Source organism: Mauremys mutica, chromosome 3, assembly GCF_020497125.1.
Source record: "Mauremys mutica isolate MM-2020 ecotype Southern chromosome 3, ASM2049712v1, whole genome shotgun sequence".
Taxonomy (NCBI): domain Eukaryota; kingdom Metazoa; phylum Chordata; order Testudines; family Geoemydidae; genus Mauremys; species Mauremys mutica.
In genome coordinates, this window is record NC_059074.1 from 183601288 (window position 1) to 183673376 (window position 72089).

Genomic DNA, 72089 nt, shown 5'->3' on the forward strand with positions numbered 1-72089 from the left:
GTATATGAACATGAAAAAGTATGCATTTGGAGTCCTGTCCATCTTTGGCTCAACATACTTATGCGAGCAAGTTTTCTCGAGCATGAACTTCATAAAGTCCAAATATCGCTCCCGCCTCACAAATGAGAGCCTACAGGCCTGTGTGAAGATCAAAGTCACATCTTACAGCCCCGACATAGGGAAGATCAGCATCGAGCTTCAGAAACAGAAGTCACATTAAACAGGTGAGAACACTAGCATTTAATAGGCTATTATTATTCAGAAAAAAACATTTATTTCAGACCCGGAGCTGATGTAGTTTTTTATTGTATGTTCAGGTGCTTCAGTTGATTGCTGGCCAAGAAAGAAACCCGAAGAGGATGAGAGCACACTGAAATGGACTTGTCAAAAAACGTTCCTAATTTTATGTTTACTTTTTTAAAACTGCTAAGCTGCAACTATATGTTTTTTATATTAAAGTGGGCTACGTTTTATTTTAATTTTACACAAATACGGGAAGGACTCAAAAAGGCCTGCATAGTTCAGTGTTTAATTTATTTCAAAGTAGGCCTACACATGCACACTGCACTTCTGTTTGTTGTATTCTGTTGTTGTAACAGGTAAAATTAAAAAAAGATTAAAACTTTTAAAAGTTTATAAGCAGTGTTATGTTTTGCGGCTCCAGACTATTTTTCTTTAGTGGAAGAGGGGGCAAAATGGCTCTTTTGATAGTAAAGGTTGCCGACCCCTGCACTAGAGTAAAAGTTATTTACTTATTCCCATAATACAAGAACTAGGGGTCACCAAATGAAATTAATAGGCACCAGGTTTAAAACAAATAAAAGGAAGTTCTTCTTCACGCAGCGCACAATCAGCTTGTGGAACTCCTTACCTGAGGAGGTTGTGAAGGCTAGGACTATAACAGGGTTTAAAAGGGAACTGGATAAATTCATGGTGGTTAAGTCCATAAATGGCTATTAGCCAGGATGGATAAGGAATGGTGTCCCTAGCCTCTGTTTGTCAGAGGATGGAGATGGATGGCAGGAGAGAGATCACTTGATCATTGTCTGTTAGGTTCACTCCCTCTGGGGCACCTGGCATTGGCCACTGTCGGTAGACAGATACTAGGCTAGATGGACCTTTGGTCTGACCTGGTATGGCCGTTCTTATGTTCTTCTGTAGATGCTGGTTGTGTGATTTCTCATTTTGTAGGGACCCCAATTTGAGACAAGTTTGCTTTGCAAAAGTGCTGAGCACTCAGAGCTACAACAGAAGTCAATGGGAACTGTGCTTTGAATATATAAAGGACCCTATAATGCTAAACTTCTCTGAAAAAATCAGGCAATCGACATCTCACATTGGGCACTCAAAATTAGCATACAGTTTTGACACTAATGTCACTCCCAAGCCAGAATATTTTAAACTGAGATTCCCCCTGTAAGGATTTTCCTTTATTAAGTCTCTTACAGAATATTAGTTAGTTTTTAGCCACACAAGTCCAACCCTTGTTTCCCCTTGATTTAGGGATCCCACAGCCCTCTGTCTAGGCCTGTGTATTATACTTCCCATGGGTTCCCCTGCACCGACACTTTAGGTGAAGAGTCCCACAGCCCTCCTCTTGCTCCTTCTGGGGCCATCGTACAAACTGTCCATACTGTAACATTTGTGAATGAAACAAGATTGACTAGTCACAGTGCAGTTTTGCCAGTATTACTGTGTCTACACTATGGGCATCTGCCAGCACAACTGCATTGGTCAGAGATCACATCTCTTCATACCCATGGTCAATATAGGTATGCCAGCACAAGTCTATACTATAGACATGGCCTTCATATATTCTGAGTCTCACACCCCATCTACTGTTTGAACACTGAAAAGAGAGACTGAGCTTTTGTACTAAAAACAAGCTGCCAGCAACCAGTGCAAGCAGCAGTTCTGAACAAAAGGCAGATGGACAAATTCCCTGCTGGCGTAAATGCTGTATGTAATGCCATTGAAGTCAATGGAGTGAATGGTTCATGTTTATGCCAGCAGTAAATTTGTCTCCAAAGTTCCTTAATTAATTTCTTGAACACATTTACTTGTTAGTTTGTATATTGTGGTACTGCATACTGTATAAATAGTTAGAACAAGCTTTCTGATAAAAGAACACATTTTTCTATATGAAAAGCAGAAATGTTTCCAATACTAGACACATAGGACCAAATTCAGACCTAGTGTCAATAAAATGGTTCCCATAGCATTGTGTATCACCATCATCCCAGAGCCTTCCTAAAATAAACTAACTTGGCTTCAGTATCATTTTAAATAGAAAAATAAAATAAAGACGAAGGAGTTTACAGAGAAAAATCCAAGTTAGACATCTCCATACATCAGTGCAAATTGCATCCAATAATTCCAGAGGCTAAATTTGCACTCTACAGAACAGAGAGTTGGGGCCAAATCCTGTTAACACTGAACTCAATGTGAGTTTTGCCATTGAGATCAGGGAGAACATAATTTGGCCATTGGTGAAAGTCAGACTCATTTCGTACACCCACAGAATGCCAAGTGGATACAAGTCACGTCTTTGCCAGTTGCACCAATTTTCTGATCAATGTATAACTCATAGTCCTATTTATGTCACCTCTGAATTTCATCTTGACTTCCCTCATGTTTTGTACAGCATTAACCCTGCTGTCAGTGCTTAACAATTAACTATTACAAGAGAGGCAGGTGCGTAAAAGGAAAGTGCTAGAACCTCCATAATGAACAATTGTCAAATAGCCTGCATAAAGGGGAACTTTCCTCCTAATCCCTGACAGTTTTGTAATTGCCTTATGTCCTGAAGCATGAGGGTTCTCTCTCTTATATATATATATAGTATTTTCACAGGCTAGTCACTCCTACAGGTGGCACCTCTGCCTGACTGCTCTGGGGAATACCTCTCTTCCAGATCCACCCCCATCCCCCATTGCGGTCTCTCAATCTGTTGTCCTCTCTCTCGCTAGCCCCTCTCTCACTCCAGGAGCTTCAGCTTCCTCTTCATGACTCAGCCCCCTCAGCCAAAACATTTGCCCACCCCTGCTTTAACGTATGCACTTCCCTCAGGGCCAGGCTCCTACTCTTTTTCTGGGATCCCTTCTTCCCACTCTAATGCACAGAGGATGACTGCAGACTTCCTCACTTCAACCCTTTCTGTTGCTAGCTTCCTGGCTTTATAGGAGCCCAGCCCATGCCTGCTCAGGTGAGCTTCATCTTTCAATCAGGAGTTGTGTTGCCAGCCTAATCCCCTTATGTGGGGGTCTATCACATTAATTGGCCTTTTTTGAGCTTCTTTAACTCTTTTAGGGTTGGTATGGAGTGGACACCCCCTCACATGTATCTCTCCAATGTAACTGCGGATGTTTTTATTATCTATATAAATAAATGTCTAATGCTGAGATTTTTAAAGGTATTTTTAATGTAATGCTCCATTCAGCATTGCAACACCTGATTTAAGAGCCTAAATCTAATTGACTTTCAATCAATGTTGACTCCCAAGTACCTAAATCCATTTTGAATATGAGATTTAGGCTCCTAAATCAATTAGGTATTGCTATACTGAGAGTAGCAATGCCTAAATACCTTTAAAAATCCGGCCCTAATCCTTTTATGAATTCTGCTTAGCTCTTGATCAGATGATAGTTGGTGGGAATGAGTTCTGCAAATTGTGTTTTGTGTAAAAAAAAGTATTTCCTTTATTAGCGTTAAATTTGTAGCCCTTAACTTTCATTGGATGGGAAAGAAAAAATAGGAGCAGCTAAATAATAGTGTCCATTTACATTCTCCCATTATTGTGTCCCCTCTTAGGGTATGTCTACACTACAAGACTATTTCGAATCAACTTAAGTCGAATTTGTGGAATCGACCTTATGAAGTCGAATTTGTGTATCCACACTAAATATACTAATTTGACTGTGTGAGTCCACAGTAACGGGGCCAGCATCGAATTTGGAAGCGGTGCACTGTGGGAAGCTATCCCACAGTTCCTGCACTCCCCGCTGCCCATTGGAATTCTGGGATTTCCCCCCAATGCATGCTGGGGGAAAAAATGTGTCGAGGGTGGTTTTGGGTAACTGTCATCATTGAACCGTCAATCACGCCCTCCCTCCCTCCCCGAAAGCGCCTGCGGGCAATCTGTTCGTGCACTTTTCTGCTCAGTGACAGCGCGGGCGCCACAGCACTGTGAGCACGGAGCCCACTGCAGTTATGGCCGTTGTCAACTCCTCGCACCTTATCGTCCACCTCTTCCACAGTCAGCTGCTGAGAAATCGGGCTACTTTTCAATGGTGCTGCGAGCACTGGTGGACCATGGGGGACGTTTTACCAACATCAACGTCGGGTGGCCGGACAAGGTTCATGACGTGCGTGTTTTCAGGAACTCTGGTCTGTTTAGATGCCTGCAGGAAGGTAGTTTCTTCCCGGACCACAAAATAACTCTTGGGGATGTGCAGATGCCTATAGTGATCCTCGGGGACCCAGCCTACCCGCTAATGCCCTGGCTCGTGAAGCTCTGTGCAGGCGCCTTGCACAGCAACAAGGAACTCTTCAAGTACCAGCGAGCAGCGTGACCTGTGACTGTTCAGTTTCTTTACAGAGAAGCTGAACCTGCCCCTGTTTCTTTACCAAGTTACTGTTGACCAGCATCTGCAGTTACATACCCCGTCCACCCCGCTTCCCCCACTTCCAACACACGTTTAAAAATAAAACACATGTTCCACTGTGACTTTACAAAGGTTTCTTTATTGATTACTTTGCGTTAAAGGGTTGAAACTGGGACGCAGACTGTGCTGGGTAGGGTGTGCGGTGATGTAAAGACCGCCTCTAAACTCGAGGAATGACAGGCTCCTGATCCCAGAGCGGTCCGCAGTGCCGGACTGGTTGTTTCAACGGAGCCTGCCATCCCTCCTTTTTGGGACTCTGTGTGCGGGGGCTATGTGGCCTTGCGGCGGGGGAGGACGGATACAGATTCCTCTGCTGCGTGGCTCTGTGGTCCAGGACAGGGACCGTGGAATGAGATCTGTAACCCCCCTCCCCCGCTACAAAGTCACGTACCCCCCCACCCACACAGAATCTGCAAACCACCTCCCATACTGACCAGGGTGCCTACTGACTGCACTGTGTGTGTGACCTGCTACTGGTCCTGCCCCCGTCTCTGTACCCGGCTAAAGGTGACTGTCCTATGCAATACCCTACCCCCTTCCCCACCCACCCACCCACCCCTTCAAACACAGCGTTGTGTAAAAAAGCATGACGGAAACAGTAATTAACAGCAAAGTATTTTTAATAATTAACCAGACAGTCAGGGGATGAAACTGGGATTGGGGCCTGGGTGAGTCAGGAAGGGAAGGAATTGTCAAAAATTAGGGTATGAGAGCTTTTGGGTACTTGAGCACTCTGCTGGGGTGCAGTGACAGTTTTCACGGCCCCTGGCGCCACTCCTTCTGGTTACTTTGGGTGACGGGAGGAATGGGACTTTGTGGCGGGGGAGGGCGGTTGCAGATACGCTGCGGGGGGGCTCTGTCCTCCTGGCTGCGGTCCTGCAGAACATCCACAAGGCGCCGGAGCGTGTCCGTTTGCTCCCTCATTAGTCCAAGCAGCGTTTGAGTCGCCTGCTTGTCTTCCTCACACCACCTCTCCTCCCGTTCGTTGTGTGAGCGCTGGTACAGAGAGAGGGTCTCCCTCCACTGGCTCTGCTGGTCCGCGTCGGCTCGGGAACACCCCATAACTTCAGCGATCATCTCGTCCCGTGTCTTTTTCTTTCGCCGCCTAATCTTTGCCAGCCTCTGTGAGGGGGATGCTGTGGCAGGTCTGGAGACAGTCGAAGCTGTGTGATGGGAGAAAGGGAGTGAATTCCTTGCAAAGATACATTTTTGCAAACAATGAACACAGTCTAGTCTGTGTCTGTGAACAACACCATGCACAGCACCTATCTCGTCCACACTCCTGCAGCAGGCAATCCTGAAAGCATAAACTCTGCCCCTGTTCTACCCCATCGCAGTGTCCCCCGACCCTTGCACTTCTGTGTTGAGATCCCAGTGCCTGATGGTGCAAATTTCATTGTCGCGGGTGGTTCTGAGTAAATGTAGTCAGTCATTCCTTCCTCCGGGAAAGCAACGCCAGACAATCATTTCGAGCCCATTTTCCCTGGATTGCCCTGGCATATGCCATAGCGTGGCAGCCATGGAGCATGTTTTGCCTTTTGTCACTGTCACCGTATGTGTACTAGATGCCACGGACAGAGGCGATTCAGCAGCGCTACACAGCAGGATTCATTTGCTTTTGCATGACAGCAGAGATGGTTATCAGCGATACTGTACCATGCCATTGTAAATTGGCAAGGTGATGATGGTTACCAGTTGTATTGCATTATACCTTCTGCTGCTGTCATAGGTAGCCCTGGCTAAGATCAGCCGGGGGCACAAAAGACAAAACTGGGAATGACTCCCTGAGTCAATCCCACCTTTATGGTATCTAAATATAGAATAATTCCTGCATAGAATATGGGGCTAGTGTAGTAGAGATCCAGTGTTTCAGAGAACCAGAGAGCACAGCCGCTCCGTGTCAGATTATTCAGGAATGATGAGCTGCATGGCATTCACAGGGGGTGCTCCTGCAACAACCCCACCTGTTGCTTCCCTCCTCCCCCAGCCTTCCCAGGCTACCGTTGCAGTGTCCCCTGATTTGTGTGCTGAAGTAATACAGAATGCAGGAATAAGAAACAGTGACTTGTTACTGAAATGAAATAAGGGGAAGGCAGCCTCCAGCTGCTATGATTGTCTAGACAGGACATTAAGCAGTGTGTGGGAGAGGAAAACAGCATCCTGCTGCTATGACAGTCCAGGCAGTACAGAATCTTTTCTTTACACATGAAGGGCAGGGGCTGATGGAACTCAGCCCCCTGTTGCTATGATGAAGACGGTTAGCAGGCCGTCTACTTATGGGCTGATGACGAGGACGGGTACCAGTCGTATTGCACTACACCATCTACAGCAAGGCTGATGATGATGACGACGGATACCAGTCATATTGCACCGTCAGCCACCCATAAGGGGGGGGGGGAGGTTGCTACAGTACAGTGCCGCAGCATCACGTCTACCAGCAGCATTCAGTACACATAGGGTGACATTTAAAAGAGTCAAGAGACGATTTTTTTCCCTTTTCCTTCTGGGGGTGTGGGAGGGGGGTACATTTACGAGCTATGCCCTGAACCGCCGCGGACAATGTGTTTGACTGTACAGGTATTGGGAGATCAGCCAAGAATGCAAATGCTTTTCGGAGACTGCAGGAACTGTGGGATACCTTGCGTCCTCAGTCCCCCCTCCCTCCATGAGCGTCCATTTGATTCTTTGGCTTTCCGTTACGCTTGTCACGCAGCAGCGTGCTGAGTCTCTGCTATGCCATCTGTCCGGAGATTTTTTAAAAATACTTTGGACCAGGCGTAACATTACAGTAATTCCCCTAATTAGATGCAGGAGTCGCCGAGCGAGATCACCCTGAGGAGGGTCACTGAAGGAGATAGAGAGCGCATGCTGCGTGAAAGCCAGCACAAACCAGGGCCCTATGCAGCCGTGCTCGGGGAGGCAATGCTCCCTGAGTACCTCATGAAAGCCTGGCGTGGAAAAGTGTGCTACCACGGAGCACCCAATAAGGCAGCTCTCCCCAGGAACCTCCTGCGGAGGCTTTTCGATTACCTCCAGGAGAGCTTCGTGAAGATCTCCCAGGAGGATTTCTGTTCTATCCCCATATATGTAGACCTCCTTTTCACATACTTCAGCTTCCTGTTATATTAAGAATAAAAGTTTACATGTTTAAAGCACTTACCGACTGCTCCTTCCCCTGATTCAGGGTCCAGGTTAACGGCCGGGGAGGGTTGGTAGGGGATCTCCGTGACGGTGATGAAGAGATCCTGGCTGTCGGGGAAACCAGCGTTGTAAGCGCTGTCGCCTGCCTCGTCCTCCACAAACCCTTCCTCATCTTCCCCGTCCGTGAACATCGCCGAGGAACTGTCCGTCGACACTGTCCCATCGTCAGAGTCCATGGTCACTGGTGGGGCAGTGGTGGCAGGCTCCGTAGCGTCCGTTTGCCGCTTTGATTTTTTGGTAGCCTTGTCTGGGGTCCTTGATTTTCACACGGCGCTGCGTTGCATCCCGCCTGTATCCTCTGTCTCTCATGGCTTTGGAGACCTTCTCGTAGGTCTTTGCATTCTGTTTTTTGGAGCGCAGCTCCGAAAGCACAGACTCCTCACCCCACACACCGATCAGATCCAAGACTTCCCGGTCAGTCTATGCTGGGTCCCTCTTTCTATTCAGAGATTACATGAACTCCTCTGCTGGAGAGCTCTGCATTGCTGCCGGTGCTGCTGAGCTCACCCCGATGTCCAACCACGAAATGAGATTCAAACTGTCCAGACAGGAAAAGGAATTCAAATTTTCCCGGGGCTTTTCCTGTGTGGCTGGTCAGAACATCGAAGCTCGGACTGCTGTCCAGAGCGTCAACAGAGTGGTGCACTGTGGGATAGCTCCCGGAGCTACTAAGTTCGATCTGCATCCACACCTAGCCTAATTCGACATAGCCATGTCGAATTTAGCGCTACTCCCCTCGTCGGGGAGGAGTACAGAATTCGAACTAAAGAGCCCTCTATGTCGAATTAAATGGCTTCCTGGTGTGGACGGGTGCATGGTTAATTCGAATTAACCCTGCTAAATTCGAATTAAAGTCCTAGTGTAGACCAGGCCTTATTTATCTCCTTTCTAAACTTAAGTCCCAGGCTGTTTCTGTCTCTCTTCAAACAGAAACCTTTCAATGTGGCTAATAATTTTTGTTATCTATCTGCTGATCTCTTTTATTTCTGTTGTCTCTTTTGAGCTGGGTTGAGAACTGATCACAGTACTCAGTACCAGTGATTTATAATATGGCAATAATCTTCATTGTTTTCTATCCCATTTTATTTATTGTTTGCTTTTTGACAACTGCTATATTCTAAGAATATAACGATAAATAATTTCCAAATTATAACTTTCTTGGACAACATAAATATATCTGACTGAATAACAGTCTTCAGTTAGACAGTTTTTCCATTGATTGTCCAGTTATTCATCAGTACTTTCCCCTATTCAACCAGCTCTATTTAGAAGATCAAAAACTATTAATTGAATTATTCATAATTTTTCTGGCAGTCAGTGAGTAGTTTAGTCACAATTTTTTAAAATTATTTAGCCAGCCCTAAATGTAAGTGTTGGATTTCTTAGCAAAAGTAACTACAAGTTAATGTTCGGGAAAAAAAACTGTTATATATATATATATATATATATATGTTTAGAATTTTAGCAGGAGTCTGTCATAAGTGAGCAAAGGAAAGGATCCATATTGCTACAGGCTGTGAATCAAAAACAAAAACCAGGAAAAAGAAAAACGGAAACAAAATGACAGAAGTTTCCCAAGATAAGGCTTGTCTATATCTATCTATCTATATACACACATGCACATACCTTTAACATAGATAGATAGATATACCTATATAACCTATAGATATAGATATAAAGTTGATAACACTTTCCTAGATGCCTTAGCTGTAGCTAATTTGCAGACAGATATGACTAGCATACTGTGACTATATATATATATATATATATGCTACACAGCATCTGATATCACAGTAGTTATATAATTATGCGGTGTCATGTCAGCAGTGGGCACCCATCCAGTAACATTTAGTAGCTCAAAGGAGTAATTTGAGCTGCATCTTACACCTGTGCTGTGAAATGTTGTTCTTTGTCTGTTATGTATTTGAAAATGGAGCCCATTTCTATTGCTGATGTTGTGACTGTGTTGAGCAGTACTGTTAGAAGCAAATCAGAATATTACGAACACAGTACAAGATACAAATTATAATTTTTGCCTGTGAAATCGAAGTATGCTAGTCATATCTGTCTGAAAGTAAGCTACAGCTAAGACATCTAGGAAAGTGTTATCTACGCAATAGCGATATTTAGCATTTTGTTTCACTTTATTTTTAGCTTGGTTCCTCCTCTTTCTCCCCACATCTAAGACCATCAGTTCAAGGCAAGGATCCAACAATAGAATTGCAAGCCAAGAATTAAGCTCACAATCTTAAAACCAGAGCCTAGATATGATAGGCTCCTCTATTTACTATTGCAGAGTACAAAAACAAAACACAACCACCACCAAAACAAACAAACAAAAACTTTAACATTTAGCTTCACATAGAGGGGAAAACAAGTTGCTCCTTCCCTGGGCTCAAATATGCTGTGATCATGAAAATCCTGAGAAGTCAGATGAAATTTACATAAAACACTAAAACTCTTTTGTGTATGTTCTTTCTATACATTTAAATCTCACATGGGAATGTGGTTTGAATGTAAACACTTAAAGCTGTGGCCTTAACAGTAGGAACTTTTGTATATTCATGCATCTGCTACTCTCCTTAGTCTCCCTTGGTCTTGAATGATCAGTTCTCTTTAGACAATTAGCATCTTGTGTCCAAAAGAGTAATTTGGCCCTATCCATCCCATTGTCTTTTATGCTCAGCAAATAAATAAATGAATAAATAATTACAGCTTTCAATTAAAAGCATAAAACTGATAAGGGATTTAAAAAGTCTTTATTGTGATGTGATGAAATTTATAGGAGTTGGAATGCATTATATCTGAGTAATGAAAATTATCATTAAAAGGTATTAAGTACATAGATTACTGACTACCTTACTACAAACAACAGCAGCTTTCACTAGTGCATGTTGCCTGTGTTTGCACAATAACAAACCCTGGGAAGACCAAGTCACTTTAAGAACAGGAATTTCTTGAGCTAATTGGGTGAAATAACAATGGAGTGTAATAGCCGCAATTAGCAACACTAATGTTCAAGACATAAACAGGCAGTTCACAGATGCATACAATAGGACTTAATCATTAAATTGGGATCTTCAGCAAAGGAAAGGGTTAATTTGTGGACCATGTTTTGCCAGATCCCCACAGATAACAGCTTTGTCATGCTGTAACCACCACCAAGACCACTTTACTATTATTTGACATGTTTAGTGGCCAGATATTCCTCTGCTCTTACATGATCTGAGGTGAGCAAACATGCACAGGATGGAGCAGAGCGTCCATGTGGGGAGCAGTGACCCTGCTGTGGGTACTCAACATGCTGTAGGTAAATGTGGAGAGTTTGAACACATGCCAAGGCAGGAAAGAGCCAGAGCCAGAGAAACTGCTCTCTAAGTAGTTTTCAAACTGCAGGTCGTGAACCAGTACTGCGTCATGGAATGTAAGGCGCAGGGTCATGATGGCTCTGGTCAGCACTGCCAACCGGGTCATTAAAAGTCCCGTTGACAGTGCTGCCTGGCTAAGGCAGGCTAGTCCCTACCTGTTCTGAGCAGGTCTGGCTCCTAGGCGGGGGGGGGGGGGGCACAGGGCTCTGTGTGCTGCCCCCACCCCGAGCACTGGCTCTGCACTCCCATTGGCCGGTTCCCTGCACTCCCATTGGCCTGCACTCCCGGCCAATGGGAGCTGAAGGGGGCAGTGCCTGCAGGCAAGAGCCACACAGAGCTGCTTGAGCGCTTCCGCCTAGGAGCTGGACCTGCTTCTGGGGCTCAGTGTGGTCTGTGGTGCCAGGACAGGCAGGAAACCCACCTTAGAACCCCCACTGCACCGCCAACCAGGAGCCGCCTGAGGTAAGCCCATGCCTCAACCCCATGCCCCAATCCCCTGCCCCAGCCCTGAGCCCCCCCAAACCCAGAGCCCCTTCCTGCACCCCAAACCCCTCATCCCTGGCCCCACCCCAGAGCCCTGACCTCCTCCCACACTCCAACCCCCTGCCCCAGCCCTGAGCCCCCCTAAAACCCAGCATCCCCTTCTGCACCCCAAACCCCTCATCCCCAGGCCCACGCCAAAGCCTGCACTCCCAGCCCAGAGCCCTGACCCCCTCCCACACCCCAACCCCCTGCCCCAGCCCAGAGCACCCTCCCACACCCTAAATCCCTCATTCCCGGTCCCACCCCACAGCCCTCACCCCGCACCTCAACCCTCTGTCCCAGCCCTGAGCTCCTTTCACATCTGAAATCCCTCATCCCCGGCTCAGTTGGGTCATGGGCATCAACAATTTTCTTCAGCTCGGTCACCAGAAAAAAGTTTGAAAACCACTGCTGTATAATATGCTCTTCTAGACATCCAGAAAATTTCCAATTAGAAATCCATGTGATAGCTAATCCTGGTAGAAGCACTAGCTGTGCATTTCTAATATGTCCTCACTGTAGTAACTAGGTACCAAGATTTTTAAGAAAATCATATTTTACATAAATTACACCTAGAATTCACCTTTATGTGCTTTGTAACAGGCGGGTCCGGGGCTCAACCCTCTGAGGGGAGGAGGGGAGCCACACCGGCCCGCTGGTCTCACGGGGGTGCTCTGTCCTGTCCCTTTAAGGCTAAGTAATGAAGACAGAGTCAGTTGGGGCTCAGGCCTTTTGCTGTCAGGCTGAGCGGTAAGCAGTATAAACAGTCTAGAAAAGGCCCAGGCCCTCTGGTGCAGGGGCTGGGCAGCAAACAGTTTAGATAGGGTCCAGGCCCTCTGGTGCAGGGGCTGGGCAGCAAACAGTCTAGGAGCTCAGGCCTCTTGTGGCAGGCTGAGCCAGGAGCAGTACAGGGGCTCAGGCCTCTTGTGGCAGGCTGAGCCAGGAACAGTACAGGGGCTCAGGCCTCTTGTGGCAGGCTGAGCCAGGAACAGTACAGGGGCTCAGGCCTCTTGTGGCAGGCTGAGCCAGGAGCAGTACAGGGGCTCAGGCCTCTTGTGGCAGGCTGAGCCAGGAGCAGTACAGGGGCTCAGGCCTCTTGTGGCAGGCTGAGCCAGGAGCAGTACAGGGGCTCAGGCCTCTTGTGGCAGGCTGAGCCATAGGGTGAGGGGGATAACTGCCACCCGTGAGTGGGGTGGCAGGGGGGACACAGGCCCACCCACTCCACTGTGTCCCGGCCCGGGGCCCTAGGCAGCGGTCGTCACCGCTGACGGTCAGTGGGGATCCTGACCGCAACACACTGACATGGGCTCGGTCAGGTCAGCAGCCTGACTGAGGTCGGCTGCCCCTGGGCCACTTCCACTATCCCCCTCTGGTCCTACCTGGTCCACGGCGTCTGGTCCCGGGAAGTCCCACTGCATGGGCTCCTCACAACCCGGGCTGGGGGGTAGATCGGGTAGTTCCTCGGGGAAGTCCAGCCAACTGTGCTCCGGGGGTTCCTCGGGGTAACAGCACGCTAGCGGGGAGGCTCCTACTGGCTCCTCGTCATAGGTGGCGCGGGGAAGCTCCGGCAGGTCTTCCCAGTAGCGGGATAGGGTGCTCTTCGGCCAATCCAGGCAGCTGCCCGGGGCTCCAGCGGTTCCTCCGTCAGGAGCTCCGTCAGACAGGTCTGCTCTCCCCGGTGGCTGGGCACTGACTGAGCTGGAAGGCCCGGCTTTTATCCTTCCGGGTCGCCGTCTGACCCTCTGAGGGGCGGGCTCACCACTCTGTAGCCCCGCCCCTTCCTGTGTCCGGGGCTCAACCCTCTCCGGGGAGGAGGGGAGCCACACCGGCCCGCTACAGCTTCAACTGATATTATTTAAGATTTTTTGGGGGGATTATTATTAATTCCATGAGAAATGGCAATGGGCATTCATCATGGAAGACAGGCTTGTGCATATAGCTGGGTCCTGTATTGTGCCCTGAAGGTAGACAGACGGACTCTCCTGATCTTTGGAAGTGGGGGAGGAGTTTCACAGCCAAGGCCCTCAACCAAGAATACCTCATCCATGGTTCCCTAGAGTATCATCTCAGGTTACAGGTTACATCAACAGCAATGTCTCCATAAAGCATACCGATCCTGGAGACTCAGAGAGTTCAGTGGTTTTCAAAAAAGTCAAGCCCTCCTAGCAGCCCCATCCCTATAAATTATGGTGCCCAATGCAGCTTCCCCCTCCCGCGGGGGGGGGGGGGGCACTCACACTCAAGGGCTGCAGAACTGCAGAGGCAGGAGCTGTGGGGGGGATGCTTTGGGGGGGCCTCACATTGGGTCCAGGGGATTAGTGAGGGGCCTGGCACCAGCAGCAGGAAGTGGAGTGACCCAGCCCCAGCCTGCTCATCTCCCCCCGCCCCAGCCGTGTTGCTTGTGGGGGGAGGCATTGGAGAAAGGACCTCTCCCTGCATTCACTGGTAGCGGGAAGTGGAGCAATCCGGCCCCAGCCTGCTCTGCTTTCCCCACCCCGGCCTCAACCATGTCGCTTAGGGGAGGGGGAAGGACCGCCCCCAGCACTCACTGGCAGCGGGAAGCAGAGTGATGCGGCTGGGAGCTGGCGGAGTAGAGCGGGCTGGGGCCAGGTTGCTCCACTTCCCACTGTTGACAGCGAGTGTGGGGTTGCGCCCGACCCCTGCTGCCAGCACGGGCCCCCTGATAATCCTCTGGGCTGGGTCCATTGCTGGGGGAAGAGGCTTGAGGGGAAGAGGTAGAATGGGGGCAGGCCGGGAGCGGAGCAGGGGGGAAGACTAAGAGACGGGCGGAGGGAGTTGTCCTGGGCCCCACAGCCCCTAGGGACAGCCCATCCCCTTGCAGTGGGCGCAGCCCAGCTGCTTAGGGCACCATGAAATCTGGGGCAATTTGGTGCCTCAAATTTCATGGTACCCTACGCAGCTGCGTATTCTGTGTATGCCTAGGGATGGCCCTACCTCCTAGCCTGTAAAGAGTTTTCAGAATGAGTACAAAGTGGTTCTGGAATCCTATAGTGAGCCTATGGGCACTTGTGTGATGTGTTCTCTTCAGTCTCGCTTATACGAGATATCAGCTGCAGCATGTTGTACCAGATGGAGCTTCTGTGTGGCTTTCATATTCAGCCCCATGTAGAATGTGCATTTCTTCAAACCTAGAGGAAGGTGTTAAATATTATCAGAGAATCATAGAAATGTAGAACTGGAAGGGACCTTGAGAGGTCATGTAGACCAGTGGTCACCAACCCATCGATTGCGATCGACTGGTCAATCCTGGGGACTCTCCCAGTCGATTGTGATCTCTGGCGGTGTAGCAGAGCAGCTGCTAAGGCATTCCCCCTGCCCTTACGGCCCCATGCTGCTCCCAGAAGTGGCCAGCATGGCCCCATGGCCTTGGGCGGGGGCGGGGGGGAGGACAGGAGTCTCTGTGCGCTGCTCCTGCCTGCAAGCACTGCCCCCATAGCTCCCATTGGCCGGGAACTGTGGCCAATGGGAACTTTGAGGGTAGTGCTTGCAGAGAGGTGCAGCACGCAGAGCCACGTGCCCCCTGTCCCCCTCCGAGGGGCTGCAGAGGCACGTTGGCCCCTTCCGGGAGCGGTGCGGGGCCAGGGCAGGCAGGGAGCCTGCCTTAGCCTTGCTGCACCGCCAACTGGAAACCGCCCACGGTAAGTGCCACCCAGCAGGAGGCCGCACCCCAACCCTCAGCCCTGAGCCCCCTCCTAGAACCAGCACCCCAAACCCCTCGTGCATGCCAACCCCCTGCCCTGATGCCCCTCCCAGAGCCTGCACCCTGCACCCCCTCCTGCACCCCAACACTCTGTCCCAGCCGGGAGCCCCCTCCTGCACCCAAACACCGTGCCAGAGCTTGCACCCCTTACCTCCTCCTGCACCCCAACCCCCTGCCCTAGGCTCAGCCCAGAGCCTCCTCACACACTACAAACCCCTTGGCCCCAGCCCAGAGCCCACACCCCCTCCTGAACCCCAGCCCCCTGCTTCAGCCCGATGAAAGTGAGTGAGGGTGGGGAGAATGAGTGATGGGGGGATGGAGTGATCAGTGGAGGGCTTTGGAGAAGGGGCAGGGCCTCAGGGAAGGGGCGGGGTAGATCCTGAATTGCCCTTAATTCAAAAAGTGATCTTGGGTGTAAAAAGGTTGGAGACCACTGATGTAGACTATCCCCCTGCATTGCGGCAGAACCAAGTATAGTGTAGGAGCATAGGTGGATATGGTTGTCCCTCGCTGTCAGTCTCTGAGGGAGGCCATGCCCCTTTGTTGACACACTCCTAAAACAACAGTCTAAGCAAGGGGAAATTAGCAGTCTCTGGCTCCAACCCTGTAGGCAGGGTAGAGCCATGAATAGTTCAGGGGCCCAGGGGCTTTAACCTTCAGGCAGTGTAGCTGAAAATAGTTCAGGGGCCTAGGGCCTCAGCCAGGGTGCAGCACCACACAAAGAGTCTAGGGCTTACGCCAGGGCTGAACCCCAAGCCAACAGTCTAGGGCTCGGGCAAGGGGTGAGCACCAAGCAAACAGTCTACGGCCTTAGTTCATCGGATGGTAGACTAGATCAGGTCTTCTGGTGGGGAGGCTGCCACCCCAGGGGTGAGGTGGCAAGGTGTAGGGGGAAATGGGCCCACCAGACTACTGTGTCCTAGCCCAGGGCCCTAACACTGGCAGAGTGGTCTGCCACTGGGTCAGTGGGGATCCAGTCGCAACACGCTGACCTAGAGTCAGCCAGCAACATAGCCACACAGTAGTCGGCTCTCCCTGGGCCACTTCCTCCCCTCCCCTCAGGCTTTAGCAGAACGCTGGGGTTTTCCACCATCAACCCGGGGTACACTGCCAGTGGCAATCCCAGCAGCTCCTCAGCATTGGGAGTGTGTGGCAGTTGTGGTATCTTGAATGTGTCCTCAGGATAGCAGAAGTCTTCTGTGGTCTGGCTCCAGCAGTGGACTGGGGGGTGTCTGGCTTCCTCTGCGGCTCCTGCTCAACTGAACTGCATGGCTGCCTCTTATACTTCCTATTCCCATCCTGCCCTTCTGCTTCCAGTGTGGCGGCCGAGGTTTTCCTGGTTCAGCCCACTAGGTGGTGTCTGGCTGTCCCTGTCTGGTTCTGAGGGATGCCACACTCCTTTGCTACAGTCCCTCAAGCACAGCTCCCAGTCTCTGGGGCTGCTCAGGTCTCCTTCCCCCAGTTGTGACGATGCGTCCAGGTTGGCATGCTCCTTACCGGCTTGATGTTGTACGGTGAAGGCAAATGGCTGTAAGGCATCAGCCAGCATTGATGTGCTTCATTTGTTGGAGCCACTACAAAGGGGTTACTGAGGAGGTAATATTGGAGGGCCTCTACTGCCCACTTAATGGCTAGGGCATCTTTTTCAATTACCAAGTAGTTTCGTTATCTTGGGAATAGCTTCTGGCTAATAAAGAGGACTGGGTGTTCCTCCCCATTGATGACTTGGGAGAGGACAGAAGTCAGTCCCACTGCTGAGGCATCTGTTTGGAAAATGAGCTGTGCCTGGCTATATCACACCAGTTTTTGGCAGAGATGGTCTTTCAATGTGGGGAATGCCTTCTCACACTCGGGGGACCACTGGATGCGCTGTGGCTGGTCTTTGGTGAACAGGCTGGTTAAGGGGGCAGCAATGGTGGCAAAGTCAGGTACGAAGCACCGGTAGTATCCCACCAGCCTCAGGAACTGTCAATCCTGCTTCTTAGTGATCAGGGTCAGGTGGTTTTGGAGACCTTGCACCTTCCTGATTAGGGGGTGTAATGTGCTTCGTCCCAAGGTGTAACCGAGATAGGTTGTCTTTTGCCACCCGATCTGGAACTTCTTGGAGTTCATGGTGAGACCTTCCCCCCTTAGGGTCCTCAGGACAGCTGCAGCCTGGTTCAGGTGGTCCTTCCAGCAGCAGCTGTATATCATCACGTCATCCAACTAGGCAGCAGTGTACTTGACAGTGTACTTCCTCATTCGCTCTGCAGCAACGCACCTCGTACCTAAGCTAAAGATCCCTGCAGCACCCAAAAATCCTGTGGGTTACTACCAGAACAATTGTAATGTGAAAGTGGGGATAGGGACGTGCTGAACCTGGGGCATATGAGGGTCACAGCTTGGAAGTGCTGCTCGACCCAGCCCAGGGACATATAAGGGGTCAGCTTGGGAGTGCTGATTAACCTGGTCCTCTCAGATGTGCTCTGTTAATGTGTGTGTGTGTGTTCATCTGATTTTAGGGCTGGAAAAACCCAGCCCTGGGGAACATAGGTCCTGCAGTATAGCTCCATTGGTAGGGAACTTGCAGAAGGGAGAAGTATAGCTCCGTATAAGAACACAAGTGACACAAGGAGTACATTGATAGAGTTACAGAAAAAACTCCTCCCCCAGAAGAGTAACCCCAATAAATGAGCATACCCCAAAGTAGCGGGCAAATCTGGTAACTAATTGGTGGAGAATGTGGGCAGCATGTGACCCTAATCAAGTAGTACTTGTTGAGCAGTTGCTGCAGAGTGGGGAAACCAAGGCACAGACCTAAGCAAACTGTTTCTTCCTTTTTCAGACTAAGCTCCTGTAGCGAGGTCCCTCTCTCATAGAATATTTGGTAACGTCCTGTAACTGTGCAATAAGGAGTTAAAGAGTTGTACCTTAAAAATAAAGAATTTAGAGCAATACTGTGACTCTGTGTGATTCTACAGCTGATGTGTGTGCTGCCAGAGGCCTGATAGCCTAATTCAGCAAAACAGGAAAGGGAGCCCAGGCTAATGGAGCAGGCAAGATCAGTGAAATCCCAGTACATCAGGTGTCATCCCAAAAGGGGGGGTCCAACCCGTCACATCTATAAAAGATGGTCAGTGACATCATGATTTGTCTTCATTCCCCCACAATTCAATACCTGAAAGAACCTCTGGAAGACAAAGAATTTGGAATGGGGGAGGGGAACACAGCAAAGGCAGCCTGTGCCTCAAGAATCTGCAAGCCTGCTTGTATCATCAGTCAGGGTGAAAGATTGCTAATTCAAATCCTATCTATCTAGTATATTAGTCTTAGTTTGCATTTTTGTTTATTTGCTAGGTAATCTGCTTTGATCTGTTTGCTATCACTTATAATTACTTAAAATCTATCATTCTGTAGTTAATAAACTTGTTTTTATCTTAACCAGTGTGTTTTTGAATGAAGTGTTTGGGAAAATCTCAGCTTGATAAACTCAGGCTTGTTGCATATCTTCCCCACATCAAGGGGGAAGCGAACTAATTTAATGAGCTTGCACCACACAGACCCCTGTGCGGTGCGAGATGGTCTAATTCTGTGTTTATACTCCAGTAAGGGTGCAAGGCTTGGGGGCTGGGAAATTGACTGGTGCCTGCTGTTTGTCCATGGTTTAGGTAAAGCACTCAGGTGACTCTTTTGTGTGTGTGGTGCCACCTGCTGTTGTATTGGGTGATAACAGGGCCTGGAGAAGCTGGCTGGCATCATCATCAGAGCGGTGTGAGAGAGGCCAACCCAGCTGAATTGTTAGGGGGCACAGGGGTTACAGTGGCTACCAGACTGCACCCTGGGGTGCCAAAAAGCAGCCAGTGGCAAACTGAGTGAGCGGCGAACAGAGGACAGGCAAACAGAGGGAGTTTGTGCGGGAACTGTCTGAGAGGAGCTATGGTGAGTGCTGCATTGGGGGTGCTGTGTTGTGAGCTGGTGAATATCCGAGTGTCTGTCTGCTGTGACAATTTGTTTGACTGGAGCTAGTTGCAGGGACTGTTTGACCATGTGGCTGTTTGTTTGAAAAGTGTGAACTGGGAGTGCTTTGTTCCAGGTGGGCCTTGAGTGGTTGATTGGAGGGAAGGCTTTGAGCCAGTCCAACTGTTTTGAGACAGCAGCCTTATAAAAAGGCAGCCAGTTGGGAACTGAGTGAGCGGCAAACAGAGGACAGGCAAACAGAGTGCGTTTGCCTGGGGGGAGTTCCCACAAAGTTGTTTTTTGCCTTTCAGGCTTCTGTGAGCAGTAAATACAACATATGCAGAGAGTCTTAGAAGGAAGATATTATGGATAGTGAGCGATCAGCTGTTGTGACCTGCACAGAATGTGCCATGTTTGTCTTTCTCCCAGACAGAAGCAACTTCATCTGTACAAAGTGCAAGCTGGTCGCCATATTGGAGGAGAAGGTTCAAGGACTAGAGACTCAGTATCAACCCTGCGTTGCATCAGAGAAAATGAAGACTTTCTGGATAGAAGTCAGTGTTTCGTACTGCAGGCACAGCATGCTGAAGAATCAGAGAGGGTAGTGCAGAACGGGGAAGAAAATTGGCAGCATGTGACCTCCAAAAGAAGAAGGAGGAGAACCCATGTATCCTCAATGCAGATAGAGGTAAGAAACTGTTTTCAGGATCTCTGCACAGGTACTACAGCGGAAAGTGGTTTGGAAGAGTCATCTGAGGGAAGGGATCAGAAGGAGACCCCATCGACCGGAAAGCATGGGCTGCATTATCCTAGGGATGGGGGTTCTATGACCACCACTCCCAAGAGGAGGAGATGGGTGCTGGTGATCAGGGACTTCCTCGTAAGAGGAATGGAGTCATCCATCTGCCGTCCAGACTGGGAGACTCGAGAAGCATGCTGCTTACCTGGAGCTAGAATTCAGGATGTGGTGGAGTGTCTGCTGAGACTGATCAAGCCCTCAGACCACTACCCTTTCCTACTTCTCCATGTGGGAACCAATGATACTGCCAAGAATGACCCTGAGCGAGTCACTGCAGGGCGGGAGGGATAGCTCAGTGGTTTGAGCATTGGCCTGCTAAACCCAGGGTTGTGAGTTCAATCCTTAAGGGGGCCCTTTAGGGAACTGGGGCAAAAATCTGTCTGGGGATTGGTCCTGCTTTGAGCAGGGGGTTGGACTAGATGACCTCCTGAGGTCCTTTTCAACCCTGGTATTCTATGATTCTATGAAACATGGCCCTGAGATAAAGGAGTTTAAGGCACAAGTGGTGTTCTTGTCCATCCCTGTTGAAGAAAAAGGCCCAGATAGGGATCATCGAATTGTGGAGGTAAATGTGTGGTTACACAGGTGGTATCAGAAAGAGGGCTTTGGATTCCTCAACTATAGGATGTTGTTCTAGGAAGAAGGATTTCTAGGAAGAGATGGGATCCACCTCACTAAGAGAGGGAAGAGCATCTTTGCAGGCAACCTTGCTAACCTAGTGAGGAGGGCTTTAAACTAGGTTCGCTGGGGGATGGTGACCTAAGCCCAGAGGTATGTGAGCAGGTGGGCTACAAGGAGGAGGGTGCAACAGGGGAGGCTTCCTGATTCATACTGAGAAAGTAGGGCAATCAGCAAGTTATCTTAGGTGCCTGTACACGAATGCAAGAAGCTTGGGAAACAAGCAGGAAGAATTGGAAGTCCTGGCACAGTCAAGGAACTATGAAATGATTGGAATAACAGAGACTTGGTGGGGTAACTCACATGACCAGAGCACTGTCATGGATGGGTATAAACTGTTCAGAAAGGACAGGCGAGAGAGAAAAGGTGGAGTTGTTGCAGGCACTGTATGTAAGAAAGTAGTATGATTTCTCAGAGCTCCAGTATGAAACTGGAGAAAAGCCTGTTGAGAGTCTTTGGATTAAGTTTAGATGTGAGAGCAACAAGGGTGATCTCGTGGGCAGGAATCTGCTATAGACCAGGAGGATGAGGTAGACGAGGCTTTCTTTGGACAACTAACAGAAATTTCCAGATCACAGGCCCTAGTTCTCATGGGGGACTCCAGTCATCCTGACATCTTCTGGGAGAGCAATACAGCAGTGCACAGACAATCCAGGAAGTTTTGGAGCATGTTGGGGACAACTTCCCGGTGCAACTGCTGGAGGAACCAACTATGGGCAGAGCTCCTCTTGACCTGCTGCTCAAAAACAGGGAAGAATTGCTAGGGGACATAGAAGTGGGTTGAAACCTGGGCAGCAGTGATCATGACATGGTCAAGTTCAGAATCCTGACAAAAGGATAAAAGGAAAGCAGCAGAATATGGACCCTGGACTTCAGAAAAGCAGACTTCGACTCCCTCAGGGAATTGATGGGCAGGATCTCCTGGGTGGCTAATATGAGTGGGGAAAAGAGTCCAGGAGAGCTGGCTGTATTTTAAAGAAGTCTTATTGAGGGCACAGGAACAAAATATCCCAATGTGCAGAAAGAATAGTAAATATGGCAGGCGACCAGCTTAGCTTAAAAGAGAAATCTTCAGTGAGCTTAAACACAAAAAGGAAGCTTACAAGAAGTGGAAACTTGGACAGATGACTAGGGAGGAATATAAAAATATTGCTCGAGCATGCAGGGATGTAATCAGGAAGGTCAAAGCACAATTGGAGTTGCAGCTAGCAAGGGATATGAAGGGTAACATGAAGGGTTTCTACAGGTATGTTAGCAACAAGAAGGTGAAAGGGAAAGTGTGGGACCCTTACTGAATGGGGGAGACAACTTAGTGATAGATGATGTGGAAAAAGCTGAAGTACTGCATGCTTTTTTTGCCTCGGTCTTCACAGACAAGGTCAGCTCCCAGACTGCTGCACTGGGCAGCACAGTAGGGGAGGAGGTGAGCAGCCCTCTATGGTGAAAGAACAGGTTAAGGACTATTTAGAAAAGCTGGATATGCACAAGTCCATGGGTCCAGATCTAATGCATCTGAGGGTGCTGAAGGAGTTGGCTGATGTGATTGCAGAGCCATTGGCGATTATCTTTGAAAACTGGCGATTGGGGGAGGTCTCAGATGATTGGAAAAAGGCAAATATAGTGTCCATCTTTTAAAAAAAGGAAGAAAGAATCGAGAGAACTACAGCCTCACCTCAGTCCCTGGAAAAATCATGAAGAAAGTCCTCAAGGAATCCATTTTAAAGCATTTGGAGGAGAGAAAGGTGATTAGGAACAGTCAACATGGATTCACCAAGGGCAAGTCATGCCTGACCAACCTGATTGCCTTCTATGATGAGATAACTGGCTCTGTGGATATGGGGAAAGTGGTGGATGCAATATACCCTGACTTTAGCAAAGCTTTTGATACGGTCTCCCACTATATTCTTGCCAGCAAGTTAAAAATGTAAGGATTGGATGAATGGACTAAAAGGTGGATAGAAAGCTGGCTAGATTGTTGGGCTTAACAGGTAATGATCAATGGTCCGATGTCTACTTGGCAGCCGGTATCAAGTGCAGTGCACCAGAGGTCGGTCCTAGCTTTAGCGTAGCTAGCGGGGTGCAGGGGAAGCAGCCGCTTCCCCTCAGCACATTTTTCAAAAGCGGTGCCTTAGTTAGGGTTTACCATGGCACCAGCAGGCGCCCCTATAATAAAGAATCCCTAGGCGAGGCTGGCGGAGGGCGTGAGCGATTTCAGTGAGGCCAGCAGCGGGTGAGCCAATGAGAGGGGTGTCTGGGAGGCAGCTGCTGGAGCTCTGGGTCCCTGTGCGGCACGGCTCAGCTCGGTGGCGGGAGGGGGGAAGCTGCTGTGGTGGCAGCCCAAGACATTTCGGCACTAGTCAGAGCGCCGGCAGCTTCGCAGCGTGGAGGGGCTGCAGCGGGGCGCCTGGCTCAGAGCGTGGGCGAAGAAAGTGAGGGACGGGAGGAGGCGCTGCCGCTGCCCAGGCACAGGTGCTGCTGCTCCAGCTCTCCGGGCAGTAGGCTGCAAAGTGCCTCCTGAGCAGCACTGCCCGCAGGGGGCCTGGCCCCGGTACCAGAGCAGGGCTCCCAGCCAGTGGCGTAGCCAGGTTCTAACATCAGGGGGAGCGAACACATAAAAAAAGGCACCACCTGACATATCAAATTACACCTCTACCTTGATATAACGCTACCCGATATAACACGAATTCGGATATAACGGGGCAAAGCAGTGCTCCAAGGGGCTGCGCACGTACCCGGTGGGACAGCCCCTCTCATCTCTCCTAAGGGGGCTGCTTTGCAATCTGTGGCCCCTGGAAGCAGCCAGCACACAGGAGCGAGGAGTGAGGAGGGCACAGTCCCCCGCATAAGAGAGACAATCGGACAGAGGTGGGCAGGGTCTGTTGGGGGCTGCACTGGGAGACTCTCCAATGCAGCACCTAGCACCTCTGTGCATCATGAGGCCACTCGGGAAAAGGAGGCAGCAAGAGAGAGAGGCCGAGGAGGAGTGCCCTTCCCCTCCCAGCTGGGTCTGTGAGTCCCTGATCTGCAGGTACTGGGCTGCAGTGCAAGCTAGAGGGGCTGATACAGAGAAGTCAGGACCAGTCAGAGCACTTCCCATGTCATCATGAAAACTCATTCTTGGAAAGCTGGGTGAGGTAATATGGGCAGGGGGGAATGTATATCAAGGTGGGTGAGGTAATATATTTTATTGGACCAGCTTCTGTTGGTGAGAGAGACAAGCTTTTGAGCTTTCACAGAACTCTTCTTTAGGAAGAAGAAAGAACTCCATGAAAGCTCCAAAGCTTGTCTCTCTCTCTCTCACATACCAACAAAAGTTGCTCCAATAAAAGATATTACCTCACCCACCTTGTGGCTCTAATTTCCTGGGAACAACAGGGCTACACCAACACAGCATACAAAAATGCAAGATTCACATGAACAGCAGAGTGACCACCATCACACCACGACACTATTTTCACGATTCATCTTAGCATAATGTCATCATCACATCAAGGAAGTAGCACCAGCACAATGAGATAAATATAGCCACATGTGCATGCCAAAAATTCACAGTACAAGCACACTGGGATCCACACAGCAGGATAGTAGTGTCAGTTTAGCTCTCAGTCTCCGAGTCCATCCCCATTAAACTAAGTCCAAAGTTTCAGCTAAACACAAGGGCACCTGCAAATAGCTGTACTAACAGCAGGATCTACACTGGCACAATAGGAGGCGTTGCATGTCAGAGCACTAATTCCCAATCCCAGTGCAAGGCAATATGGGATCCAGGCACCAGGTCCTTAGAACCAGAATTTGTACTAGCTACACTACTGCTCCCAGCACTGGAGGGCGGGGATCTGCTTCTTTTCCTAGGGGGCCGCTCTAAGGTCTCCTCCCTCCCAACCTTCCAACCGGCTCCGGCGCCTTCTCTCCTCCATCACTGCGGCCGCCCCATGCCAGCTTGATCCCAATCAGGCCACTACCCTCCCATCCCGTCCCGCCCAGTGGAAGCACTTCCGCTTCCCTGCGGAGGGACAGGGGAGAGGCTCAGAGGACTTGCGGTGGCACACGAGCTGGGAGGGAAGGCGGCAGCGGGGACACCGAGGCGCATGTGCAGCAGGGGAAGGGGAACATGGTGACACCATCCGGAGCGCAGGCACAGTTGGGGCCAACCCGTACCTCTTACTCCACAGCGGCCGGGTTTAGGAAGGTGAGGTGGTAGTGGCAGCACGTGCCGGATGCGGGATTGGACGTTGGAGGCTGTGGCACAGCATTTAAAGTGAGTGGAGGGGGACTCGATCAGGCCTGCACGGTTTGGAGCGCCTCAGGCTCCTAGGCCGCAGTCTGAGGGGTGCTTCCTGGGCATGGAGCAGGCCGAGCCCCACCTGTGAGGGTGTGGAGGGGTCGGTGGCGCCCTGGGAGAGCCCATCAGAGGGGGGGAATAATGGCAGGGACTGGGAGACGTGCCTGTTGTCAGCTCACGGCATGCTCTGCCGGGGGACCTGTCCCACGTTCCCGCCGCCGGGCTACATCTGCCATGATCCATTCATTCTTCACCTGCCTGCGCTATGCGATGGATACTGGATGGGAGGTTTATGCAGGGCCCTCACCAAGGCGTCCTGCCCTAGAGAGCCCCCAGCCTGAACGAGGGAAATACAGGGGCTAACCCGGCCAGCAGGGAGGAGAATTACAGTGAATAATATACGCTAGCCAGCCGTGGTAGTGCTGCTGGAGCTGCGAGTTGAGCGCAGCATAGCATGCGGCGAGGAGTAGATAGCCGGCCGGGCGGTAATGCTCAAGAGCAAAGCCTGGGATAGGCTTGAAACAAGTTGGCCTAGCTACCTCCCGGACCGAGCCCCGCCGAAGCGGGGGAGCAGCATGGCTGTAGCGTAGCCGGAGGAGCCGGGGGGGAACGCGGCACAGCCGGAGGAGCCAGCGGGCGGGGGGGAGTGGAGTGGCCGGAGGAGGAGCCAAGGGGGGTGTGGCCAGAGGAGGAGCCAAGGGGGGGCGCCTTTTTTATGTTTGCTCCCCCTGCACTTAGAACCTGGCTACGCCACTGGGTCCTAAGGCCGGTTTTGTTCAACATCTTCTTTAATGATCTGGATGATGGATGATCTGGATGATGGGATGGATCAGCAAGTTCACAGATGACACTAAGGTGGGGGGAGAGGTAGATATGCTGGAGGGTAGGGATAGGGTCCAGACTGACCTAGACAAATTGGAGGATTAGTCCAAAAGAAATCTGATGAGGTTTGTGGAAGAAAACAATGTCCTCACTCTGACTTTGAAGCAACAAGCAGCTTTATTATGAGCAATTGCAATTGCACAGGAGAGTACACAAGGGCAAGGATTCCCCTCCCTAGGCAGGTCTCCAACAGATAAACAATTAGGGCAAACATTTATAACTTTTGTTACATACAGCTACATTTTATTTATACAATCTGCGTTCCATTCTTATCTAACACAAGGTCAAAATAACCTCTCACAGTTTTTTCCCACTCGCCCAGGCCCTAAATTAAAGTCTCGCATTATTAAATAGAAGAGTTAGCCTGACTCTTACTCTTCCTGGAAGACTAAGATGTCTGCGCTTTTCCCAACTTCCACACTCCCCCCTTTTGTGTTTCCAGCACAACTATCAATCTTAAACCTCCATGTTCATCAAACCTTGTATTTCTGATTCTAGATCAAATGGTTCAGCCTCATGGGTTTTGGCTGGATGCAACAACAATGCATGGTTAGTATGAACATGAAAGGTATTATTATTATTATTACATCCTTTACAACAACAACAACATAATCCTAAACTAAACAACAATACTAAAAGCATTAACATCCCACTGTAATAATGTGATGGGGTTGTTGTATAGCCTTAGTCACAAAACACAATACATCATAATTAGTACATGGAGTAGACACTCTATAGGCTGTATGAAAGGAATACTTTTCAATTTGATATATATTTTGGAGCATATGAATTTGCCCTTGTAATTCAGAGATTTTCTGGACCTCTGGTAGGAGTAAAAGGAAATTTTGGAATTGATCAGGTGCTAAGGCAGTCCAATTAAAGTGTATCTGGAACCTATCGGCAGGCCAATAAATGATATTATTGTCTGCAGCAATGGTGAGATTAAAATTTATGTCCTACAAAGTGCTGGCCTTAACATACACACAGCTGTTATTCACTTGGAAAAGCAGGTGTCCTATCAGGATAGTTCCTTGTCCTATACCTTCCCAACAGACGTTATCATAAAGACAACTTCCCTGGGCTTCAGTTTACGTACACACTGAAGCTGTGGGGGTTCTAATGGCCAAAGTGTCCATTGACTCCCTACCCCTATCCAAATGTCGGGTGTTATTCCAGGAGCACTGACTATAAATCGGTTAGGCATACCAGGTGGTTTAATTTCCCAAATATCACAGTGAATTATCCACTCCCACATGCATCCTCCCCACGGACCCGGCAGGATTCGAGATGTGGGAGCCCACACCCCTCCAACTGGCCCGTATGCTTGGAAAGAGCACTGTGAGCGTCTGCACTTCCACCCTGAAAATCTCCAAGTATGTCTCCATGGCCACAGATCAGATGGCATTCCTGAAGCACTAGTAAGGGCAGTGGGCCAAGCCTGATGCTCAAGATCACTCTGAATGGCCATGACATGGTCATTCAGAAAATCCTGAATTTCTGAACATGCCAGATCCCACTGCAATTCCTTTCCTGCCTCAGTGATATTCAATACCATCTCTGTCAACAGCTTCTGGGTCATTGAACTAAGGGCAGAAATAACATGTAATTCACCAACCCCAGCCTGTACCTGGGTTAACTGTGCTCCAATAATAAGACCAGTGGCCTTTTCCAGTTGCTTTAATTTCTCATCATGTTGTTGGCCTTTGAAAATATTCCAAATTGCTGCTGCACTATTGGCACCATCCCATAGGGATCACTAAGTTGTAAAGGCCTTGGCCATTGGGTTTCATCAGAGTATATGGTATTGTCTGTCTTAGGATGTGTTACAGGGGTGGTAGTGGTAGTGAGGATAATGGCGGGGGCAGTGGTCGTGGCAGCAAGGCACCTTTACTATTCATCATCTAAAAGCCAATTAGTGAGGGCTATACATGCTGAAGGTACTTGTCTGAAGGCACAGAGCCCAGTCCCCAGAATAAACCCAAACCACCACTCTGTACCACAGTCCCAAGCGCCGTTCCCACAAGTTCCTCCATGCCAGGTTATGATACTCCCTCTCTTCCACCAGGGCCAATTCTTAATGTCTTTTGTAGTCAAGAATCCCTGGACTTTGGCAGTTTCAGTGGAACAAACATACCTTCTTCTTCTTTCCTGGAACAGTTGTGATTCAGCATCATACATGGGAGAGGTTGCCAGCACATCACCCTGTAATAACCGGGTTCCTCCAGCAGATGGTGAATGTATGGTGGTTCTGTTAGTGAACAAGGGAGAGGTTACCAGCACTTCACCTTGTCCTTTTCTCCTGCTGTCCAGAAAGAGGAAAAGAAGTACCAGAAGGAGGGACAGGCTGATCAGCAGTCAGAGGGTCATCTCGACATGGAGGGGCCTTTTTGCAGTGAGAAGCATGGGTCCAGGCAGTTAATCGTTGGCACTTCACAGTAGTATTGGTAGTTAACAGGACTTGGTAAGGGCCTTTCCAGCACGGGGTCAGAGCAGTCTTTCATTGATGGACCTTTATGTAGACCCAGTCTCCTGGTTCCAGCGAATGGCAGGGTTGCTCAGGATCCTTGAGTAGTGCTTCTTCCACCTGTGTATACAAAGTTCTGACACATTTCATTAGTGCCTGGCAGTAATTAAGCATTGTATCATCCATCAAATGAATGTCCATCTGGGCAAGGGCCAGTGGGGGCACAGCCAGTAGTTGCATTGGGCGCCCTGTCAGGATCTCATGTGGGCTAAGTCCAGTCTTTCGATTAGGAGTGGCCCTCATATTCATCAATGCTAATGGCAGGGCATTTGGCCATTTTAAGTTTGTTTCTGCACAAATCTTGGCTAGTTTGTTTTTCAGAATCCCATTCTGACGTTTCACGGTCCCGGCAGACTGCGGATGGTGGGGACAGTGGAGGTTGCATTGGGTCGGCAAGGCTGCACATAACTCCTTTACAATCTGTCCAGTAAAAATGGACAGATCACTGTTGATACTCACAGGTATGCCAAACCTTGGAATGAAATCCTTAAGCAAAATTTTCACAACAGACTTGGCGTCTGCCCTTCTGCAGGGGAAGGCTTCAACACAACTTAAAAAACATCAACTAATACTAACACATACTCATAATTGCAACGTTTAGACAGTTGAATAAAATCAGTCTGAATATTTACAAAAGGTCCCCAAGGGGTGTGCTGCTTTTCTAGCTTTAACTGCTTTTCCAATATTATGTCGCTGGCAGTATTATTCCAATATTATATTGCTGACCCTCTTCCCTCAGTGAGTCTCCAGGGAAGGCAGATCAGCACTACACATGGCCAACACTATTACAAGCATCACAGAGCATTGTAGGGATGGTCAAAGGTGTGTGAGTGGAAACTGGAAGTTTCCTTTACAGGTATGAAAGGCCAAGGGGGGAAGAGAAGAAGAAGAAAGGAGCATAGAACGAATGAATTCAACACTGCAACTAGCAAACTCAGTTCAAAGATAAAATGCTGGCTCCCGCCCAAGGACACTGCTCATAGCCGAGACTTGGCTGACAAACCACTTAGTATTCCAAGTTGGATAAAACAAGTATCTGCATTTAGCTCTAACTCTTCCATTTGGTTTTGAACTAGGCTGTCCTGTAGAAAATTAAACACAACAATTCTAGCCACAAGACAAAACAACACAAGGATATAGAACACAGAACACAATTTCTATTGTGCCAGTAAATGCATGGTATGTTGGATTGCTCTTTAGCTGGCATTAGCTTTCTCTAATTTTCTAAAGGATAAAAACATATTTCTACCCCTTCTGGTAGAATCAGTCATTGTTTAAAATATTTCTTTCTTATACAAATACCCTTGCTGATTACAGGCAAAACAGAGGAATTACCCCCATTTTTTCTGTGTTTGTTTCATAGGCAGGCCAGGTTTCAGTGGCTTCTTCCTTATTAGTTGGGTAATTTGCATTAGCACACAGATGCTTCCTGACTTGCTTTCACAGGTTAAAACTTTTACTTAAAAGGGACACAATTAACTTTTACCAGAGTTCTGATTGCCTGTTACCTTTAACTCCTGTTTTCAAAAACACACAGTAATCCAAAAAGGAAAACACCACCTATTGTAGCCCCTTGGAGCCTAATAGGATTTTTATTAAGTAGCATTGCATATTTGCATTTTCCTCACCCCTTTTACAATATACACTACACATGTTCTTTTCCTTGACATTCCTTTCATACAATTTGGGTGGTTAAATTCCAATAGACACCCCACATGTTTTTTCTAATCCAACTAAAATGTTCATAGCCAAATGATTTTAATTAAATAGTCTCTTGCCTGGATTTATTTACAGACATTTCTTTGGAAAAGGGCCCATTTTTCCTTCAGAATGGCTGCAAAGAAACCAAGAATTCTTTTTCTTTTAGAGTTTTTACAAAATCCAACTGATAATTCCCTCCAGCAACTACAGAGTTAACTTCTTACTTTTTTTCTTTAAATCACTTGCTTATTTTCCCAAAACGACACCCCAATCAACCCAGATTTTACCATTCAAATTATTGTTCCAGGGGTTTAAATTCCCCATGCCTATACTTACTGCTTTCCCTTAGTCCTGTCACCATGCCCCTGAGGGTTTCCAACTGGTTTTCCATTTTTTTTCTTCTCTGCTTGCCTGTCTGCTTGTCTGGGCCCGATTCTTTTTCTCTTGCTGCACCGTCCCTTTCCATGGGCACAGACTTTGTTCCACTACCAATTTAGCAAGGAGGGTGGCCTTCTCAGCTAACCTCCACCCCTCCTGGTCCTGTTCTTAAACATTCTCACTCACAAGACTAACTGAGTCCTCTCCTGTGAGGCTTACCACCTGGACAGAACACATGGCCAACTGGCATTTTAACTGTTCAATTTTCTCTAGCTGTCAGGTACACATCTTTTCCCTTTTTCCCAACTCCTCTTATTGCCCGGTCCTGCTACGACCGGGGGTAGACCCACCTGCAATCTTTTTTTTTTTCTCATACTCACAAACACGCTGCCCAGGCTGGCCAGGCCTGGGGGTAGGAGAGACAGAGAGAGAGGTGGACGGGAGGTTATCCTATGCACAGGTTGTCCAGAGGAACGCTGCAAAAAAAATCTCCAACTTGCTTCCACACTTGGCTTTTTCACCCTGGAGTCTCTTGGGGCATCCCTTTCAGAGACCTTTGCTCAGTATTCCAGTCCAGGCTGGCTGCCTGTGGATTCTTCAGCATCCCCAAACCACACTGGCTCCAGGCTCGCAAAGGCAGACTGTTGGGTCTCACTGCGCGGCCAACCTTTGCAAATGTAATCTCAGTCCTGTAACTTGTGTTGCCTTTGTTTTGCCTCTGTCTATATTTTTCACAGTCAGCTGGGTTTTTTGGTGCCTGGCATGCAGAGCAAGGCAGACTGTGTTGATTCTTGACCTTGAATGCAGACCAGCTTTCTCTTTATCTCTAGGCTGAGCTGAATTTTCAAATTAACCTGTTCCTTTCCCTCCTCCCTTTCAGCCTTAACTAATTGGGGATATAAAGGAGCCGAGGGCGCTGATGAAGTGGTTTGAGTAGGGAGGCATCCGGATGTTTTACATTTCATTTTTAAATCCTGCACTTGAGTCTTTAATTTTTCCTGGGAGTCCTTCAGACTCTGCACTCGAGACTCATGGAGTTTCAATTGTAGCTTCCTCCCACCAATAGACAAATTGCTCCCACTGTTTGTCAGAGGCTTTTGGTGATGTAAGGGTTCCTCTGAGGTATATGATTTTATCTAGATCAAAGGTACCTTCTAGTGGGAATTGTTTAGATGGATTATCATGTGTGTAAAAATTCCATAATGCACCCTTCGATGGTGTGTGGGGGGATTCTTAGACTGTTCCCCCCCGCCCCATCTTCCAATCACACGGGGGTGTGCCCTGTCCGCTAGGTCAGCAGCTCATAAACTAAATTAAAATTCTTACTCTCTCACAGGGAAAAGGTCTGCTGGGTCACGGGGTTCACCAGCTAGCGGCTTAATTCCTAGACCTGGTCAGCAGCTCATGAGTAAGGGAACCTCTCCGCTGGGTCACAAGGTTCAGAACTCTCACATGGGGTAGCCCTAGGGCAGCTGGAGTCAGCTTAGTCTTAGACCTGGTCAGCGGCTCATACCACCCCTTCATTCATTCATACATACACATTCATTGCCCATATCTAGATGCATCTCATTTAACAATAACCTTAATTCTTTATGTCCGGACTCAATACAACCTTTCCCTTATTTGAGGTGGTAAAAAAACCCTCAGCACTGGTGCATTAACCTTATTGAGGGTGGCAACAAATTCCTCAGAACTGCAATAACTAACTCTACTTGAAGGCAGCAAAAGCTATTCCTCAGAACTGCAATGACTAACCTTACTTAAGAGCGGCAACAAATTCCTCAGAACCGCTCTGCATCTGATCTTGTTCCAAAAACAGTAAGTTCGGATGGTGTAAGTCCCAAAGGGACAAATGGTCCCATGGGCAGTCCTCCTCCGACACTCCAGTAGAGATTTCAAAAGGTCTCTTACCTCTTGATTGGCACCTTGGCGTTTGAAGGGGAACGGTCCGTAGTAGTTGTTGCTGTCTCAGCCGGGCGTTGCCATCAGAGTCACGGCACCAAAACTGTGGAAGAAAACAAAGTCCTCACTCTGAGTCTGAAGCAATAAGCCAGAGGCAGCTTTATTACGAGCAATTGTAATTGCATGGGAGAGTCCCTAGGCAGGTCTCCACCAGATAAACAATTAGGGCAAGCATTTATACCTTTTGTTACATGTAGTAATAATCAACAGCTGCATTTTGTTTATACATATTCCTTCCTGACAGCTTACTTTTCTCAGCAATTTTCTGCTACAGTCTGCGTTCCATTCTTATCTAACACAAGGTCACAATAACCTCTCACAGTTTTTTCCCCACTCACTCAGGTCCTACATTAAAGACTCACATTATTAAATAGAAGAGTTAGCCTGACTCTTGCTCTTCCTGAAGACTAAGATGGCTGTGCTTTTCCCAACTTCCACAGGTTCAACAAGGACAAGTGCAGACTCTTGCACTTAGGACGGAAGAATCCCATGCACTGCTACAGGCTGGGGACCGACTGGCTAAGCAGCAGTTCTGCAGAAAAGGAACTAGGGATTACAGTGGACGAGAAGCTGGATATGAGTCAACAGTGTGCCCTTGTTGCTAAGAGGGCTAACGGCATATTGGGCTGCATTAGTAGGAGCATTGTCAGCAGATAGAGGGAAGTGGTTATTCCCCTCTATTCAGCACTGGTGAGGCCACATCTAGAGTATTGCATCCAGTTTTGGACCCCCCCCCCCACTACAGAAAGGATGTTGACAAATTGGAGAGAGTCCAGTAGAGAGTAACAAAAATTTGCGGGTGGGGCACATGACTTATGAGGAGAGGCTGAGGGAACTGGGCTTGTTTAGTTTGCAGAAGAGAAAAGTAAGTGGGGATTTGATATCAGCCTTCAACTACTTGAAGGGTAGTTCCAAATAGGATGGAGCTTGGCTGTTCTCAGTGGTGGCAGATGACAGAACAAGAAGTAATGATCTCAAGTTTCAGTGTGGGAGGTCTAAGTTGAATATTAGGAAAAACTACTTCACTAGGAGGGTGGTGAAGCACTGGAATGGGTTACGTAGGGAGGTGGGGAATCTCCATCCTTAGAGGTTTTTAAGGCCTGGCTTGACAAAGCCCTGGCTGGGATGATTTAGTTGGTGTTGGTCCTGCTTTGAGCAAGGGGTTGGACTAGATGATTTCCTGAGGTCTCTTCCAACCCTAATCTTCTATGATTCTAACCCATCACTAAGGGACCAGCATGGTGGCCCACTGAGTTGGGTTCCAACCTGCGGCCGAGGCGATGCACTCAAAAGCTGGATATAAAGAAATCTGGTTCCCTTCCTTCCATAAGCTGCCTGGGGCACCATGTTCTACATTTATTATCATCATCATCGGTGATTCCTCAATTCAAAGATGATCTCTACCACAGATTTACATATGGGTCCTGAGATAACTCACGAGCCCAATCCTGGAACCACAGATCTGCCCGCAGTAGGTATAGACATTTCCTGGAGGGTCAGCTGCTGCCTTCTCTGTCTTTTTTCAGCTTCCAGGGCAAGGCACTTCTCCTTGAAGTGGACCACTACTTGATGGAGGATGTGGCGCCATTGAAATCAGTTGGTGGCTTGCTCCTCCCAGTTTGTGATGTCTACATCAGTTTTCCTGAGATATGCTTTCAGTATGTCTTTGTAGCATTTCCTCTGACCACCATGGGATCTCTGAATGGATGAGCTGAGAGTAGAGGGCTTTTTTTGAGAGGCAAGAGTCTGGCATCTGCACACAATATCCAGCTCAGCAGAGTTGGTGCATGAAGATCATTGCTTCAATGCTGGTGACATTGGCTTTAGTGAGGATGCTGGTGTTAGTGCACTTGATGTGAAGGATCTGCCGGAGGCATTGTTGATGGTACCTCTCCAGACTCTTGAAGTGCTGTCGATATGTCACCCAGGTTTTGCATCCATAAAGTCACGCACTTCTGCTCCCTCGGTAGCCAACTTTCTCAAAACACAAAAATCAACAGTGAGATCCAGCACAGGATCCAGTGCACATGTGCTTGTTAGGGGAAATTGCTCTGATGTGTTTTCATGTACTGTGACCTATGGCAGGACACCAATATCCAGTCTATAAAACATTTATTATAGATGGGTCTGGTAGCACTGCCTGTTATTAAGGTTGCCTGACACTTCCCATTGTAAGACCAACTTTTCCGTTGCGCATCACTTGGACTGCTTGGGCTGAAATTTTCCATGGTGAGAGTCTGCCTCAGGCTGTTTTGTTATTTGAGCCAAATTGGTTCAGCCATGCCCAGTTTAAAAAAACAATTCTTGAGACTTTTTCTTTGAAAAGCTCTGCACGCTCACCCATGCTTTGGAGCTGGGACTTGAAATTGGCAGGGATGTGGCCTTTGTCCAAATGTGGCCAAGTTATAAGCTCTTGAAAAATTACAGCTTACATATGCTCAAGAGAGACTTGCTTGACGTTAACAGCTAAAATCCCTGAAGAATGTGAATAAATGGTATGGTCATGTAATTAAAGAGTATGTCATAATGCATACTCAGAATGGGTCTGCAAGAAGATTGCACAGACAATCTTAATTCTAGCATTTCGTAACTTCTGAGCAGGAGTGCTGGAACAGCGGGTGCCAGGGGGCCATGGCCCCGTCACTTGTAAGGGAGAGCACGGGTGTGTGTGTGGAGAAGAGTGAGTCGGGGGCGGGGTCTTGGAGGGAAGAAGCAGTGCAGGGCCAGGGTCTTGGAGGAAGGGGCAATGTGAGGGCAGAGCCTCAGAGGAAAGGGGCAGTGCTAGGACAGGGCCTCGGGGGGAAGGGGTGATGCAGGGGGGCAGGGCCATGGTTCGGGTGGCCCCCCCAATTTTGGCAAGCTTCCACCACTTCTGCTTCTGAGTGCTTGACTTTGCAACCTTACTAATGTTCTTTTAACTCTTTGTGTGTAGTGTAATATAATAAAAGTATCTGCAGGTTTCAGTGTAATTATATGTGTAACCATGCACATCTGTATGTGTGTGGCACTGTGTCCCCCACATTCTCTCAGCATGGTCTCCCCAGAATGTCCTGTGCTCCCACCAGTGTTCTGTGCCCTCCTGTGTTTTCACACCTGTATCCACTTGTGTCCCCCAGTGTTGTTTCCCCATCTTACCTTGTGCTCTGTGGCCCATCTCTGGGGCAGCTAGCATCCTGTCCACCCTTAGTGCATGTGTTTTTCCTCCTCTGCCACCTTATGTGCTCTGTGGGTCTTCTCTCCCCAAAAAGGGGTATCTGTCTCCCCACTGTACCTTCTTCACCCCACTGAGATGGGGGACTGGCAGGTGTCCTCTATGCCTTCTCTCTCCAGTGCCCCGGGCTGCTAGGGAAGGGACTCTTCCCTCTTCCTTCCTGTGTGTGTGTCCAGGAGAAGGAAGCTGGACTCTTTCTTCTGACTTCCACCAGTCTGCCTCTACCTTTTAGCTGGTGAATGAGCTCTTATCTCTTCTCATCAGCTGTTATGGGCCCCCCTACAGGGTGTTAGGGAGAGTGTTGAGCCTTCTGCACACAGCAGCATTTGGGGAACTGGAACTGTCCTCCCTTTCCCAGGCTTTAGTGTTAGGGAGAGGGATGATGATCCCCATATCCCATATAATTAGGCCTATGAGTGTGAGCTTGGAGTTTCATGAAGGTAACTCATGAGTTTCATGAAGGTAACTCTATTCTCTTTTTCAAGTAATATGGAGGCACCATAAGTGTGGGAGGAGCTCCACTGACAGTGGATTCAGTCTCCAAAGTGCAGCAGAAAATGATTAGTTGGTTCAAAAGAGAAGTGAAGGCCCTGATCATGTAGGCCCTTCTCACAGGGGTCATCCCCATGCAATCAATTGAAAAGATTCAGGGAGACCACTCACATAAGTGAGCACTGCAGGACTGGGCTCCTTGTGAGAGGGGAAAGGAAGACAAAATGGGGATGCTAGAGGGAAAGAAACAGAGATGAGGAGATACAGGAGAAGGAAAGATAGGAAACAACCTGGGAAGAAATAAATGAGCTACTTTGTTGACTGGCAACAGGGTAAAAATGTATTTGCCTGGGGCCATCTCTGACAGCAATAGCCACAGCCACCTAGACAATTAATGGATGAGGAAAAACTCCTGTTCCTCATAACTAGAGGAAAACATACTGAGCTGATCAGCTCTTGCTTACACAGGTGTAACAGAGAAGCTCCACTAAAGTAATTGAAGTTACACTGGTTTTGCACGAGTATAGGTGAGTGACGAATCAAGCCCAAAAGAATTTAAAGATAAAATTGACCTAAGAAAGCTGATTTTATTATTTGTGCTAACCCAAGCCATGTCCTTTAAGAGGGAAAGTCTCTAATGGACAAATGGTCATTGTGTCAATATATGAAAAACAGGTTGATCATATTACAAAAAATTCATTTAATACTAATGCAGACTAGACACTTTTAGAAAGAAAAGCCTGCAAAAAATAAAACCTTCCTGAAGTCTTTAGAGAATATAGTTTTTGAGCCGAAGAAAAAATATTTATTGTCTAGGTCTCCTAAAGATACACCTCTACCTTGATATAATGCAACCCGATATAACACGAATTTGGATATAACACGGTAAAGCAGTGCTCCGGGGGGCGGGGGGCTGTGCACTCCGGTGGATCAAAGCAAGTTCGCTATAATGCACTTTCACCTATAACGCAGTAAGATTGTTTGGCCCCCAAGGACAGCATTATATCGAGATAGAGGTGTACTTGACAATAACATTTTTCAGTTTGCTGGATGAAACACATGATCCTCAAACTTTGTGTTTCTGACTTTGGATTTATTAACTGGTCCCTAGATAGTGAAAGTCATGCAAAACATTCATTGCCACAGTTAAAAAAAAATCTATTGCTGTTTCTCAGTATCAGTAAAAACTAGAGACAACCCGTGACTACTGATATGAGGGGGCAGAGTGAGGGCAGCCGGCTTCAGCAGTGTAACTGAGCATGCGCAGTCCATGTGATGCATCTCCACCCCCACCCCATGAGTCCCTTCTGGTAAAATCATAGATAACAGGAGAGTCACAGACTGCACCAAGCCATGTCAAATTGTACCCAATGTATCAAGCTGTTCAAATATGCACAAGTAAAATCAACATGTCTGCTGGTAACAAAGTTGTGTCCTTTTACCCTGTACCCTTTTGCAAGGTACTGTTTGCAATAAACAGTAAAACAAACATTTAGATGCCCCTTGTCTAGCCTCAACAGAATCAGATTGCCTACAAACTCAAACAGGAATTGTTCCTCATAGAACAAGATCTACATAGGCTGCAAAAATATAACAACAATGTTGTGTCTTTTGCTTTTTACACAACATACATATGTGAAGGGACAACATGAAAAGATGAGGTCCAAACATCCATGTACACTAATTATATAGAACATGCAAAGCCTAGTTATGTATATACACTGCTGCTTTGAGTGGATTCTGGTGGATTCTGAAACACGGAAGACAATTAGGCCTCTAGAGGACCCACAAACTGTTTAAAGGGATATTACCCAAATCCTTTACACTACAAGCTCTTTATATGAAAGCAAAGATAAAGGAGGAGTCAGTTCACATAAGCCTCGTTCATTAGTGGAGGAGATGGGTGCTATTAGTGATGTCTGCAGCATGCACTTCAGAGTGAAAGGGCTGTAGCCTGAAGAAGAGGACAAGCAGGTGAGGAGGCAAATGCTGAAAGGAAAATGTTAATGGATCAGGGTAAAACAATGAAAGCCTATCCCTGTTATTTCGTAAACTCCAAGGTCTGGAGTTAGTATAATGTTATCCATTGCATTTGTTTGCAACATCAAACTGTGACAATAGCGAAACTGGTATACCATTTTCAGTTCATTTCAGAGGACTGGTGGTTTACAACCTGTGGTTTGCAGACCCTGCAGGTCCGCGCGCTATGTCTAAAGGGTCCGTGAATGGTTGTTGTTACCATAGAACAGTGGGTCTCAACCTTTCCAGACTACTGTACCCCTTTCAGGAGTCTGATTTATCTTGCGTATCCCAAGTTTCATCTCACTTAACAACTTGCTTACAAAATCAGACATAAACATACAGAAGTTTCACAGCACACTATTACTGTAAAATTGCTTACTTTCTCATTTTGTCTGTATGAAATTTTGGTTTATACTGGCTTTGCTAGGGTTCTTATGTAGCCTGTTGTGAAACTAGGCAAATATCTAGATGAGTTGATGTACCCCCTGGAAGACCTCTGTGTACCCCCAAGAGTATGTGTATCCCTGGTTAAGAACCACTGCCACAGAACAGTGATTTTTTAATCTGCAGTCCACAGACGACAGGAGTCCACAGACTATGTCTAGGATTTCCAAAGAGGTCTGCAAATGAAAAAAGGTTGAAAACCATTGTTTTACACCATGAATTATTATCAGAGGTGAAAGTAAGCCAGTCCGGTCTGGTACAGTGTATCTGTAAGAGCTGGTACACAGCTGACCATACCGGCAGGGCCGCTGATGAGGGGGGCCCAAAGGGAGCAGCTTCCCCACGGCCCGGCAATTGAAAAGGGCCTGGGGCTCCTGGCTGCCGCTGCCACTACCACTATCATGGGGCTCCAGCGACGATTTAAAGGGCCTGGAGCTCTCGGACACCACCACCACGCCGACAGCCAGAGCCCCGGACCCTTTAAATCGCCACCTAAGCCCCAGGGTAGTGGTGGCCAGGAGCCCCGGGCCCTTTAAATTGCTGCTGGATCCCTGGGGTAGCAGCGGCAGCTGGGAGCCCAGGGCCCTTAAAATCATTGTGAGAGGCCTGGCAGCACAGGCTAGGCAGCACTGAAGGGCTGGCTGGGGAAGTCACCAGAACCCCTTCTACCCGAGGCCCCACCCTTTCTGGTTGAGCCCTCCCCCGACCTGGCTCAGGACCTCAGCCGCCCTGCATACCAGTAAATCCCTTAAGTAACTTTCACCCCTGACTATTATGTAATTGATGGTTTTTCCTTGAGAGTTGCTGAACTGTATGATGGGGCAGTACCATAGTTGCACCACAGTTAAGATAGCATTGAAGTACTGAAGCTATTGTTCACCCCTGCACTGTGCACATTTATGGTGTCGTTTAAACAAGTAGCAATAATCCATCTCAACAGTCTATCCTAAAAATAACAGAGAAGCACCTAACAACTTAGGTCTGTGTGTCCGGAGAAAGGCCAGGGTTGCTAGTATGTTATTTTAATTACTTGAGATTCCGTTTAAGTTACATACTTAACACTAAGCAGATGGGCCATTGTTATTTAAGCCTGTCAGGCAGAAGATAGATAGATAACTTGAATTTCTTAACAAAAACAGCTGAGACAGAGGAGTGATTGTTTGCTGCAATACTTGCTGTATTTGAATATATCGTTTTCTAGCACACCAGAAAAATATGGTTACATGCTCAGATAAAGACTGTATTTTTATTATGTTCATTAACAGCTAACATTATCATACAAAGCCAACAGCATTTGATTTTATGGCTGGCCATGTGAAGATTTTGTAACAGAATAAAGAAAATGACTGTCTTTGTCACTACTTTATATTATGAACAGTAATCCACCAGGGCATCTTTTTAAAAAATGTTTTGTATCATAAAAAAGTGTTCTCAGGGCAGAATAAATGGGATATATTAGGTAATATTAATGTAATATAACTCCCACCCCTGATCCCTGAAATATGTGAGTGGTTGAATTAACAGCCTAGCTTGTTATCTAGAAACTGGGTTAATGTTATTCAGATCCACCAAGCCAAATGCTGGATTTAACCCATTCCATCATTTTGTAAAGACAGGCAGAAGCGCTGAGAGTCTGTTACTACATGCAATAACCTCATCAGCTGCCATTCTTACAGACTTTCCCTTCAGTACATCTATGTTTTTGTATACAAGCCCTACTACTTCTTAGACTATGGGTATGGTCTTCCTTAGCAGTTCTGACTAACATAATTTTCCCTTGCTGGTAAGACACAAGCCTTTCCAATATGGCAGATCTACCAATTATGTCACTAGGGGCAAGTGACCCTAAGAAGCCCTCTATGACGTTGTCTGATTGAAATATAGTTAAGCAAACCATTGTTGCTACCACTACCATATAATTGCAGCAAATCTGATACAAAGTACAATACATGATGTGATGGGTTTGGTCACAGAGACCCCCTTGGGGCTGTCACCTGATGTGCTGAGACTACCTCTGAGCCAGTTTTCTCTGCCAGTTTGGGCCTCCAGAACCCTGCCTTGTTGTGCCAGACGTGCAAGCTTGCTGCAACATGGACCCAGGGTCTGAACCACGCCCCCAAAGCAGCAGACTTAAATGAAAACAGCTTAAGAAGTGCTCCTGTCTCCAGAACCCAAACACCCAGCTCCCAATTTTACAGGCTACTTCCCTCAGATCCCACTGAGGAATACACTAAGAAACTGCACCATCTACTCAGGACACTCCCTACACTAACACCGGAACAAATCAACATACCCTTAGAGCCCCGACCAGGGTTATTCTATCTACTACCCAAGATCCACAAACCTGGAAATCCTGGACGCCCCATCATCTCGGGCATTGGAACTCTCACTGAAGGACTGTCTGGATATGTAGACTCTCTACTCAGACCCTATGTTACCAGGACTTCCAACTATCTCCGTGACACCACTGATTTCCTGAGGAAACTACAATGCATTGGTGACCTTCCAGAAAACACCATCCTAGCCACCATGGATGTAGAGGCTCTCTACACAAACATCCCACACACTGATGGAATACAAGCTGTCAGGAACAGTATCCCTGATGATGCCACAGCACAACTGGTTGCTGAGCTCTGTGCCTTTATCCTCACACACAACTATTTCAAATTTAATGACAATATATATCTCCAGATCAGTGGCACTGCTATGGGCCCCCGCATGGCCCCACAATATGCCAATATTTTTATGGCCGACCTGGAACAACGCTTCCTCAGCTCCCATCCACTCACGCCCCTTCTCTACCTACGCTACATTGATGACATCTTCATCATCTGGACCCATGGGAAGGAGACTCTGGAAAAATCCACCACGATTTCAACAGCTTCCACCCCTCCATCAACCTCAGCCTGGACCAATCTACACGGGAGGTCCACTTCCTAGACACCACGGTGCAAATAAGTGATGGTCACATTAACACCACCCTATACCGAAAACCTACCGACCACTATGCCTACCTTCATGCCTTCAGCTTCCATCCCGGACACACCACAAGATCCATTGTCTACAGCCAAGCACTGAGGTACAACCATATCTGCTCTAACCCCACAGACAGAGACCAACACCTAGATAATCTCCACCAAGCATTCTCAAGACTACAGTACCCACACGAGGAAAAAAGGAAACAGATCAGCAGAGCCAGACGTGTACCCAGAAGCCTCCTACTGCAAGACAAACCCAAGAAAGAAACCAACAGGACTCCACTGGCCATCACATACAGTCCCCAGCTAAAACCCCTCCAACGCATCATCAGGGATCTACAACCCATCCTGGACAATGATCCCACACTTTCACAGGCCTTGGGTGGCAGGCCAGTCCTCACCCACAGACAACCTGCCAACCTGAAGCATATTCTCACCAGCAACTGCACACTGCACCATAGTAACTCTAGCTCAGGAACCAATCCATGCAACAAACCTCGATGCCAACTCTGCCCACATATCTACACCAGCAACACCATCACAGGACCTAACCAGATCAGCCACACCATCACCGGTTCATTCACCTGCACGTCCACCAATGTAATATATGCCATCATATGCCAGCAATGCCCCTCTGCTATGTACATCGGCCAAACTGGACAGTCTTTAAGGAAAAGGATAAATGGACACAAATCAGACATTAGGAATGGCAATATACAAAAACCTGTAGGAGAACACTTCAACCTCCCTGGCCACACAATAGCAGATCTTAAGGTGGCCATCCTGCAGCAAAAAAACTTTAGGACCAGACTTCAAAGAGAAACTGCTGAGCTCCAGTTCATCTGCAAATTTGACATCATCAGCTCAGGATTAAACAAAGACTGTGAATGGCTTGCCAATTACAGAACCAGTTTCTCCTCCCTTGGTTTTCACACCTCAACTGCTAAAACAGGGCCTTATCCTCCCTGAGTGATCTAACCTTGTTATCTCTAGCTTGCTTCTTGCTTGCTTATATTTACCTGCCCCTTGAAATTTCCACTACTTGCATCCGAAGAAGTGGGTATTCACCCACGTAAACTCATGCTGCAAAACGTCTGTTAGTCTATAAGGTGCCACGGGATTCTTTGCTGCTTCTACAGCTCCCAAGGGGGTCCAAACCACAAAAATATCTATTTTACTATGTATAAAGCTTATACAGGGTAAACTCATAAATTGTCTGCCCTCTATAACACAGATAGATATGCATAATTATTTGCTCTCCCAGGGATAGTTCAGTGGTTTGAGCATTGACTTGCTAAACCCAGGATTATGAGTTCAGTCCTTGAGGGGGCCATTTAGGGACTTGGGGCAAAAATCTGTCTGGGGATTAGTCCCCCTTTAAGCAGGGGGTTGGACTAGATAACCTTCTGAGGTCCCTTCCAATCCTGATATTCTACTCTGAGTTAATTAATAAACAAAAGTGATTTTATTAAGTATAAAAGGTAGGATTAAAGTGGTTTCAAGTAATAACAGACAGAATAAGGTAAGTTACTAAGTAAAATAAATCAAAATACGCAAGGCTAACTTAATGCACTAAGGATCTAGCTACAAATACTAACTTCTCACCCTAGATGTTATCTCAGGTACAATCCTTTTCACACCAACCTTGTAGTTTATGGCCTGGGTCCAGCAATCACTCACATCCCCGTAGGTACAGTCCTTTGTTCCAGTTTCTTTGAGTCATCTCTTTGAAGTGGAGAGGCCATCTCCTGAGCCATCTAAAGACAAAATGGAGAGTCTTTCAGGGCCTTTTATATTCTATTTCTTGGGGGCAGAAACCCCTTTGTTCTTCTGTGCAAAATTACAGCAATAAAATGGAGTTTGTAGCAACCTGGGCAAGTCACATGCCCATGAATGATTCAACTTTTTGCAGGCCAACGCCATTGTTTACATGTTAGTTTGAAGGTTCCCAGGAAAGCTCAGATGTGGATTGGAGTCTCCCAAAATCCATTGTTAGTTAAATTCTCCCAATTACTTGAATAGCCCTTTCACAATATATTGGCCAAACCTCCCTTATGTGTTTCCTACAGCAAACACTCCAAATACAAGCATAGAGCCAACACTCATAACTTCAGATATAAAAATGATACATGCATACAAATAGGATGAATATATTCAGTAAATAATAACCTTTGCAAAGAAATGTTATATGGCATATCTAGCACAAAGCATATTCCAATTATATCATATTTACACTCATAAGCATATTTCCATAAACATATAGAGTGCAACATCACACATGGCCAGAAAAGGGTTAAACAGCTTGCAGGCTGAATGACCCAAAGCCAACCTTTAAAGTCACGTTAGAAAGGTATGCAAATAGTAATTAGAGCCATTCATGGTAAACAGGCTAGAACTTTGAAATGCCAACCTATATTGTTAGAAGTTAGAAGTGATACTAAATGTGTGTATCTTAGATCCTACCCATGTAAATAGACAGTTCCTGTATGTCACTATAGCTACTAATTCAGACATCAAAAGGGAATATTAACATTTAGATGATTCATGGGTGAAATAATGTCATTGTCTGTATGTCTCTTTGAAGTTTGTGATAGATTGGCTAATGGATAAATTGCCCTATGTTAATTTATGTAACTAATTACTGGTTGTATTTAGAAAACAGAAGGTTACATCAAAAGCCTATTGTTTACCCAGGACTGCATGGTCAAGTGGATACTAGAAAACTGTATAAAAGACCGTTGGGTCCTGATTCTGTTATTTCAGATCTGCTTGAAGCTTCATACAGGGGAAGCTTAAGCCATAAGGACTGAGATCCCAGTTCTAAGCTGGAACACCCTGCAATGATATTGTACATTGGACTATAACCTATGAACTATTTCTGAAAGAATTCTTTGCAACTACAAAGCTCACCATATCTGCTACGAATCTGAACCTCAAGAACTGAACTCATGTCTGTATGCATATTGATCTTTTAACCATACTCACTCTCTTTTGTTTATAAATAAATTTTAGTTTAGTTAATAAGAATTGGCTGTATGCGTGTATTTGGGTAAGATCCTAGAATCATAGAATTGGAAAGGACCTCGAGAGTTCATCTAGTCCAGTCCCCTGCACTCAAGGCAGGACTAAGTATTATCTTCTAGACCATCCCTGACAGGAGTTTGTCCAACCTGCTCTTAAAAATCCCCAATGATGGAGATTTCATAACCTCCCTAGGTGCTTAACTACTCTGACAGTTAGGATGTTTTTCCTAATGAGCAGGAGAATGGAAGGGGAGGACTCCTGTCTCAGACTGAGAAAGCGGGACAATCAGCGAGTTATCTTAAGTGCCTATACACAAATGCAAGAAGCATGAGAAAGAAGCAGGGAGAACTGGAAGTCCTGGCACAGTCAAGGAACTATGATGTGATTGGAATAACAGAAACTTGGTGGGATAACTCACAAGACTGGAGTACTGTCATGGATGGATATAAACTGTTCAGGAAGGACAGGCAGGGCAGAAAAGGTGGGGGAGTTGCATTGTATGTAAGAGAGCAGTATGACTGCTCAGAGCTCCAGTATGAAACTGCAGAAAAACCAGAGAGTCTCTTAATTAAGTTTAGAAGTGTGAGCAACAAGGGTGATGTTGTGCTGGGAGTCTGCTATAGACCACCAGACCACGGGGATGAGGTGGACAAGGCTTTCTTCCGCCAACTAGCAGAAGTTACTAGATCACAGGCCCTCGTTCTCATGGGAGACTTTAATCACCCTGATATCTGCTGGGAGAGCAATACAGCGGTGCGCAGACAATCCAGGAAGTTTTTGGAAAGTGTAGGGGACAATTTCCTGGTGCAAGTGCTGGAGGAACCAACTACGGGCAGAGCTCTTCTTGATCTGCTGCTCACACACAGGGAAGAATTAGTAGGGGAAGCAAAAGTGGATGGGAACCTGGGAGGCAGTGACCATGAGATGGTCGAGTTCAGGATCCTGACAAAAGGAAGAAAGAAGAGCAGCAGAATACGTACCCTGGACTTCAGAAAAGCAGACTTTGACTCCCTCAGGGAGCTGATGGGCAGGATACCCTGGGAAAATAACATGAGCAGGAAAGGAGTCCAGGAAAGCTGGCTGTATTTTAAAGAATCCTTACTGAGATTGCAGGAAAAAAACATCCCGATGTGTAGAAAGAATAGTAAATATGGCAGGCGACCAGCTTGGCTTAACAGTGAAATCCTTGCTGATATTAAACACAAAAAAGAAGCTTACAGGAAGGTAATAACAGGATATATACCAATCTCCTAGAGCTGGAAGGGACCTTGAAAGGTTATCAAGTCCAGCCCCCTGCCTTCACTAGCAGGACCAATTTCTGCTCCAGATCCCAAAGTGGCCTCCTCAAGGATTGAACTGGCAGCCCTGGGTTTAGCAGGCCAATGCTCAAACCACTGAGCTATCCCTCTGCCTGAGTGGAAGAGTGGACAAATGACCAGGGAGGAGTAGAAAAATATTCCTCAGTCATGCAGGAGTGAAATCAGGAAGGTCAAATCACACTTGGAGTTGCAGCTAGCAAGAGATGATAAGAGTAACAAGAAGAGTTTCTTCAGGTATGTTAGCAACAAGAAGAAAGTCAAGGAAAGTGTGGACCCCTTACTGAATGAGGGAGGCAACCTAGTGACAGAGGATGTGGAAAAAGCTAATGTACTCAATGCTTTTTTGCCTCTGTCTTCACGAACAAGGTCAGCTCCCAGACTGCTGCACTGGGCAGCACAGTATGGGGAGAAGGTGACCAGCCCTCTGTGGAGAAAGAAGTGGTTCAGGACTGTTTAGAAAAATTGTCGAGCACAAGTCCATGGGGCCAGATGCACTGCATCTGAGGGTGCTAAAGGAGTTGGCGAATGTGATTGCAAAGACATTGCCCATTATCTTTGAAAACTCATGGCGATCGGGGGAGGTCCCAGATGACTGGAAAAAGGGTAATGTAGTGCCCATCTTTAAAAAAGGGAAGAAGCAGGATCCGGGGAACTACAGGCCAGTCAGCCTCACCTCAGTCCCTGGAAAAATCATGGAGCAGGTCCTCAAGGAATCAATTCTGAAGTACTTAGAGGAGAGGAAAGTGATCAGCAACAGTCAGCATGGATTCACCAAGGACAAGTCATGCCTGACTAACCTAATTGCCTTCTATGAGGAGATAACTGGGTCTGTGGATGAGGGCAAAGCAGTGGATGTGTTATTCCTTGACTTTACCAAAGCTTTTGATACGGTCTCCCACAGTATTCTTGCCGGCAAGTTAAAGAAGTATGGGCTGGATGAATGGACTATGAGGTGGATAGAAAGCTGGCTAGATCATCGGGCTCAACGGGCAGTGATCAACGGCTCCATGTCTAGTTGGCAGCCGGTTTCAAGCAGAGTGCCCCAAGGTTCGGTCCTTGGGCCGGTTTTGTTCAATATCTTCATTAATGACCTGGAGGATGGCATGGACTGCACTCCCAGCAAGTTTGCAGATGACACTAAACTGGGAGGAGTGGTAGATACGCTGGAGGGTAGGGATAGGATACAGAGGGACCTAGACAAATTAGAGGATTGTGCCAAAAGAAACCTGATGAGGTTCAACAAGGACAAGTGCAGAGTCCTGCACTTAGGACGGAAGAATCCTATTCACTGTTACAGACTAGGGACCGAATGGCTAGGAAGCAGTTCTGCAGAAAAGGACCTGGGGTTACAGTGGACGAGAAGTTGGATATGAGTCAACAGTGTGCCCTTGTTGCCAAGAAGGCTAACGGCATTTTGGGCTGTATAAGTAGGGGCATTGCCAGCAGATCGAGGGACGTGATCATTCCCCTCTATTTGACATTGGTGAGGCCTCATCTGGAGTACTATGTCCAGTTTTGGGCCCCACACTACAAGAAGGATGTGAAAAAATTGAAAAGAGTCCAGCGGAGGGCAACAAAAATGATTAGGGGGCCAGAGCACGTGACTTATGAGGAGAGGCTGAAGGAGCTGGGATTGTTTAGTCTGCAGAAGAGAAGAATGAGGGGGTATTTGATAGCTGCTTTCAACTACCTGAAAGGGGGTTCCAAAGAGGATGGATCTAGACTGTTCTCAGTGGTACCTGATGACAGAACAAGGAGTAATGGTCTCAAGTTGCAGTGGGGGAGGTTTAGGTTAGATATTAGGAAAATCTTTTTCACTAGGAGGGTGGTGAATCACTGGAATGGGTTACCTAGGGAGGTGGTGGAATCTCCTTCCTTAGAGGTTTTTAAGGTCAGGCTTGACAAAGCCCTGGCTGGGATGATTTAGTTGGGAATTGGTCCTGCTTTGAGCAGGGGGTTGGAGTAGATGACCTCCTGAGGTCCCTTCCAACCCTGATAGTCTATGATTCTATGAATGTCCAACCTAAACCACCCTTGCTGCAATTTAAGGCCATTGCTTCTTGTCCTACCCTCAGATGTTAAGAAGAACAATTTTTCTCCCTCCTCCTTTTATGTAATGGGAGTTGCTGGGGGCGGTGCCTGAAGCAACAGCAATACACGCCCCTGCACCTCTCTTCCCCCACATTCTTTCGGCTTCCCAGAGCGGCACGGGGGTAGGGCAGGCAGGCAGGGAGCCTGCCCTGCCCCCAGTGCACGTCAGGCCAGAGCCACGCTAGGTAAATGCTGGGGGAGGGCAGGGGGGCTGTGAGGAGCTCGCGGGCCGCAGAAAATAACTTCGTGGGCCGCATGCGGCCCATGGGCCACATGTTTGAGACCCCTGAATTAAATCATCCCAGCCAGGGCTTTGTCAAGCCAGACCTTAAAAACCTCTAAGGATGGAGATTCCACCACCTCCCTAGGTAACCCATTCCAGTGCTTCACCACCCTCCTAATAAAATAGTTTTTCCTAATAGCCAACCTAGACTTCCCGCACTGCAACTTGAGACCACTGCTCCTTGTTCTGTTATCTGCCACCACTGAGAACAGTCTAGATCCATCCTCTTTGGAACCCCCCCGTTCAGGTAGTTGAAGGCTGCTATCAAATCCCCCCTCACTCTTCTCTTCTGCAGACTAAATAATCCCAGTTCCCTCAGCCTCTCCTCATAAGTCATGTGCCCCAGCCACCTCATCATTTTTGTTGCCTTCCGCCATGAAAATAAGCTGCCCAGCGGGTCATGGGGATGCCACTGGATCGCTAGTTGGCATTGTTTATGGTCGGAACTACAACGGTATCTGATTGTCTTCGAACCTCTGACTTTCATTCTTGATTAATGAAAACATCTTTGGTAAATGCTTTCACGTAGGTCTGCAGTGCCTCCTCTCCTCCCCAACACTACATGCCTCCTCCCTCTGCCCTCCCTTCTTTCCCGCCATACCCCTCTCCCCCCAGGCTCTCGCTGCTCAAGCTCTTTGTCTCCCTGCCCCCAGACGAACGCTCCCCCTGCCCATCGCAGAATTTGAACAAGTAAAAAAACCTAATGGTCCCTGGCCCATTGCTTACCTGTAGGAACACTCTGAAGGGCTCTGGCCCAGGTGGAGGGAGATCCATTCCTCTTGGCCATTTTTTGCTCATCCTCAGCTGCCCAGTCCTGCTTAGCTGTCACTGGCCCTGAGAACAGGACAGTATAGGGTGCCTGCTGCCATAAGTGATCCAGCCCTCCCTGAAGTACACTGACTGACTGCACACATAGCATAAGGCTGGCTGGCCTACCTGCATCTTTGTCTAGCCCTCCCACCTCCTACTTTGAAAAGTAATGATGGGGGCGGGTCCAGTGGGGCTCTGCTCCCCCTCTTCCAGGGGTGAAAGTAATTTACAGGACTTACTGGTACTGCCAGAGTCCTGAGGGGTGTGTGGCCTCATCTGGAAGAGGCGTGGGAGCCCCAGGGCCTTTAAATCAATCCGGGGCTCCCAGCTGCACAGGTGGCTGGGAGTCCCCGGGGCTCAGGGCAAATTAAAGGGCCCGGGGCTCCAGCCGCCCTCCTCCACTAAGAAAGCAAAAAGGACAGTGTCTTTTGCATTCACAAAAGGGGGATCCCAGCCATGTTGGTTAGAGATGCTGGGAAATTGTTTTAGGTGTGATAAACTACTTCAGACTTTTAGCCTGCTAAAGTTCAGTTTAGATTCTAGGAAACATGTTATAATTTTTATATATATATATAACCATTTCTGTTTCATCATTATCTTTATTATCTATCTCTTAAAACTTAGCTTTTGATAATAATAAACTTATGATGGTTTTCACGCTATATCTCAGGGCTGTGATGTTATACTGGAGCTGATTCTCAGTTGAGCCAAACAAGCTGGTGTGTGCACTGTTCTTTTAGGAACAACTTACTAGGTCTCTTCTGTGCAGCCTTTCTCAAACTGGGGATCTTGACTCAAAAGGGGGTCACAAGGCTATTGTAGGAGGGTTGTGAGATAAAAAAAATTGTGATAACCTTTAGATCCTTTGCATTTCATTGCAGCGCATAAATAGTTAACCCTAACATAGGGTTACCATATGTACATGACCTTGTTTTTGGTCCAAAGGGTGGCATGGTATAGTATTGCCACTCTTACTTCTGAACTGCTGCTGGTGGCCAGAGAGTTGTGGCTGCTGTACCCTGCCCCTCTTCTCCCCCTTGTGGTGTCCTCTATTCGGTATCTTGAAATATGGTAACCCTATATGTACAGTAATTTGCTATCACTTTTTTGGGGTCAGGGGATCAAGCCTGAAATATTTTCAAAGGGGCTGGACACTGCAGGGGAATACTGCAAGGGGGTTCTGGGACTGAGATGCACCTATTGTTAACCTGCAAGGCAAAGTAGGGCTGGCAGAAACCTGAGGAAACTGTTTGGGTAGGTAATAGGCTGGTGTTGTCAGGAGGCTGACATACCCAGTTAAGCACAAGCAAATCTTCCTCTTGCTGGAGGCAGGGGAGAACAAGGTGACTCACAGTTCTGGGCACCCAGAGAAAGCGTCACAGCCATACTTGATTTTAAATGGAGCCAGAGATTAATTTTTCCCTAAATTCTACAAAGCAGAAAATGACATGGATCTACAGAGTTCTTAGCACAGCTTTCGAAACTCTGCACTCCATCAAGGTTTCATGCAAACATCTCTAAATTAAAAAATAAATAAATACATGTTTTGTTAGACAGAACTGTTCTAAGTATCATAATACAGAGCTTTTAAACTGTTATTCATGGACCACTTGTGGTCCTCAGAGAGCCATCTGGTCATTTGATCATGGCTCTCCTCATATTTAGAAGTCTAAAAATGGCATTAAATACTTCCATAATGTTACTTTTCCATGTCAGCAACTGCTGTAGTTGCCAAAGGGATGTAAGTGAATGAGGAGGAAATCCACATGATCATGAAGATGGTATTATGTGGTCCAGGAGAGTCTTGCTATCAAGATATGGTCCTCCCTATTAAAAAAAAAAGTTTGACAGCCCATCAAAAGAATGAATAGAGAATAGGTCAACTGAGTCTGCTCCTGCTCTTACTGAAGGAAATGGTAAAACTCCCATTGGTTTCTTTGGGAGTTGGATCACATCTTTTTTGAGCTAGTGGCAGAAAAAAATATCAGATATTCATTAACAACATCTGTCTTTTTAACAAGTGGGATAAACACAGGATTGGAGTAGTGTCAAATCCATTATAAATGCTGAAGAAATCAACTTCAATGGACAGGTCATGTCTGAAAATAGCCTATTCAGAACATGTGTTTGTTTGCACAGGAACAAGAGAAGCAAAAAAGTGCCAGTGCCAATGTTGGCTAAACAATAAAGTAAAAGAAGCAGTGAGAGACAAAAAAGCATCCTTTAAAAAGTGGAAGTTAAATCCTAGTGAGGAAAATAGAAAGGAGCATAAACTCTGGCAAATGAAGTGTAAAAATATAATTAGGAAGGCCAAAAAAGAATTTGAAGACCAGCTAGCCAAAGACTCAGAAAGTAATAGCAAAAAAAAAAAAAAATTAAGTACATCAGAAGCAGGAAGCCGGCTAAACAACCAGTGGGGCCACTGGATGATTGAGATTCTAAAGGAGCATTCAAGGATGATAAAGCCATTGCAGAGAAACTAAATGAATTCTTTGCATCTGTCTTCACAACTGAGGATGTGAGGGAGATTCCCAAACCTGAGCCATTCTTTTTAGGTGACAAATCTGAGGAACTGTCCCAGATTGAGGTGTCATTAGAGGAGGTTTTGGAACAAATTGATAAACTAAAGAGTAATAGTCACCAGGACCAGATGGTATTCACCCAAGAGTTCTGAAGGAACTCAAATGCGAAATTGCAGAACTACTAACTGTGGTTTGTAACCTAACATTTAAATCAGCTTCTATACCAAATGACTGGAGGATAGCTAATGTGATACCAATTTTTAAAAAGGGCTCCAGAGGTGATCCTGGAAGTTACAGGCTGGTAAACCTTACATCAGTACCAGGAAAACTGGTTGAAACTATAGTAAAGAACAAAATTCTCAGACACAGAGATGAACATAATTTGTTGGGGAAGAGTCAATATGGTTTTTGTAAAGGTAAATCATGCCTCACCAATCTACTAGAATTCTTGGATGGGGTCAACAAGCATGTGGACAAGGGAGATCCAGTAAATATAGTGTACTTAGATTTTCAGAAAGCCGTTGACAGGTCCCTCACCAAAGGCTCTTAAGCAAAGTAAGCTGTCATGGAATAAGAGGAAAGGTCCTCTCATGGAATGGTCATTGGCTAAAAGATAGGAAACAAAGGGTAGGAATAAATGGTCAGGTTTCAGAAAGGGGAGATGTAAATTGTTGTGTCCCCCAGGGGTCTGTACTGGGATCAGTCCTAGTCAACGTATTCATAAATGATCTGGAAAAAGTGGTAAACATCAGGTGTCAAAATTTGCAGATGACACAAAACTACTCAAGATAGTTAAGTCCAGAGCAAACTGTAAAGAACTACAAAAGGATCTAAAAAATGTGATGACTGGGCAGCAAAATGGCAGATGAAATACAATGTTGATAAATGCAAAGTAATGCACATTGGAAAATATAATCCCTACTGACAGGTTACAGAGTAGCAGCCGTGTTATTCTGTATCTGCAAAAAGAACGGGAGTACTTGTGGCACCTTAGAGTAACAAATTTATTTGAGCATAAGCTTTCGTGGCTACAGCCCACTTCATCGGATGCATAGACTGGAACATACAGCAAGAAGATATTTATACATACAGAGAACACGAAAAGGTGGAAGTAGCCATACCAACTGTAAGAAGCCAATCAACTGAGATGAGCTATCAGCAGGAGAAAAAAAAACTTTTGAAGTGATAATCGAGATGACCCCTAGAAGGTGTGAGGATACTTAGCATGGGGAAATAGATTCAAGCAGTGTAATGGCCCAACCATTCCCAGTCTCTGTTCAAACCTAAGTTAATTGTATCTAATTTGCATATTAATTCAAGTTCAGCAGTCTCTCTTTGGAGTCTGTTTTTGAAGTTTTTTTGTTGTAAAATTGCCACCTTCAAGTCTGTCACTGAGTGGTTACTGTACATATATAATGATGGGGTCTAAATTAGTTGTTAGCACTCAAAGAGATCTTGGAGTCATTGTGGATAGTTCCCTGAAAACATCTACTCAATGTACAGCAGCAGTCAAAAATGCAAACAAAATATTGGGAATCATTAAGAAAGGGATAGATAATAAGACAGAAAATATTACATTGCCTCTATATAAAGTCATGGTACGCCCACATCTTGAATGCGTGCAGATGTGGTCACCCCATCTCAAAAAAGGTATATTTGAATTGGAAAAGGCGCAGAAAAGGGCAACAAAATTATTAGGGCTATGAAATGGCTTCCATGTGAGGAGAGATTAATAAGACTGGGACTTTTCAGCTTGGAAAAAGAGATGACTAAGGGGGGATATGAAAGAGGTCTATAAAAACCTGACTAGTGTGGAGAGAGTAAATAAGGAAGTGTTATTTACTCCTTCTCATAACACAAGAACTAGGGGTCACCAAATGAAATTAATAGGCAGCAGGTTTAAAACAAACAAAAGGATTTTTTTTTCACACAGTGCAAAGTCAACCTGTGGAATACCTTGCCAGAGGATGTTGTGAAGGCCAAGACTATAACAGGGTTCAAAATAGAACTAGATAAACTCATGGAGGATAGGTCCATCAATGGCTATTAGCTAGGATGGGCAGGGATGGTGTCCCTAGCCTCTGTTTGCTAGAAGCTGGGAATGTTTTTGGAGAGTGTTGGGGACAACTTCCTTGTGCAAGTGCTGGGAGAACAAACTAGGGGATGTGCTTCTCTTGACTTGCTCTTCACAAACAGGGAAGAATTGGTAGAGGAAGTAGAAATGGGTGGCAACCTGGCAGGGGCGGCTCCAGGCCCCAGCACGCCAAGCGCGTGCTTGGGGCAGCATGCCACGGGGGGCGCTCTGCCAGTCGCTGGGAGGGCAGCAGGCAGGGTGCCTTCGGCAGCATGCCTGCGCAGGGGCTGCTGGTCCCGGGGCTCCGGTGGACCTCCCGCAGGCGTGCCTGTGGAGGGTCTGCTGGTCCCGTGGCTCCACCGAAGCCGTGGGACCAGCGGACCCTCCGCAGGCACACCTGCGGGAGGTCCACCGGAGCCACGGGACCAGCGAGCTGCAGAGCGCCCCCCGCAGCATGACGCCGTGCTTGGGGCAGCGAAATATCTAGAGCCGCCCCTGCAACCTGGGCGGCAATGACCATGAGATAGTCGAGTTCAGGACCCCGACAAAAGGAAGAAAGGAGAGCAGCAGAATATGGACCCTGGACTTCAGAAAAGCAGACTGACTCCCTCAGGGAACTGATGGGCAGGATCCTCTGGGAGGCTAATATGAGGGGGAAAGGAGTCCAAGAGAGCTGGCTGTATTTTAAAGAAGCCTTATTGAGAGTGCAGGAACAAAGCATCCTGATGTGCAGAAAGAATTGCCTTCCTTGCTACTGGCTAACACCGGCCTGGATTTCATATGCAGAAAAACATTTGTTGTGGCACAGGTGGGCTGTGGAGTTTTTATAGCATGTTGAGGGGGCCTCCAAAAGGAAAAGGTTGAGAACCCCTGTCCTGGATCACTGTCATGTGAACTCCTGGATCACTATAACCGTCATGGAGTCACAGTCAGTCCCTTCAGACCTTCCAGTCTATCTTGCTACCCAGACAAACTGGATTTAGTGATAAATGGTCACTTGCACCCCCCAAAAAAATAAAAATCCCACAATATTCAGATTGCTTCCAGTCCCAAGAGACCAGTCAGCCACTTACCTACCCTTGGGGGAATTCTGTGCCAAAAAATTAAAAATTCTGTGCACAATATTTTTAAATTCTGTACATTTTATTTGTCAAAATAACACTATATAAACAAGCCAGTTTCAATTTTTTGATAATTTATTTCAAAATATCTGTCAGCAAGTATGTCTAACAATACAGACAAAAAAAGTCAGGAATTATTTTTGACAAATAGACTTCTTATTAGGAATATTGATATAGAACCTGAGTAATTCATTTAAACTACAACACAGAAACATAGTTCTGCACCCCCTAGAAGGAGTGCAAAGGCTTGGGGGAGTCAGGGGTAATGAAGGAGCTAAGAAAAAGGGAGGGAGCCTGGAAATGAACCTGGAGGGTTGTTGGATGTGGGTGGGAGTAGTATGGAACAGTTTCTTTGGGGGCAGATTGTTAGGGAATTGATGAGCCTCCCCCATGCAAAGCTGTCTGACCCTGAGCCTCTCCCATTCAGTCAGGCACATCTGCCACTGTATCTGTGTGTGTCTGCACCCCCCCCCATACCCATATAGCCATGGAACCTGCCTCCCCATGTGGTCCTAGAGCCTCCCTAACCCCCTATCTACATGTGGCCCTGGAAGCCCCTTGTCATCCCCATGTGGCCCAGAGCCCCCTTTCCAATTCAGCTCCTGTCTCAATGCTGTCAACTCACTAGCTCCTGAGCCCACACCCATCTGTACCCCCACTACTCCTTCTGAACTCCAGTCTGTAACCTTCCCAGCAGCCCTGTGTGCCTCACTATACCTTCTAATCTGGCTCCACTGGCAGGTTGCTGTAATGAACGCAGCCAGCTGCTAGCTGTTACAGCCAGTCAGCCAGCTGGTGGGTGAAAGGCAGAACTGCAGCACTTTGTGGGCACAATGTATGTTCTGCAGATAAAAAAAAAATCTACAGCAGACATGAATTCTGTGTGTGCACAATGGTGCAGAATTCCCCCAGGAGTAACTTCCCCAGATTATTGGTATCCTAGATCTTACACCAGATTCAACACCTGTAGCCAATTCTGTAATAAACCATCTAAAGGTTTATTAACTAGGAAAAAGATATGAGAGTTATTTACAGGTTAACACAAGGGGAAGGGGAAGGGGAAGGGATAGCTCAGTGGTTTGAGCATTGGCCTGCTTAAACCCAAGGTTGTGAGATCAATCCTTGAGGGGGCAATTTGGGGATTAGTCCTGCTTTGAGCAGGGGGTTGGACTTGATCTCTTGAGGTCACTTCTGACCCTAATATTCTATGAAAACACACATGAGTTGCCATCTAAATCCTACAAGTGACAGAGTTGTAGTTTAAAAAAAAAAAGAGGAGTCCTTGTTGTAGTAATGTGTCAATTCAAGTGCCTTTCAGGGCAGACCCAAGAGGCAATCTCTGGCTTCAGTTTGGTGGCTCTGGCCCTGTGAGAGTCAAACAGAGAAGAGACATGGAAAACTTTCCTTGTGACTCTGTTTTATTTCCTTATTCAGCTTCCAAGTCCACACAATGAGCCTCCTTGCACACCGCATGTCCAACGTGCAATAGTACCATTAACTAATTCTTTGTATTGTGATGTTCCTTGATGGGCCCATCTGATTTTGATAGTCCTTCTGGATGGGCAGGAGAGGGACAACTTCCATACCTGGGTTCACAAGTTCAGAGCAAACATTTTCAAGGTTATAAAGCAAAACTTACATATTTTCTTATAGCGCGTAATACCAATATTACAAGTGAGATACATGCAGCATTACAAGCATTTCATACAATCTAAATACATTCTTATAAGACTAATACTTTGTGACTGTGGTTCCTTGATGGGCCACACTGAGAATATCACACTCATGGCAGACTCCAGGAAATAGGGCAGACAGTCCTATTAGGGGAAGGGATAGCTCAGTGGTTTGAGCATTGGCCTGCTAAACCCAGGGTTGTGAATTGAATCCTTGAGGGGGCCATTTAGGGATCTGGGGCAAAAATCTGTCTGGGGATTGGTCCTGCTTTGAGCAGGGGGTTGGACTAGATGACCTCCTGAGGTCCCTTCCAACCCTGATATTCTATTCTATGATCCTCAAAACTGGTGGTTTATTCTATAATTAGTTTCACCAAGCCAGTGAAAAAACAGCTTGTGTAATACCACACACTGGTTAACAAGAAGCCAAACACGGTCCCCTTCAGGCAATCCAGCCCTTGGCTCCTATCCAGACCAGGGCCGGCTCCAGGCACCAGCTGAGCATACATGAGGTTTACCAATCCCAAAGGACCAGACACTTATCCCCAGGTCAATGAGTCTCAGATCTTGCCCAGTAATCATGTTGATGCCAATCCTTTAGTAACTAAAACTAAAGGTTTAATAATAAAAGAAAGAAGAGAGTTACAAATGATTAAAAGATCAATATATATACAGAAGTGACTTCCAGTGTTCCTTGTTCAGGATCACAGCATTGATGGAATAAACAGTAACTGCTGGCTTGTAAAAGTCTCTCTGGAATCATTCCAACAGGTCAGAATCCAAAGGCAGTTTAGATGTAAAGTCTGTTAGAGTCTTTCCATGCATTTTCCAGGTTATTCCAAATAAATATGTCTTATGACTTATACTTTCCCTGTTCATGGTTTAAGCAGACTAGAGATGGCAGGATCAAGCCTGAGGCTTCTCTTTTATAGCTCTTCTAGTAGGCTGAAAAGCCTCCTCATAGAAATGGTCACAGCAGGGCCTTTCCCAATCAGGGCCGACTTTAGGAAGTGCGGGGCCCAATTCGAACAGTTTTGACGGGGCCCCGGCAGGGATGACTAAGAAAAAAAAAACACCTTTCATTTCTTTCATGTATTATTTACTTTCCATGACCATATAAATAATAACAATTATATATACATACATTACATCATATATTATAAATATCAAATATCAAGTTCATTAAGAGGAACTTTATTGTACACCTCACCTATATGTTTTTAAAACTTTATCTTCCTTGCTTTTTGTTTGACAAAATCTTTCAGTATATTGCCTAACTCTAAGCTCTTCATTACTTCACATTCAATTGACATTCAATTGACATGATTGCCAAATTGTTTAATCAGTCTTCCTGCATTGTTGATCACAGATATGTTTTAATTAGATTTAGCTTCAAGAAACTCCTCTCTCCTGAGGCTACAGTTACCGAAATAGTCAGGAAGATTTGAATTGCTATAAATAAATTTGGAAATGCTGTTGATCGGTTATTATATGCATTCTATGCATCCGATGAAGTGGGCTGTAGCCCACGAAAGCTTATGCTGAAATAAATTTGTTAGTCTCTAAGGTTCCACAATTACTCCTGTTCTTTTTGCGGATACAGACTAACACGGCTGCTACTCTGATACCTGGCACACTCAGGGTGACCATATCACAGCAGTAAAATAGGACCCGCCCCCTCCCCGCTCGGCCCCACCATCACACCCCGCTGCGTCCCTCCTAGTCAGTCCCCCACCCACCACTCGCCTCCTTTCACCTTCTCCCTCCCCTGCCAGAAACGCCCATGTCTGCCCCTAGAACCTCTTTGCCCACTCGCCGCTCGCTCCCGATTCGCCGCTGCACCCCCCCCCCCGCCCCGAGTATATAGCCTCATTCAAAGACCCAGGGGTGACTATATTACTGCACACAGCAGTCAATCAATGCAGTTGTAGATAAATCTCTGCATTATGCATTTTTGTATAACTTTTACATGACTAGAACAGGAGTACTTGTGGCACCTTAGAGACTAACAAATTGTATTGAACCTTGGTAATATGTTATAGCGGGCCCCTAAGGTAGTGTAATTAAGGTAAAAGAAAAATGTCTTTTTGCTAGAAGCAGAATAAGATCTTCCCTCCACTTTGTAATCAATTGCCCTATTGAATGAGGTGTGAATGAGGAAGGCGTGGAAGGCAGCACCTCCAGACAGCTGCAACCCTTGGAGAGGGGCTGGGAGCCAGACCAAGGAGAGCTTTGTCCAGGGCTGAGTGGGACGGAGTTTGGGTGCTGGGTGCAGGCTCCGGGCTGGGGCACGGGGTCAGGTGCAGGAAGGGTGGAGGGGTGCAGGCTCTGGGAGGGAGTGCGGAGGGGTGAGTGCAGGCTTTGGGACAGAGTTTGGGGGCTGGAGGGGAGTACTGGGGGGGAAGGGACTGCCATGTGGCTTCCTTCCTCCCCTGCTACCCCTCACCATAGCTTCAGTGGGGGATGGAGCTGCCCCTTGCCCAGTGTTTGCAGGAGTGGTGGCTAGGGGGAAACCCAGTCAAACTCTGGTTTTACTCTTTTGCTGATGGGTCACTTAAACCCCTTACAAACTCCTTCCCGCCTCTCTCATCCCCCTTTTCTACTGGGCTTGTTTGTTATTTTCGGTGGAGCCAGATGAAAACCACAAACCCCAGTGAGAGCAACAGGCTGGAAGGCTAGACTGAACCCACCACCCAGCCTAGTCCATCCCAGAGCCCAGGACTGAGGGCAAATGTCCCCCCACCCCCAGGCCACCTGCTTCCACTCCTGGCCTCTCCCAGCGCTGCCAGTGATTCTGTGTGGCTGCATCGGGTGGGATTTCAACCGGACCCCCCACCCCCCTGCTAAATTCACCCCTGTTTTGCAACCACTCTGCACCAAGAGTACCTTCCTTCCCTGCCCTAGAGCTTCTGGATGGCTAGAAAGCTGAGCTGGGCATTTGATTGATCTGGAATATTATCATGCTCCCCCCCAAAAAACCTTAATATCCACACAACTTTGGGGGAGGCTATTCCCCCCCCCCCCGAAAGCCGGTCTATTTTATTGTTGCAGGGCAAATGAGGGAGCCATAGTTTAATGGAAATATTTAGCCCCTACAGTGGTCTTGCAGCAGGGAAAGCAGAGTTGATGGGAAGGGAACTGGTTTGGATAGGAGCCCTAGTCCCCTTCCTTTGCAAAATAATTTGGAGAGGGGAATCAGATCACTCCGTGCCTCAGTTTCCCCTTCTGCAGGGGGTGGGAGAGATAAAAGTCTCAACCTGCCATGTTGCAGACCTTTCACATTCTCCCCTCTTGATGTATTTGATTTCCTCCTCCAAACCTCCCTCTCTCTCTCACCTGGAATTCACTGCACTAAGTACCGGCTCGGGGCTTTTTTCCTGGGTTACATGATCCCAACTTTAGTTTTGAAACAGACACAGGCAGGCACAAACTCACCCTCAAATAGCAACACCACCGAAAACCACAAAACCAACCCAATATTACAAACCTACGGGGAATCACAGGGTCAAATACTCACCGCTGGAAGCCCCAGCAGCTGCTCAGGTGACTGAGGTCCACTGCAGAGATTCCTGTCTCCCCTCGGACCAGAAGCTCCCTCGGCGTCTCCTCCAGGTGAGTGTTGGGGGGAGGGGAGGAGAAGGAAGGCTGCAAAGTACATGTGCCTTCTCCCCGCTTCCCCCTCCTGACCTGAAACACCCACGCTGCTGCCTCTGCCTCAGCCCTCTGCCAGCCAGCGTCTCTCGTTGCCTAGCAACAACAGCTGCTGCTTCTGGGAGACACAGAGCTTTGCTTCTGGGAGAGACGCTGCCGGCGCGGGGCCCTCTCAGGCGCGGGGTCCCAATTCGGAGGAATCGGGCAAATCGGCCTAAAGCCAGCCCTGTTCCCAATGAAGAATAGACAGTGCAGATCACCTGTGGATGATTGCTTTAAAGCCAATCTTCTATTTCCTATGCATATACAATTAAACTAGCTACACACATTCACATAAGGCAGGGGTCCCCAACGCGGTGCCCACGGGCGCCATGGTGCTTGCGGGGGCATCTAAATGCACCCGCGTCCTGGCCGGCAGTCGAGCATCCGCCAAAATGTCGCCGAATTTCGGCGGCATTTTGGCGGCGACGCCTCTCGATGACGCCGCTTGCCGCTGACAAGCGGTGTCATTGAGAGGCATCACCACCGAATTTCTGCAGCATTTCGGTGGGCCGCTTGCCGCCGACAAGCGATGTCATCGAGAGATGTCGCCGCCAAAATGCCGCAGAAATTCGGCGGCATTTCAGCAGATGCTTGACCGCCGCCACGGTCCTTCGTCTGGCAACAGCCAGACGTAAAGGTTGGGGACCACTGACATAAGGCAATTAGCCAGCCCTCCATTATAACATAGCTAGTTAAGCTGAAGACAATGTAGATAATATTAGTTTCCTGCAGTATCTTACATCTTTAATCTTAAGGTTAACCCGCACACAGTCACATACATAATTAAGACAATTAGGACATGAAAAGGGAATTAAAATCTACAGATTAATCTGGTACATTGTTAAACTTCTACCCCTGATTTCACCCTGGTGACATTTCCCTGAATTTCAATTTTCACTGGTATGATGGAGGTAGTAACTAACAGTCCCATTGACACAGGTTACCCCTGTACACTTAGCCTGCATTAACTGGCTACGCTTCACTAATTTACCCGAAATTAGGGTGCTAGAATCATAGAATATCAGGGTTGGAAGAGATCTCAGGAGGTCATCTAGTCCAACCCCCTGCTCAAAGCAGGACCAATTCCCAACTAAATCATCCCAGCCAGGGCTTTGTCAAGCCTGATCTTAAAAACCTCTAAGGAAGGAGATTCCACCACCTCCCTAGGTAACCCATTCCAGTGCTTCATCACCCTCTGAGTGAAAAAGTTTTTCCTAATTTCCAACCTAAAACTCCCCAACTGCAATTTGAGACCATTACTCCTTGTTCTGTCATCAGGTACCACTGAGAACAGTCTAGATCCATCCTCTTTGGAACCCCCTTTCAGGTAGTTGAAAGCAGCTATCAAATACCCGCTCATTCTTCTCTTCTGCAGACTAAATAATCCCAGTTCCCTCCGCCTCTCCTCATAAGTCATGTGCTCCAACCCCCTAATCATTTTTGTTGCCCTCTGCTGGACTCTTTCCAATTTTTTCACATCCTTCTTGTAGTGTGGGGCCCAAAACTGGACACAGTACTCCAGATGAGGCCTCACCAATGCCGAATAGAGGGGAATGATCACGTCCCTTGGTCTGCTGGCAATGCTCCTACTTATACAGCCCAAAATGCCATTAGCCTTCTTGGCAACAAAGGCACACTGTTGACTCATATCCAACTTCTCGTCCACTGTAACCCCTAGGTTCTTTTCTGCACAACTGCTTCCTAGCCATTCGGTCCCTAGTCTGTAGCAGTGCATGGGATTCTTCCGTCCTAAGTGCAGAACTCTGCACTTGTTCTTGTTGAACCTCATCCGATTTCTTTTGGTCCAATCCTCTAATTTGTCTAGGTCCCTCTGTATCCTATCCTCACCCTCCAGCGTATCTACCACTCCTTCCAGTTTAGTGTCATCTGAAACCTTGCTGAAGGTGCAGTCCATGCCATCCTCCAGATCATTAATGAAGATATTGAACAAAACCAGCCCCAGGACCAACCTTTGGGGCACTCCGCTTGATACCATCTGCCAACTAGCCATGCAGCCATTGATCACTACCCATTGAGCCCGACGATTTAGCCAGCTTTCTATCCACCTTATAGTCCATTCATCCAGCCCATACTTCTTTAACTTGCTGGCAAGAATACTGTGGGAGACCATATCAAAAGCTTTACTAACACCAAGGAATAACACGGCCACTGCTTTCCCCTCATCCACAGAGCCAGTTAGTTATTTTGTCACCATCTGGGCCGAGTCCTTGGGGAGTGGGGTCCTCCCTCTGTCATGCAGCTTCTTTATCTCCATTGGAGCGATCTTCCACGAGACCTCTCTGGGCGGCTGGTCTTCTATCATGACCTCCTCCGGACCTGGAAACTGGTTTCAGCCACCAGGTCTGTGGCGGCTGCCAAGGGGGCAGATCCATAGGTGGCAGGTTCGTATAATTTTTGGTGGTGCCCAAAATGGTGGTGCCCCCCCCCGCTCCCGCCCTGTAAGCCGATATAAAATGAAGCTACAACGCGTCAGCACCACAAGATTACAAGAGTCAATTAAAAACGGAAAGTCAGAAGCAGCACTTGCCTGCTTCAATATACGGTATTATATTTTGTTGCACCTGTTGTGACAAAGTGGGAATGTTCTTAATGTTTTCTCTGAATATTGTGTGGGTGCCTCAGTTTCCCCTGCAAGGTGCCAACTGAAGGTGTTGGGGACAAAGAGATCAGGTGGCCTCCTTGTCCAGAAGAGACACAAAGGCTAGAGGAAAGACTGTCAGTTTGACGCTGGCTGGGGAAATGGGGAGAGGCCCAGAACTTGGGTCTAGGCTCCCCACCCTCCAAGATGGACCTGACTGAGGGGTCCTGTTTTCTGTACCTACAAGCTCTGTTTTAGACTGTGATCCTGTTGTCTAATAAACCTTCTGTTTTACCGGCTGGCTGAGAGACACGTCTGACTGCAGAGTTGGGGGACAGGGACCTCTGCTTGCCCCAGGACCTGCCTGGGCACACTGACTGTGGAAAGCGCACAGTGTGGAAGGGCATGCTGAATGCTCCGAGGACAGACCCAGGAAGGTGTAAGCTTCTTGCCCTGCAGACAGTATGCTCAGAGAGAGGAGGCTCCCCCAGAGTCCTGACTGGCTTTGTATGGAGTAGTTCCAAAGCATCCCAGCATCCCCTTCCACACCATGTGCTTCCCGGAAGTCCGCACAGGCATTGACACTCTCTCCTCTGGCCTTTGTCTCTTTTCCAGGCATTAGGAGGCCACCTGATCTCTTTGTTCTTCACCACCTTCAGTTGGCACCTTGCAGGACAGTGGCCCAGGCCATCAGTTGCCTGGAGACAGGGTTTCGGCCATTCTCTGTGCAGACAGCATCACACTGGCACTCTAGGGCTCTACAACAATCACACACCCTTATCCCACCATCTAGATCCTTGAGAAATGCATAGAGGAAACTGAGGCACCCACACTGTATTCAGATAAAACATTAAGAACATTCCCACTTTGTAACACCTGTATACCTTAAAGGGTGTAAAATAATCAAGTATTGTGCTAAACACAATGATACTCCAAACTGACCACCAAATTTAAGTTGCACATTTTTCCCCTCAAGTGAGGGCTCTGGGGTGGGGCTGGGGATGAGGGGTTCACAGTGCAGGAGGGTGCTCAGGGTTGGGATGCTGGGGGCGCAGGCTCTGGGGTGAGGCAGGGCTGGGGATAAGGAACTTGGGATGCAGACAGGCTTCACCAGGACTAGGGTCAGAGAGGACTCCCCCTCCTTACTGGCAGCAGCAAGCTCCAGGGGAGGGACCCCTCTTCTCCTCCTCCTTCCCCCCGCAGCACACTCACTCTGAACCACAGTCACTGCACACGCTCCTAGGGACTCTCTCAGGTCCAGAAAGCCCATTCGCCTCCCCTATGGTGGGTACCGGGGGGGGGGGAGGGGTTGCCATCACGTGTGGCCTCCCCTGCTGCTGCCCCTCACCATAGCCTCACTGGGGATGGGGGATGGGACTGCCCTTTGCCCAGCATGGGGTAGGAGTGGGGACTGCAGGGTGGTGGCTGGGGTGGGGGGGTAGGGTGTCACAAAATTCACCCAAGCCCCAGCTGCTCAGGTCTAGGAAGCTCCCCTCCTCCATCTCCCCAGTGGTGGGTGGGTGCTGGGGAGCAGGGAGGTGGGGGGTGAAACTGCCAGCACATGTGGCTTCCTTCCTCCCCTGCTGCAGCCTGCTGCCCCTCACCCTTGTCTCACTGGGGAAGGGGCTGCCCCTTGCCCAGCATTGGGCAGGAGTGGGGGCTGCAGGGGGAGGGGGTGGATCACAGGGTCAAACCTCACCGAAGCCCCAGCAGCTGCTCAGGTAAGTGAGGTCCACTCCAGATGTCCATCTCGTGGCCGGAAGTCCCCTTGGCGTCTCCTCCATGTGGGTGCAGGGGGGAGAGAGCTCCCAAGCACATGTGTGCCTCCCCTACCCCCCTCCTCTCTCCCTCTTCCCCTCCCCCGGTGCTCCAAGAGGCTGCCGGCCGCTGATCTCTATAGCCTTAGGCAGAAGCAGCACAAGCAAGGGAGAGAGGCACCGGCTGTTTTCTTTCAGGCAGGGAAGCTCCAAGGCAGGGGAGGGCCCGCTCCAGGCAGGGCCAGGGGAGAAACCCAGCTCCAAATATTGGTGGAGCACAGCCCTCAGCCTTGAATATTCCTGGTGCTTGAGCACCTTGAGCCCATATAACCTGCCGCCCCTGGGCAGATCTCCTTGCGGAGCCCCTGAGCATACTTCAGAAGGTGAGGGCCACTTTACTGCCCACTGCTCGGGTCTTCCTCGACCGGGTTCTGTGAGAGGGCATGCCCCGCCCATACTTCACCCCAGGTCCTTTGGACCTTTTCATTGGGCCCCTGCCCCATGGACCTGCCAGGCCATCCCACTCCTTTACTATGAGTCGGCTGCACAAGTTGCAGCTGGTTCAGTTCCAGACCGTGCCATGAAAACATTTGTACACGCTCATGCTCCACACCCTTCATGTCCTCACCCTCACGTCTCGCCCTGACATGAAGTGGTGGGACCTTCTGCCACCTCTGGAGGGTGAGGCATCCCAGTGGGCCAGCCTATATTCCACCCTGGTCCTGAGGCCCACCAGGGACATCAGCTAGCGGATCCATCATGGAGCTGTGAGCACGGGCATGTACTTGGCGCGGTTCACTCTCCTCCTGACACCTGCCCCTTTTGCGGTGTGAGGGAGACCCTGGCACACATATACCTGGAGTGCGCCACGTTGCAGCCCCTATTCCAGCTCCTCTTGGATCTATTATTACGTTTTTGGTTGCACTTTTCCCCTCACCTGTTCATCTACACACTCCCCATCCGTGGCCCCACAAAGTCGCAGGACCTCCTTGTCAACCTCCTCCTAGCCCTGGCCAAAATAGCCATCTACAAAACCAGGGAGAGGAGGTTGGCCGATGGTTTCCTGTGACTGGGGGGCCTATTTCTGCTCCTCTGCCCATTCACGCATCCAGGCAGAGTTACTCTGGGTGGCGTCTGCTGGCTCCCTCGATACCTTTGAGGAGCAGTGGGCACTGTCCGGGGTTCTCTGCTTGGTGTCCTCATCCGGTTCCTTTGTTTAGACCTGTCACCTCACTCCCATTCCTGTTATCTCATTAGTTGTCCCCAGCAATTATTTGGTATCACGGACCTGAGGAGGGGAGGTACTTTAGCACTTCCTGGATACCAACAGGACTACTCTGCCATACCCAACAGGCCAGTGTCTATATCAAACAAGATATAGATAAACATTTAGCAACTATTCTTTGATTCTTATCCATACAAAATGAATGAGTTGGGGAATGATAGCTTAATTAACATTTCTTTGATACCCATTGTGATAGACCCAGGCCAGTTGGGAACAGCAGAGTAGTCCAATTGGTATCCAGGAAGTGGGCGGGTGAAGCCCGCCCACTGCTAAAGGACCTCCCCCCAGCCTAAGGGGAGGATCCACAGGTCTGGGATACCAACTAATTACGTGGGACAACCAATGAAAAAAACAGGATCGGGAGTGAGGTCATAGGGCTAAACGAAGGGACCCTGATGGGGACACCGAGCAGAGAACCCCAGACAACGCCCACTGCTCCTCGAAGGCGTCAAGAGAACCAGTGGACGCCACCCAGAGGAACTCTGCCCGGATGCGTGAACGGACGGAGGAGCGGAAATAGGCCCCACAATCGCAGGAAATCCCGTCGGCCAACCTCCTCTCCCTGGTTTTATAGATGGCTAGTTTGGCCAGGGCCAAGAGGAGGTTGATAAGGAGATCCCGCAACTTTGTGGGGCCACGGATGGGGAGTGCATAGACAAACAGGTGAGGGGAAAAGTGCAACCAAAAACGCAATAAGAGATCCAAGAGGAGCCGGAACAGAAGCTGCAACCTGGCGCACTCTAAATAAACGTGCGCCAGGGACTCCTTCATGCCGCAAAAGGGACAGGTGTCGGGGACAGGGGTAAACCGCGCCAAGTACACCCCGTGCTCACGGCCCCGTGAAGGAGCCACCAACTGACATCCCCGGCGGGCCTCGGGACCATGGCAGAGTATAAGCTGGCCCACCGGGACTCCTCACCCTCAAGAGGTGGCAGGAGGTCCCGCCACTTTGTATCGGGGCGGGACGCGAGGGTGAGGTAGTGAAGAGTGTGGAGCACAAACGTGTACAGATGTTTCCTTGGCGTGGTCTGGAACAGAACCGGCTGCAGATCGGGCAGCCGGCTCGCAGTGAAAGGGCGAGGGGCCCGATAAAAAGGTCTACGGAGCCCGGGGTGGAGGGTGGGTGGGGCGTGCCCTCTCGCAGGACCCGGTCAAGGTAGGCCCGAGCAGCGGGCAGTAAAGCGGCCTTCACCTCCTGAAGTACGAGCCGGGGGGTACGAGGGCTGGAGAGCCCCACGCGCTGAGCGAGCGTCAGGGGATCCAGCCAGTCTCCCCGGTCGTAATCCAGGAGGTCTCCGACCCTGGTGACTCCCGCCAAGACCAGCTTCTGGCGCACCGCGGGGGACTCCGCCACCTGCACACAAAGCTGGGGGTTGTGTAGCAGGGGCTCCGCGAGGAGATCAGCCCCCATGGTGGCCGCCATGGACCTGAAAAGAGCTTCCAGGTCCGGAGGAGGTCTTGGTAGAAGACCGGCAGCCCAGAGAGGTCTCGTGGAAGACCTCTCGGATGGAGGTAAAATTGCTGCCAGTCGTATCGGAGCCCTCGGAAGCAGCGGAGGAAGGTGTGCGCCAATACGCTCCACGCCGGACTACCCGCACCATACAGGAGCCTCTGCAGGATCTGGAGGCGGAAGATGTGGACCTGAGTGCGCAGGCACTTCAGGCCCTGCCCCCCCTCCTCCAGGGGCAGGTGTAGGACCCCTGCAGAGACCCAGTGCATTCCTGGACAAAAGAACTCCAGAACCGCCGTCCGGAGGTTGGCCAGGAAATCCGGGGCTGGGACCAGGGTGTTGAGCCGGTACCAGAGCATGGACAGGACTAGTTGATTCAGCACCAGCGCCCTCCCTCAGAGAGAGAGGCACCGAAGTAGTCCTGTCCATTTCCGGAGCCGCGCCCTCACCCCGCCCTCTAAACCATGCCAGTTCTCCGGCGGAGACGGATGCATGGCAGAAAGATAAACACCGGATGGCCTGAAGCGCGGGTGGGAGGGAGCTCGCCTGCCACCCGTCCCCGACCACCAGGCCAGAGCTCTTGACCCAGTTGACCCGGGCGGAGGAGGCCACCGAATAAATGGCCTGGCAAGCCTCCACCCGCGCCAAGTCGCCCGGGTCCTGGACCACGAGGAGCACATTGTCGGCGTACACCGACAGGACCAGCCGCAGCTCCGGCTCCTGGAGCACCAACCCCGTCAGCCTCCGACGGAGGAGACAGAGGAAGGGCTCGATCGCCAGAGCGTACAGCTGACCCGAGAGGGGACACCCCTGCCGTACTCCTCGCCCGAAGCTGACCGGCTCGGTAAGGGTCCAGTTGAGCCTGACCAGACACTCCGCGGAAGCGTACAGCACCTGGAGAAAACCCACAAACTGGGGTCCGAAGCCAAACGCTTGCAGAGTGCCCAGGAGATACCCGTGGTCCACCCTGTCGAACGCCTTCTCCTGATCCAGGGACAAGAGGGCGAACGACAGACCATCCCTACACCCTAATTCCAGGAGGTCCCGGACCAGATACAGGTTATCAAAGATCGTGCGGCCCGGGACGGTGTAGGTCTGGTCTGGGTGGACCACGTCCACCAGCACGGACCCTAGCCGCATCGAGATGGCCTTCGCAACAATTTAGTAGTCCGTGCTGAGAAGCGAGACGGGACGCCAATTCTGTAAATCGTGGAGGTCCCCCCTCTTCGGCAGTCAGGCGAGCACAGCTCGCCTGCACGAGAGAGGGAGGACCCCGCCCCGCAAAGACTCGGCCCAGACGGTGACTAGGTCTGGGCCGAGGACGTCCCAGAACACGCGGTAGAACTCCACGGTCAGCCCGTCCATGCCCGGAGATTTATTGGTGGGCATGCGACGGAGGGCTTCCGAGAACTCAGCCAGAGTGAGAGGCAGCTCTAGCCGGTCCCGGTCGCCCGCGCTGACCGTCGGGAGTCCGTCCCAGAGCACTTTGCAAGCTTTAGGATTGGTCGGTTTCGGGGAGAAAAGAGTCGCGTAGAAGGCCTCCGCCGGATCCGTGAGGGGGGTGCCGTCCTCCGCCAGGAGGCAGGTGACGTGGTTCTTGGCCCCCCTCCTTTTCTCCAGGGCGTAGAAGAAGCGGGAGCCGCGATCCATCTCCCGAAGGAGGCGGATGCGGGATCGAACAAAGGCACCCCGGGCTCGACGATCCTCGAGGGCCCAGAGCTCCTTCCGCTTCTCCCGGCACGCTCCGCAGAGGAATGGATCCTCGGGGCTGGCGGCCAGACGCCTCTCCAGCTCCAAGACCTCCCGTTCCAACTGCTCTATCGCCGCATCCCTCCATCTGCTGGCGCCCTGGGTGTAGTCGCGGCAGAAGAGCCGGGCGCGCACCTTCCCCAGGTCCCACCATCGCCGCTTCGAGGGAAAGGCGTGCCTCTGCCCTCGCCAGGCCAACCAGAACTCCCGGAAGGATGCCACGAAGCCCGCGTCCTCCAGCAAACTATTATTAAAGTGCCAATAGGCCGGCCCCGGCCTCTCCGCGCAGAGAGAGGCCGTCACGGTGGCAAGGTGGTGATCCGAAAAGGGGGCCGGCCGAACGCTGGAGGAGTGGGCTCGTGAAAGGTGGAAACGTGACAGGTAAATGCGGTCCAGCCGGGAGTGGCACGACCGATGGGCCTCCACCCGGACGAAGGTGAACGTCGAGACATCGTCCGGGTGGTGGTCGCGCCAGAAGTCCACCAGGGAGTGGCGTCCGACAATCTCCCGGAGGACGTCCGCAGCGGCCGGGCACTGCTCTGTCCCCGAGCGGTCCCGTTCCTCGAGGGTGGTGTTAAAGTCCCCGCCCAGGACCAGGCACTCACGAGGATCCAGGGAGCTGAGGAAGGCAGACACCTGCTGATAAAAACGCAACCTCTCCGGGCCCGATGGGGCGTAGACGTTGACGAGATTAACCACAAGCCCCTCCATGCGGACCCAGAGGTGCAGCAGGTGGCCTGGCACAGCCTCGGCGACCCCCAGCACCTCGGGCCGTAGGTCGGGGGAGAGGGCTGATGACGGAGATAGGGCGCCCCAGGGCAGAAAGGGCAGGCAGCAGGGCGGCATTGGGCAGGAAGGGAGGGACGGAGGTCAGGATCAAGCGGACCCCCAGGTCTTCCAAGGGTTCCAGGGGCACGAACATGCCCCCCATCGCCAGACTCATCTCTACCGCCTCCTGGACAGTGGCCTCTGATGCCAGGAAGAAGACCACCCTCTCGTACATTTTGGAGGCCGCCACGATGGCCGTGGGCCCCACCACCCTCGCCAATGCCCGCACGTAGGTTTCCACGTGGGGCGAGGCAGGCACCAGGAGGCAACAGACGCCGTGCTTCCTGGTCAAGGTGGGGAAGGGGCCCCGGCCGCTATAGATGGTAGCAGAAGTGGTAGTTGGAGGAGCAGCGGCAGGCAGGGGGGCTGCCGCCACCTGGGCATACGCCCTGGGGGCCGGGGGAGGGACACCCGTGGAGCTGGTAGAGGGAACAGCGGGGAGAGATGCCGCGGCTGGTAGTGGGGCCGCAGCAGCGGGGGTAGTCCCTGCCATGGAGGACTTGGTCTTTTTAGCGGGGCCCTTACCCTTCTTCCCACCCCGACCTTTCCCACCGGCTGGGGGGGCTCCCCCCGAATTGGAAGGGGCGAGGGACGTGGCAGCAGCGGACATCTCCCTGGTACTTGCCGCTGCAGGTGCCCCAGCGGGGGCGGTGACAGATAGACCGGCAGCGGCGGTCGAGGTAGAGGCTTGGGGAATGGACATGGGGGTGGCTGGAGGAGGGGCGGAGGGAGCATCGCGAGGGGTCTCCCCCGCTGCGTCCCCCGCCATAACGAGAGCGGGGAGGGGGGCAAACAGCGAGGGGAGGGGAGGGAAAGGAGGCGACCACCCCTCCCCGCTAGGCTGCAGGCAGGGGAGGAGGGTGCCAGAAAGGGAAGGCTAAAGGGGCGTGGGGAGCAATCACGGATCCAGGGGCGGGAGGGTGGCAGGCCACCGACCCAGAGGGGAATTCCGGCTCCTCTAGTTGCACTAGGGGATCAGGGGAGCTAATAGCATATGGGGGTGCAGTGAACAAGGGCAAACTCAAACGGGGGAAGAGCACAAGCGCATGGAAGGGGGCACGGGCGCACGAGGGGAGGGACTAATCAGGGCCGGGGAAGCACAGGGAGGGGGGAAAAGTTGAGCTAAGAACGGGGCAGAGGAACCACGGGGCTAGCTGCAGGGCTGGGGTAGGACAATCAGGGCCACAGAGGAAAGGGTGGGGCAGACAAATGTGGCAAAGGAGAGGGGGCCAGGCCAAGGGGTGGGGGTGGGGGGTGCGCCCACGGGCACTTGTGCAAAAAGTCAATTGTAGCTGGCTGCTGCTGCAGGCCCAAACGATTGAAATGGGCGTGGCAAGCCAGGTGAGCAGTGCAGGCCAGAGGCAGGAGGTCGAGGCAGAGGGAAAACAGCCAGCAGGGGTGGTGGAGGGGGCAATGATGGTGGTGGGGGCGAAGGGGGACACGGATGGACCGGGGGCAGGCTCCACGCCACACCCCCAGTGTCCCAACAGACACAGACACAGTCCAAACCCCCACCACAAGAGCACAGTCCGAAAAATACTCAGTCCTTAAGTGCCCCCTCCACGGTGGTCTTCAGAGTCTCTATGAGGTCCTCCAGCAGCAGGTGGTCCTCTCCTTCTCGGGGCTCCAGCAGCTCCCCAGTAGCAAGCACAGCAGCTCCAGGCGGTGGTCTGGTGGCCAGGCAGGAGGGACCCCGCTCAGAAGATGGTGGTGGTGGAGTCCTCAGCAACAAGGGCTGGAGCTGGGGTCCCTCACTCCCCTCCTCTGGGGAGCAGGCCAGTAGGCCCCCCCTCCAAGGGGCTGTGGGTGGAGTAACAGCAGCAACTGAGGTGGTGGTGGGGGAAATCTACCCCACCACCACCAGCAAGCAGATAGCAGAGAGAGGGGGTGGGTGGTGGTGTCCAGCCCAGCCAGGAGAGCAGCCGGAGCAGTAGCAGCAGCAGCAGTGAGGGCCCAGCAGGAACAGCAGCAGGAACAGCAGCAGCAGCCCTCTCCCTCCTACCCTCTACAGCAGAGAAGTAGAAGGGAGGTCTTCTGGCCACTGGA

General features: G+C 49.0%; 1 long non-coding RNA gene across 3 annotated transcripts; it reads right to left on the minus strand.

Moving 5' to 3' along the window:
- Window positions 1–14461: 14461 nt before the first annotated feature.
- On the minus strand, window positions 14462–33117 carry LOC123365742. 3 transcript variants are annotated; one of them, XR_006577720.1, is made up of 3 exons: window positions 32800–32954; window positions 32568–32661; window positions 14462–14904 (listed from the first exon to the last, which is right to left on the minus strand). It is a non-coding gene; the product is annotated as an uncharacterized LOC123365742 (long non-coding RNA). The 3 variants fall into 3 exon arrangements; XR_006577719.1 differs by lacking the exons at window positions 14462–14904; window positions 32800–32954 and adding exons at window positions 26226–28997; window positions 32981–33117; XR_006577721.1 differs by lacking the exon at window positions 14462–14904 and adding an exon at window positions 26226–28997.
- Between the last annotated feature and the right edge of the window lie 38972 nt (window positions 33118–72089).